At 42.4% G+C, this 60,948-nt stretch overlaps 3 protein-coding genes across 7 annotated transcripts in view; 2 read left to right on the top strand and 1 right to left on the bottom strand.

Moving 5' to 3' along the window:
* Positions 1-605: 605 nt before the first annotated feature.
* Positions 606-36,841, top strand: LOC106585278 (huntingtin-interacting protein 1-related protein). Of its 4 annotated transcripts, none has more exons than XM_014171332.3 (32): positions 606-724; positions 15,256-15,319; positions 16,471-16,613; positions 16,981-17,037; positions 17,764-17,844; positions 18,049-18,125; positions 18,425-18,486; positions 19,210-19,350; positions 22,098-22,155; positions 22,834-22,909; positions 23,032-23,199; positions 23,337-23,380; positions 25,371-25,443; positions 27,509-27,692; positions 27,797-27,885; positions 28,027-28,143; positions 28,255-28,356; positions 28,652-28,846; positions 29,135-29,282; positions 29,488-29,574; positions 29,727-29,834; positions 29,982-30,118; positions 30,203-30,313; positions 30,455-30,513; positions 30,594-30,624; positions 32,319-32,381; positions 32,495-32,595; positions 32,724-32,829; positions 34,742-34,865; positions 34,976-35,037; positions 35,117-35,332; positions 35,488-36,841. In XM_014171332.3, exons 1-32 carry the CDS (start codon positions 686-688, stop codon positions 35,494-35,496), a joined length of 3,132 nt encoding a protein of 1,043 aa, XP_014026807.2. In that variant the 5' UTR covers positions 606-685; the 3' UTR covers positions 35,497-36,841. The 4 variants fall into 4 exon arrangements, with proteins under 4 accessions (XP_014026807.2, XP_014026806.2, XP_014026804.2 ...); XM_014171331.3 differs by lacking the exon at positions 606-724 and adding an exon at positions 2,861-3,232 and having other exon boundaries at positions 23,340-23,380; XM_014171329.3 differs by lacking the exon at positions 606-724 and adding an exon at positions 2,861-3,232.
* A 14,313-nt stretch (positions 36,842-51,154) lies between these two features.
* Positions 51,155-56,580, top strand: LOC106585274 (RILP-like protein 2). Its single transcript, XM_014171326.3, has 4 exons — positions 51,155-51,469; positions 51,692-51,843; positions 55,181-55,309; positions 55,772-56,580. Exons 1-4 carry the CDS (start codon positions 51,170-51,172, stop codon positions 55,791-55,793), a joined length of 603 nt encoding a protein of 200 aa, XP_014026801.2. The 5' UTR covers positions 51,155-51,169; the 3' UTR covers positions 55,794-56,580.
* Positions 56,581-56,845: 265 nt separating this feature from the next.
* kmt5ab (lysine methyltransferase 5Ab) overlaps positions 56,846-60,948 on the bottom strand; it is a 7,115-nt gene continuing 3,012 nt past the window's right edge. For both annotated transcript variants that reach the window (XM_014171324.3, XM_045707198.2), the window contains exons 4-8: positions 59,646-59,844; positions 59,416-59,503; positions 58,477-58,536; positions 58,201-58,391; positions 56,846-57,750 (exon numbers count right to left, since the gene is read on the bottom strand). In XM_014171324.3, coding sequence (XP_014026799.3) covers positions 57,540-57,750; positions 58,201-58,391; positions 58,477-58,536; positions 59,416-59,503; positions 59,646-59,844 — 749 coding nt within the window. In that variant the 3' untranslated portion in view covers positions 56,846-57,539. The remainder of the gene's footprint in view (positions 57,751-58,200; positions 58,392-58,476; positions 58,537-59,415; positions 59,504-59,645; positions 59,845-60,948) is intronic.

Below are 60,948 nucleotides of genomic sequence, written 5' to 3'. Positions count from 1 at the left end.
GCCTTGGAATGAGTAGGTGTTTTAAAAACTTTTGACCGATAGTGTGTATATATATATATACATTATATACTGTATATTTTTGTATACGTTTTTTCAAGATGAGTGATGAGAAGAGAATCGTCCAGCCCATCTTGAAACAGACAGATAGATTAAAAGAAAATGTACATCATAATACTTCTGACAGCCAACTTTCTAGCTCAACCCCAAACTTCCGGACGTCATAGCATTCCCAGAAAGCATGGATCAGTGAGTCATTGTTAGTTTTACACTTAAGACATAACTCTGTCATTGTACTGTAGAATTTGTGAATTTTGACTCTTGTATAATACATTCTATACATTAGTCTATACTGGATTAAGCATACATGTTTGTTAACTGTAATTTCATTAGTTATGCTTCAACTTTCCTTCAATCTTGTGCCAACATCAGTTATTTTTAAGTATTAGTTCCAATAGTTTGATAAGCTCCCTGCAAGGTTTTCTATATCTTCCCTGTCAAATGAACATCATTTTCTGACTCAAATAAGATCTCTCTCTGGGAGGAGAGAGAGAAAGTGAGAGAGAGAGAGAGAGAGAGAGAGAGAGAGAGAGAGAGAGAGGGAGAGAGAAAGAAGGATGTCAACAGACCACCAACCTACTACCCTGAGACAAGGCTGAGTATAGCCCACGAAGATCTCCTCCACCGCATGAGCCCGAGAGGGCGCAAGACCGGACAGGAAGATCAGGTCAGTAACTCAACCCACTCAAGTCGAGCATTGCGAGAAAAAAAAAAGCCTTGCACCACGTGACGCACCCCTCCTAGGGACGGCATGAGAGAGCACTAGTGTGCAAGTGACTCAACCCCCATTATAGGGTCAGAGGCAGAGAATCCCAGTGGAGAGAAGGGAGCCGCCCAGGCAGAGACAGCAAGGGCGGTTCGTCACTCCAGTGCCTTGCCGCTCACGTTCGCACCCCTGGGCCAGACTACACTCAATCATAGAACCTACTGAAGAGATGAGTCTTCAGTAAAGAAATAAAGGTCAAGACCGAGTCTGCGGCTCTTGCATTGATAGGCAGACAATTCCATAAAAATTGGGCTCTAGGAGAAAGCCCTGCCTCTAGCTGTTTGCTTAGAAATTCTAAGGACCATAAGGAGGCCTACGTCTTGAGACCGTAGCATATGTGTAGGTATGTACGGCAGACCAAATTGGAGAGATAGGTAGGAGCAAGTCAATGTAATGCTTTGTAGGTTAGCAGTAAAACCTTGAAATCAGCCTTAGCCTTCATAGGAAGCCAGAGGATAGCACTGGAGTAATATGATAAAATGATATTACAAGCAGCTAAGTGAAGTTTATTTAGTGCTTAGCACAGGTAGCCGGAAAGTAGAGCATTGCAGTAGTCTAAGTGACAAAAGCATGGATTAGCTTTTCTGCATAATCTTTTGACAAAAAGTTTCTGATTTTTGCAATGTTACGAAGATGGAAAAAAGATGTCCTTAAAATATACTTGATATGTTCGTCAAAAGAGAGATCAGGGTCCAGAGTAACGCCGAGGTCCTTCACAGTTTTATTTGAGACGACTGTACAACCATCAAAATTAATTGTCACATCAAACAGCAGATCTCTTTGTTTCTTTGGACCTAGAACTAGCATCTCTGTTTTGTCCGAGTTTAAAAGTAAAACATTTGCCGTCATCCACTTCCTTATGTCTGAAACACAAGCTTCGATGGTAGGCAATTTTGGGGCATCACCATGTTTCATCTAAATGTACAGCTGTGTGTCGTCCACATAGCAGTGAAAGTTGACATTGTGTTTCCGAATGACATCACCAAGAGGTAGAATATATAGTGAAATCAATAGTGGTCCTAAAACGGAACCTTGAGGAACACTGAAACTTACCATTGATTTGTCAGAGGACAAACCATCCACGGAGACAAACTGATATCTTTCTGACTGATAAGATCTTTGAATAGTCCTGCAGGAAGAGCCTTTTAAAGAGGCAATCTGGGATTCAAACAATAACAAAGCGCCTTCGCAGCCAGTTTATTTTGTTAAACAGCTGAGGAACGGGGCAGGAGAAATGTAACCACTCTCAAATATATAGATGCAAGGACTCTCACGTATGGATGCAATTACTGACCACCCAGATCAAAATTATAGTTTTAAACATGTTTTGAAACTATACAGTGTTTGTTTACAATGAGATTGTTTACAAATAACGGAGTAAAACAAGCTTATATTTTGAGTTCTGATGGGGTAAGACCATTGCTCATGAGGCATTTATTCAAGAATCAATAGCTATATATTAATAATAAGTCCAAAAATGGATGTACAAATCCCAGATTTTCCCGTTAATGGAATGAATTGAATTAATGAATTTATTAAATCTGATGTCATCCAACAGGCACCAACACACATCAACAAAACTCTCCAATCCATTAATACATACATGCACACACACGTGTGATTGACGATAATATATACATAAGGTTATCCTTGACAGTTGGAGGGCCTGATGCAAAGTACACATTGGATTCATGTGATACAGATCGTCTAAACGTATCTCATAATAATGACTTACTATCTCATAATAATGACCTACGATCTCATAATAATTACTTACTATCTCATAATAATAACTTACTATCTCATAACGCGTAGTCAGATTTTTTTGGGGGGGGGGGGAGGCGGGGAAGGGCTTCCATGGGGCTGCTGATAAAACGCCAGCTATATCATCACAACAGCTCTGTATTCTTATAATAACATTTCAGGTGCGAGGTGAAGAAAAATAAACCCGTGCCATTTTAATAGCCTACTTCATGAGTGACGTAAACCGCCTCCCTGAAGCATGGGCTCCCCCCGTGATTCTATGTGCGAACTACTGTGGTATCCTCCGTAGACGACGAACCCGCGTAAAAAGAAACGTTACATTCATTTCGCTTTTTCCTCATCTGATTGAGTTCGCTGCCTCCTCCAAATGCCACTCGCGGACGTCTAACGACTGGAACCGGTTGTTTGCGGATTGCTTCTACCAAAAACTTGAAGGAGATAAATACTTTAACAGGTTTTATAACCGAACATTTTCCTCGAGTGGGAATTTGTTACAAACACTCCATAAGTCGAATATCCTTTAAGAGTTTAACCGGCTTCCAAGACTTGAGGATGAATTCCATACGACGGGTGCCTTCAAGGGTGAAAACCAAAATGACTGAAACCAGTTTAGGTGCGGAGAGGGAACATTTTGACAAGCAGCAGGTAAATATGAATAACCTTGTGATGGTGGATGCATTTGCCCTGCTCAGCTGTTTGTTTCGCGGCTTTTCGACAAACCAGTGTTTGAAATAGCATGTGAGATCTTTCATTTCCCCAAATGTTAATTTTAGTTGCGCACAGGCAGGGTAGCGTGTTTCGCAAAACAGCGCTTGTGAACTGTATAAACTGTAATATGATGCTCGAGAACGTTTTGATGCAAAATCTGCATCTGGTCCATCACATGAGTTGCTATTTTGGTAGGCATGTGGCACCCCGCGTGGCGAATCATTATTCCCAGCATAATTGAACGTTCTGTATGCCATTCAAGCAGCTGTTAGTGGTTGCTTGTGATAAATAATTGAGGTTGAGATGTAGGCCAAATTCCTTTAGATTGATCAGCCATGTCGCTATCGCAAAAATATATACGTCTCACTGTCCAGACATTTTAACTGTATCATCATTACCATCATCCAAAATGAATAGCCTAATCATCTATTTCCAAAGAATGTATTAGGAAATTACACTCTAGGTCGTGTTAATGACATCATCAGTAGTAGACCTTTTTTTGTTGAAGTATTTTAGAATTTTTATTTGCTTTTTGCTTTAATTTTCGCCATCAGTGTCATTTACTTACAATCAGGGATCTGATTGGCAATACAGTGTCTGCCTCTCAGGCCTTGTATTGAGATCCAGGACTTCCCTATCATGTTCAGCTAATGATTCTTGTTTGGCTACCTTGTCCTGACTTTCCCCTTGCTCTTTTTCCTAAACCTGTTAATTGAGACTGTGGCAGCATACCCAGAGCTATCCTTTATAGAGTGTATTGAAATAGTAGTACAAAGTAACTTTAGAAACAACTTCCTGTGGATGGTTTGCCGCATGGCAAATGCATCACTGAAGTTGAAATAATGTTGTAACCTGCTGGACTGCTCCATCTAGAATGACTGGACGTCCAGCAAATGCAAAACCGCAACAGTCTGTGTGACCCTGGCATGAGGCAAGATGAACTCTGCCATCTCCTTGTACCTTTGTTACATTACCTCATTTGAATTTATTGGATTGATTTTCTGCAAAAATACAGAACCTATTAGTGTTGTCACACTACCAGTATCAGAATACTAGGAAGTAAGGAAACAACATGAAGCGGACAAAATTTGAGGAAAACCGTTCTAATGTTGGAAAAAACAGACTTATGTTGTGACCCAGAGTCACATTTGTTTATTTTGCAAGCTAATGTACAATAATTTACAAAAGTAGGTTTTAAAGGACCATAGAGTTCAGTCTTTGTTTTCTTTTTTGCCAAGGAAAATCTGGTATCATATTATCGCGATACTGGGTCCATGACAACACTAGAACCCATAGTCACACAAGGTCAGCCAGACAAAGTTAGGCAGTGATGATACTAAACTGAATCAATGGGGAAGAGAGAATACATTCCTTTGGCCTGCTAGATGGAAGGAGAGGGAGATTGTGTGGTCCCTTTGACAGCATTGTTGACTGGATGTTTAAATTTGTCAAAGATTAGCACATCAGATCATAGAAGAGGCGCAGTCACATGCCCTTGGCACGTCTCTGTTCAGCGCTGCCATAGACATGCGATCCTGACATGTTACACCCAAACAGTGACTGGCTTTAGGTCTAGCCATTAGTCAGTAGGGCCCTATTAAATCCGTTAGATTTCTTTTCCAAATTCTGTTTTTTCCGTTTATATTTTTTGTGTTTTACGATTTACGCTAATTTTATCATCAGAAAGCGTGTCCAATAATGTGAATGAATAAAACGTTAACAATTTAATAAGATATAACCGTACAATTGTAATGATGCAACACAACATTGCACTATTGTTTTTTTTATCATCATCAAAGCAAGTGCTTCAATACAGAGTTCTACTAAGTGTTTCATTATAAATGAAAAAAAGTAATGCAAGAATCTAGGCAACAATGCAGCAAGCAATAGGCAAAACCTAGAGTTATACTTATGTAAAAAAACGAAACTTTGCATATTGTTTTTTGTCAAATAAAGTGCTTCACATAAGTGTTTAATTATAAATACATTTAAAAAAAGATTCATGCAAGAATCTAGGCAATAATGCAACAATAGGCAAAACCTATGGAACTACCTTATGAGCTCCTATGTCTGTCCATTGTAAGTTTTCCATCTATCACAGACATCTCCATTGAAGTACATGATTGTCAGCCACTTTGTGTTGAGCTCGGTGAGTGCCTCTCGCTTGTCTGTGAGTCGAGTCTTGTATTTGCTGAAACTCTTCTCACAGTTGACAGAGCTGACTGGGAAGTAGATGTAGGGCACTGCCACTTCTGCAACTCTTGGGAATCTCGCACTCAGGCCCCTCTAGTAATCAGCAAGCTCCAAAGCAGGTGAGGGCTCCCTTGACACACAGTGCTGATAGGCAATCCATTCTTCACTGAGCTCTGTTGATAGGCTTGCCATGGGTTTCACTTGTGTGCAGGCTTCAACAGAGTTGTCATCAGTTTGGAGGAGCCCTCCGAGATGGTTAGCTTAACAGTGAGGGACTGCACCATCTCCTCTGTTTCCAGCTGGCTGAGGATGTTTGTGACTGCCTGGGATGATTACTTTTCTGCCAACAAACTCTCTGTACAGATGAACATGCTCTGCATGGTACTTCACTGCCTCTAACCAGCTATTCCATCTGGAGCTCACTGCTTCAGGAGGAGCCTTGTCCTGCACAAACTCCTTCATAATGAGGACGCTCACCCGTCTTCTCTTTCTGTCAGGCTTCTTGAAGAAGACAGATCTCATCCATGTCACAAGTGATGCGACTTCAGAAAAGTATTTGTAGTGCTGCCAGGTCTCAGAAACCAGATTGATGACATGGCAGAGACAGGTTACATGGACACTGTTGGGCATCACGCCTTTCAGAACCTCCTCGTATGCCTTCAGGCAGTAGGAGGCATTATCTGTGACCACTGCCCAGGCATCATTCAGATGGTTGCTGTGGAGGGAGGCTAGTACAGCTTGGGAAAACGTTGAGTAGTTACATCTGTCCATGAAAATGACATCCACCAGAAAGTACTGGTTTTCAACACCTGCAATGAAAGACAAGGAAAAACTTTAATTATGTTTCAACCAAAATAAGTGTTCTTTAAATTTCAAGTCTAAACGCAATATAGATCCAGTCATAGTTAGCTAGATGGAGAGGCAGACAGCTTCTGACATTATGCATCGCTATATTTCACCACAATAGCTCGTCGTTTGGAATATCACAATTTGCATGCGGACAATTCACATTGGCGTTCCAAATTGGTAACGAAATTACAAAAAAACATTGCATCCTTGTTGCCAGTGTACAATTCCCTGGGTTGTCCATGGAGACCAAGCATCTACAGGAAAATGAAGAAGCCAGGGGAGCTATGGTGGAGGTGGTTTGGTAAGGGTTATTATTATTATTATTATTTACAGCTGACATCATCCAGTTTGGGTGGCACAGCATAGAGTTAGACATTTAGGGGAGTGAAAGCACAAACATCCAGTAGCATCGTCATGGTGCTGACACAGGGCTAATGTGAACATTTTTGAGAGGTGGAGGAGGAGACTGGAATGACTGTAGTACCATTTTAAGATGGCCTCCCTTGAGTGGGTGGGGGCAAGACAGGTCGCTTGGGATGTTTGGGTTCTATCAGAATCTCACAGGCTTGTTGTCCAGAAGAGGAAGTGTGTCTCTCCAGCACAGAACACTCCCCTTTATATCCAACCATTGTAGGATGGTTTGAAGCAATGGCAAGTCCTTGTTGCGTCACCTACAGTGCATTCGGAAAGTATTCAGACCCTTTGACTTTTTCCACATTTGTTACGTTACAGCCTTATTCTAAAATGTATTTTTTCCCCTCATCAATTTTCACATAATACCCCATAATGACAAAGCGAAAAACAGGTTTAGAAATTTTGGCAAATGTATTAAAAATAAACATACCATATTTACATACAGTACCAGTCAAAAGTTTGGACACCTACTCATTCCAGGGTTTTCCTTTATTTTTACTATTTTCTACATTGTAGAATAATAGTGAAGACATCAAAACTATGAAATAACACATATGGAATCATGTGTTAAACAAATCTATATTTATTTGAGATTCTTCAAAGTTGCCACCCTTTGCCTTCATGACAGCTTTGCACACTCTTGGCATTCTCTCAACTAGCTTCATGAGGTAGTCACCTGCTTCAAGTGCAGTCGCAAAAACCATCAAGCGTTGTGATGAAACTGGCTCACATGAGGACCGCCACAGGAAAGGAAGACCCAGAGTTACCTCTGCTGCAGAGGATAAGTTCATTAGAGTTAACAGCACCTCAGATTGCAGCCCAAATAAATGCTTCAGAGTTAAATAACCTCTCTGGGATCGTTCGGGATGCTAGCGTCCCACCTCGCCAACAGCCAGTGAAATTGCAGGGCGCCAAATTCAAACAACAGAAATCTCATAATTAAAATTCCTCAAACATACAAGTATTTCACACCATTTTAAAGATAAACTTCTTCTTAATCCAGCCACAGTGTCTGATTTCAAAAAGGCTTTACGGCGAAAGCACACCATGCGATTATGTTAGGTCAGCGCCTAGCCACAGAAAACCATACAGCCATTTTCCAACCAAGGAGAGGGGTCACAAGTCAGAAATAGCATTAAAATTAATCACTTACCTTTGATCTTCATCTGATGGTACTCCCAGGTCACAATGTTGGACAATAAATGTTCGTTTTGTTCGATAAAGTTAATCTTTATGTCCAAATACCTCCTTTTTGTTTGCGCGTTTAGTCCAGTAATCCAAATGCACAAAGCGCGGGCACAAGTTAGTAGAAACATGTCAAACAATGTATATAATCAAGCTTTAGGATGTTATCATAAATCTTCATTAGAAAGGAAAGAGAACGAGCGTCGCGCTCATGCGCAAGACTAAACTAATGTCTTTCAGCTTGACCACTTGTTGAAACAGCTCTTATTCGATCCCCTTTCACAATACAAGCCTGAAACAACTTCTAAAGACTGTTGACATCTACTGGAAGCCTTAGGAAGTGCAATCTGACCCCACAGACACAGGATATTGGATAAGCAATCACTTAAAAAAACTACAAACCTCAGATTTCCCACTTCCTGGTTGGATTTCTCTCAGGTTTTTCCTGCCATATGAGTTCTGTTATACTCAGACATTATTTTAACGGTTTTGGAAACTTTAGAGTGTTCTATCCAAATCTACCAATTATATGCATATCCTAGCTTCTGGGCCTGATTAACAGGCAATTTACTCTCGGCACGCTTTTCATCCAAACTTCCCAATGCTGCCCCCTATCCCAATGAAAATAACAAACACATCTCAACATCAACTGTTGAGGATACTGTGTGAATCAGGCCTTCGTGGTCAAATTGCTGCAAAGAAACCACTACAAAAGGACACCAATAAGAAGAGACTTGGTTGGGCCAACACAATCAATGGACATTAGACCGGTGGAAACCTGTCCTTTTGGTCTGCTGAGTCCAAATTTGAGATTTTTGGTTGCAACTGCCGTGTCTTTGTGAGACGCAGAGTAGGTGAAAGTATGATCGCCACGTGTGTGGTTCCCACCGTGAAGCATGGAGGTGTGGGGGTGCTTTGCTGGTGACACTGTCGGGATTTATTTAGAATTCAAGGCACACTTAACCAGCATGGCTACCACAGCATTCTGCAGCGATACGCCATCCCATCTGGTTTGTGCTTAGTGGGACTATCATTTGTTTTTCACCAGGACAATGACCCAACACTGTGTAAGGGCTATTTGACCAAGAAGGAGAGTGATGGAGTGCTGCATCAGATGACCTGGTCTCCACAATCACCCAACCTCAACCCAATTGAGATGATTTGGAATGAGTTGGACCAAAGAGTGAAGGAAAAGCAGCCAACAAGTGCTCAGCATATGTAGGAACTCCTTGAAGACTGTTGGAAAAGCATTCCAGGTGAAGCTGGTTGAGAGAATGCCAAGAGTGTGCAAAGCTGTCATCAAGGCAAAGGGTGGCTGCTTTGAAAAATATAAAATATATTTGTTTAACACTTTTAGTTACTACATGATTCCATATGGGTTTTGATGTCTTCACTATTATATTGTTCTACAATGTAGAAAATAGTAAAAATAAAGAACCTTGAATGAGTAGGTGTCAACTTTTGACTGGTACTTTAAGTATTCAGACCCTTTGCAATGAGACTCAATTGAGCTCCGGTGCATCCTGTTTCCATTGATTGTCCTTGATGTTTCTACAACTTGATTGGAATCCACATGTGGTACATTCAAATGATTGGACATGATTTTGAAAGGCACACCTGTCTATATAACATCCCCTAATTTACAGTGCATGTCAGAGCTCTGAGACAGGATTGTGTCGAGGCACAGATCTGGGGAAGGTTACCAAAAAATGTCTGCAGCTTTGAAGGTCCCCAAGAACACAGTGGCCTCCATTCTTAAATGGAGAAGTTTGGAACCACCATGAGTCTTCTTAGAGCTGGCCGCCCCACCAAACTAAGCAATCGGGGGAGAAGGGCCTTGGTCAGAGATGTGACAGAGCTCCAGAGTTCCTCTGTGGAGATGGTTGTCCTTCTGGACGGTTCTCCCATCTCTGCAGCTCTCCACCAATCAGGCCTTTATGGTAGAGTGGCCAGACGGAAGCCACTCAGTAAAAGACACATGATCGCTCGCTTGGAGTTTGCCAAAAGGCACCTAAAGGACTCGGACCATGAGAAGCAAGATTCTCCGGTCTAATGAAACCAAGATTGAACTCTGGCCTGAATGCCAAGCGTCACGTCTGGAGGAATGTCACCATCCCTACGGTAAAGCATAGTGGTAGCAACATGCTGTGGGGATGTTTTTCAGCAGCAAGGACTGGGAGACTAGTCAGGATCAAGGGAAAGATGAATGGAGAAAGTACAGTGATCCTTGTTGAAAACCTGCTCAGGACCTCACTGGGGAGAAAGTACACCTTCCAACAACACTAAGCACACAGCCAAGACAACGCAGGAGTGGCTTTGGGACAAGTATCTGAATGTCCTTGTGGCCCAGATCGAACATCTCTGGCAAGACCTGAAAATAGTTGTGCGGCAACACTCCCCATCCAACCTGACGAGCTTGAGAGGATCTGCAGAGATGAATGGGAGAAACTCCCCAAATACAGATGTGCCAAGCTTGTAGTGTCATACCCAAGAAGTCTTGAGGCTGTAAACGCTGCCAAAGGTGCTTCAACAAAGTACTGAGTAAAGGGTTTGAATACTTATGTAAATGTAATATTTCCGATTTTATTTTTAATACATTTGCAGACATTTCTAAAAACCTGTTTTTTGCTTTGTCATTATGGGGTATTGTGTGTAGATAAGGGGGGGGGGGGGGCGCAATTTAATATATTTAAAAATAAGGTTGTAACATAATAAGATGTGGAAAAAGTCAAGGGGTCTGAATACTTTCTGAATGCACTGTATATATGTGTAGGATGTCGTGCTTAGGAGAAGCAGCAGGGGTGAGGACAGAATTGTTTCATCAAAGGCTAGTCTAGTTGGGGCTCAGGTTTCTGTCTGTATCATTGCTGTAAGAGACTGAGCCAGCAATTGTTGTGCTGTCTGGGAGACAAAATACAAGAAGGCAGGAGTGAAGGAGAAATGTAACACAACAGGGAAATTTACATAATGGCCATGAAAGGCTGTTCTATGAAAACAGCTTGTATTTCATGTTGGGATAATGATAATTGAAACTATGTTGAAATTAAAATATATTTTTTATTTAGCCTTTTGTTTAACTAGGAAAGTCAGTTAAGAACAAATTCTTATTTACAATGACGCTGGGCCAATTGTGCACCGCCCTATGGGATTCCAAATCACGGCCGGTTGTAATACAGCCTGGATTCGAACCAGGGTGTCTGTAGTGACGCCTCTAGCACTGAGATGCAGTGCATTAGACCGCTGCTCCACTCTTCTCAACACTCCCAGTGAATTAGTGCTAGACTAGTTAATGCTCACATAACCAGACAGTCTGTTTGGCCTCATTAGCAGTGTGTTTACACTAGTTTATTAACAGCATTAATAGTGGCAGCCGTGCAGTGCTTGGGTCTGTGTCTGACCTTGACAGCCAGAGCCGCAGCAGCAGTCTGTTGAATTAAGCTGATAAGAAATGCAATACCTAGAGTCAATGCAGGGCACCTGACTGCCCAGTGTGGAGTAGACTAGAGGTGTTGCTGCTGTCTCCACTAGCTATAGTCCTCCTGGCAGGGATGTCTAAGCACATAGACACACTGCTGCTTAAAGGCAAGAAGGGAGAAGATGAAAAGGTAAGAAGGGAGTGATCGGGGATGGGAGGGATGAAGCGGAGTGTGTGTGTGGCGAGTTTATCTGGTAGTGAATCTTCCGACTGGCCTCAGGGATTAGGCTGGGGTCATCCCTCCCTCATTCCCTCTCACTACTTCTCCCTCTATTGTGGTATTTAGACATGTTTGGGACCAGGTTCAATGTTATGGTGTCAGACTGTCTCTGGTCTACTTAGATCACAGTTGACCAGCTTCTCCTGTTCCCAGCCAGATTAATGTAAACTTTTCTGACCTTATGGCATTGCTGTTGAATGTTTTAATGATGTTTGTTTCGTTGTATGAATGAGTGAGGGAGTGTGCCAGTGGGGAATGGGGTAGGTCTTTTGTTGGTTTGTGACATTGCCAACCCCCAATTCTAGATTTCAAGGAGTTCTGTATATTGCATTGCTCATTATGCACTGTATGCAGTTTCTGATAAGGTTAGTGTAACAAGGATCTCCCTTCCTCCCCCTTCCCTCTCGTGTCCTTTCTCCCTCACACTCCCTATCTTTTTCACTCTCTCTCCCTCCCCCTCTACTTCCCTCCCTCCCCCTCTACTTCTCCCTCTCCTCTCTGAGTGACAGTCAGTCTGAATGTATTAGGGAGCCTCCCTGCTGCCGTGCTGCTCCATGGCCATCTGTCAAGGCCTCTGTGCCAGGCACTGTGCCAGAGCGTGGCCCCCATCAACCCAATCTTCTACCCCAGCTGACGGGCCTTCCTCCTCCCACAAACCCCTCATTGTCATGCACCCCTCCAGACCACCACTTTCTCTGGACCCCTATAAGCCAGGGGGCTAGCTAGCACTAGCAGTAGCCTCACAAGCAGGGGTACACATTAACCAAGACCCCTCTCTCTCTCCTTCCAACTCTCCCCTCACTCGTGAGCAGTTGCCTTAGGCGCACAGTAGCCCCTCTGTGCTTTGTTTAGTGACTGTATGTTTTGGAGGTTGGTGGGTTGTGGGCTGTGGCCTTTCACTAATTAAATTAGATCTTTATGCATTTCTGGGATTGCTGGCAAATTTCGCCAGGCCTGCCTTGAATTTCGGGTGCGGAGATTGTGTTCCTCCCCTATGTGTATGATAAGATGTGTGCATTCTAGAGTGAGGGAATGAACTGTGTATACAGAAAGTGGGTAAAGGAAAAATGTGTCAGTCTGTGAGCCTGTTTGTGGGATTCTTTTGCGATTTGAGTGACTCAGTGGGGCTGAGTGTGTGTGTGTGTGTGTGTGTGTGTGTGTGTGTGAGTAGACTTACATTTTCCGCTGCTCGGTGTAACTGACCATTGTCTCTTTTCTGTGGTGGTTTTGGACTGGTGGGTTGTTGAGGGCCATGACACCACCAGAGAATCCGCATAAATGAACCATAACAGCTCATGCATGTCACTCCAAGCTGGATTAGTCAGTTGGTTATGTAATGAATTGAAATGAAATAGAACAGCAGGCTGTGAGTGAACAGGGGATCCAGAGCTCTGAACGTCTTCTCCTTTTCACCTGATGTGTATTCATTCAGGGCCACAGGGAGAGTCGCTGGTGACCTCAGAATGAGTTTCTATTGGCCAATGCGTCTGTGTTCTTGTGTGAGGAATGCTTTGTTAGTCCATTGTTTGGTGCTGTTGCTCCTCCCTTCACTCAAGTCTGGAGTCAGAATTTGGACATGTGCTACAGAATGTTTTACCCATATTTCCCTCATGTATTAATTGAAATCGGTAGAGCTTGTCTTCAGTGGGTCCATATGGGTCAGTCAGAAAATAGCTTGTTCTCTGCATGTTCATAACTGTTGAAAATGCATTACAGATCTTATGTTGAGACAAGCTAGACTAAGGGAGACTGGCTGAAAAGACACTGGTATTTGTATCAGAGGTCACAATATGCTTGTCATGTTTGGGATTCAGAGTATTCCCCTTATCTTCTGGTGTTACTAACTAAGCCTTTATCAATGACTGGGCAACCCCATGTACTGTACAAACACGCCAGTGGAGGCTCCTCAGAGGAGGAAGGGGAGGACTTCTTAAAAATTAAGTTGTCCTTTCTAGATAACTATACAAAATATATTTGTCACCAAATAATTGATTTAAAACAGTTTTGCAATGAAGGTCTACAGTAGCCTCAACAGCACTCTGTAGGGTAGCACCATGGTGTAGCCGGAGGACCGCTAGCTTGACTTCAATACAAAACCTAGGAGGCTCATGGTTTTCACCCCCTTCCATAGACTTACACAGTAATTATGACAACTTCTGGAGGACATCCTCCAACCTATCAGAGCTCATGCAGCCTGAACTGACATGTTGTCCACCCAATCAAAGGATCAGAGAATGAATCTAGTACTGAAAGCATGAGCCACAGCTAACTAGCATTGTGGTGCATAAAATGTACTGAGTAGTTGAAAACAGTAGTTGACAACAAAAGACAACAGTTTGAGAGGGGGAGAGGGATTTTTCTTAATTTTTGGTTCACTTACTTAGCTAGCTCCTTTTGCCTACTCGAACAGAGGATGCTATGTTAGCTAGCTGGCTATGACTATCCAACACTGGAACTCTTCCAAGTCAAGGTAAGCTTTTGGTTTTACTAATTTATTGTCACTGGGCCTGCTCGTGAAAAGGGAGATGGGAGGAGAGCACGTAGATGCGAGAAGGAATACAACAAGGTGTTTTGTATGTGGCTATGAAAGTGAACTGTTTGCGTGTGATCAGGGGTGTATTCATTCTGCCAATTCTGTTGAAAAACATTTCTTAAACAGAAGGAAACTGGGATAAACATACCTAAATTTGTCCAATAAAAACTGTTTGCAACTGTTGGACTAATGATTACACCCTAGGTCAGCTAGATACAGGCAAGAGTGTGCAAGGTTTTATTGAATGTGTCACTGTCTCTCACCTCATCTTTCTCTCAACCTGTGTGCGCCTATGTTGAATTCATAGGCTAGGTTGTAGCAACTTCATGATGGGTATATGAAAAATGTTAGTATCATGTAGTAGCCTAAACCTATTGATATTAAACTGGGTGACTGGAATTTGAATGACAGTCATCCAATGTGCTGTAATAGAAATAAGGCCATGCTCATTAAAAACAAACTCCTCCCTCAGCTTAAACGGCACCGACCGCTTTAAGGAAAGTGTTGAGACCTAGCCCTGACTATCTGCTTCTCTCACTTCCTCTCTCCATTCACTCAGACTAGTTCTACCTGTTGGCCAAGATGCCTGAGGGGCCAGGATGGAAAATAAAATTACAAAACAAAATAAAAAGTTGGTCACATTTTTTGGGTGGACACACCCAAGTATATAGAACAGATATACTAGTGGCTTTTTCAGTCCCCATTACTTACGGTAGCCTAAAAGAACCAGATGATTGAGAGGTTATTAACTTTTATTACAAAATCCTCTGTAATAAGCGTTACCCATGGACTTCCAGTCATTGCACTATCTACTAGCATGCTAGCAGATAGCTATAAACTTCCAGTCATTGCGCTAAAGCTAGTTAGCAGTGGACTTGCGAAACTACCTCTAACTTCCTTCCTTCATACTGGACACAGAAGCATATAAATGGTATCCACGAGTTCACCTGACTCTGGGGAAGTACATAAATGGCCTCATTGCCAAAATCTTGAAGTATCCCTTTTTAAAATATGCTTTGTCACTGAGTGGTAGTTCAGTAGCCATAGTAACTGATGGCCTCAACCGGTCCTTTCTCTCCTCTCTCTTCCAGCTCCACAGCATCAGCAAAGCCATCAGCTCCAACGAGGCGCCTGTGAAAGAGAAACATGCACGCCGTATCCTTCAATATAACCCCAAACTGGGAACAGTAAACCTTTTTTGCTATTATGTGCTCCAAACTTTGTATGCCTGATAACCCACTGTGTCGAATAACTGGGCTGTTTTTAACCACTGGGGAGTTACCCTGTTTGATATACTGTACAATGTAATCATGTGTTCTGTAAAGGTAACTGGTTTTTAGAGCTGACATTTGCCATCATGTAGGCTATATATTAATCCAAGGATAAAAATAATGAAGGTTAAGACCAAAATAATTCCATGTGGCTCATTTGAAAATAAACGCATTCATTGGACCAGCGCTGTTGCTGATTCTGCATGATTAGCATTGAAAATGTAACCAGCAGCCGGAAAATAAAGTAGCTGTAGATAATTTGAAAAAAGTTAAAATGAATAGAATGACAGTTATCTGAAATTCACTACAATTGCAAACTTTCTGTACTGCTACCATTCACTCTGTCATTTTCGCTCTGGCGCTGGTTCAGTGAATTTGTTTATTGTCTAACGCTTCTGCATGGAATTACTACGTAAGGAATAATTGAGGGGCTATGCGTTCTATGGAAAAGAATAAACAATGTTGAAGGTGTGTTCCACGGCGCGCTAGCGGAGTGGAACTAACCTCCTAAGGAGTTGAATTGTTTTCCAGAGAACGCATAGAGTCCCGAGTATATATCCATTGAATTCTACCGTGCTGATATACCATGCGTTATAGGGAAGTAATGCACGCTCTAGAATGCCCTTCAAGCCAATCCAAAATGAGTATTCATCAATGCTATGGTATAAGTTATCTTCACCCTAGCATTCACCCAGGATATTTTACTGCTTAATGTATTCTATGGCAACAATGCTTATTATCAAATTGAATCAGTTTATTGGTCATGTGCACACGGTACAGTGGAATAATTACTTGCTAACTCAACTTACAATGTATTTTATGCTCCTGGGATGATTTAGTGTTCAGTATACATTCATCTCTTAAACTGTGTTATGTTATAGGTAATGTAGTTAGAGGGGCTGAAATTGTGTGATTTTATTACTGTCTCCATCGCACATGAGGGAGAGAAAGTAAAAGAATATGTGAGGGACCAAGTGAAGGTATTATTTTGGCTTTGTATTTTGCTGGTTGGCTCTTCCTTGATGGGCCCTACAGGGATAATTCTGGGGACCTACAGGGAGAAGGGGGCCTTTACCTTCTGGTCGTACGCCTTGGGCATCCCCTTGTCCAGCAACTCCATCCTCAGCTGGAAGTTCTGCCACGTGCTTCACAAAGTGCTGCGGGATGGCCACCATAATGTAAAAACCTGCTCTCCGCTCTATACACTCTGTATTTGGGTTTTTATTTCCACATAATCAAATGCATATGAAAACATGTAGAGAGAAAAGGAACCTACATGTGCCGGTGTAAAAATTCCTGCCTAAAAGTCCTGCCTAATTGGTAGCCTACATTATAAAACAATGCCGTATTGCTTTGAGCAGAGCACTCAAACTCATACAGACGGTGTATTAATTAAGTATTCTGTTTTTTTTTATGCTGACCTCCATGGCCTTAATTAGTCCAGTAATATTGGCTTAATGCTGAAATTGTATAATTGCTCAATTGAAAATTAAGTTACAGTACTATTATTGAATTGACATCATCACTCCCCCTTTTGCCCTCCAGAGCCTTCAGGACTGCATGAGACATCACGGTAACATAGTTGAGATGGGGCAACTATGGGTGAGTGGGGATTGTGCTGTGTTTTTGTCAAGGGGTGCTTGAATAGTTGATGACATTTTGGGCGAAGAAATTGTATGTCAAATTACTTAAAATGGGGAAACATCCCTTGCTTTAATTTTTTAATTTAGGTAAAAATGCAGACGTTTTGAAAACCTCTTTTCAATCATCTTCTTTTTCCCCTCATACAGTAATTGTGCTTCTTGTGCAGCCAGAGTTGATCTCTGTTTGCTGCAGTTAGAGATCATCTGGTACTTTTGTATACTTTTTAGCCAGTAGTTCTGAAAGTAGCGCTCACGAGCCAAAAGTGGTCCCCGAAAATGGCGTACTATGTCATCGCTCTCTCTTGCTCGGCTGTGTGTGATTCTTGCTAGCTGTCACTCAAATGGTGAGGTGCTGGCCCATGTGGGGGGAAATGTAGGGAAAATGGCGTAGCACAGCTTCAAGAAAACAGTTGCTTTCAAACTAGGGATTTCATGGCTATTTGAGGCAGTAATTAAGACAGTAATTCTGTTCATAGATTATGCATGTATGAGCTACACATTGACACATCCAGCCCAAAGTGGGAGGTTTAATAAATACTTACTAGTCGCCAAAGTACCGGAGCATGTCTTGAAGAGAGGAGTGTGCCGAGAGGAAAGGCTTCTTCCTGCCATCTTCAAATAAAGCAAAGCTAAATATTTGTTGCAGCAAAGCTTAATGCTTGTTGCTTGCTCCTATTGTTTCCAGGGCAACCTTCATGACAGATATGGACAGCTGGTGGCTCTGTACTCTAAGCTCCTTTGCACAAAGATGGAGTTTCACATGAAGGTAAGAGCACCCTCTACAGTTTTGGGAGACGGCATGTTTTACCATGGGACATTGGCTAATCTTACCATTGTATGCATTGCATTGCCACAAGTGCTTTCACAAAATGCCACCTAGTTGAACAAACAATGTATGTAATTTGAATGAATGTGATTTAGATAGTTCTAATGTTGGATCACTTTTGCCATCCTTTTGTCTTCCATGCAGCATTCTGAAATCCGACCCAACCTAGAGGTGACAGATGAGGTTCTAGAGCGTGTTGCAGGAACAGACGTCAATAATGTGTGAGTGTGTTCTCTACTCCTCCCTCTCCACACATCCCTGGCACTCTTGACTGTGCACTCCCTTTCCTGTTATTGAGTTATCCGAATATCATACAAATGCGTATACATTTGATTGGAATAACTCAAGGGAAGTCAATTATTGATATAAGATACGAATGTCATGCTCTCTGATTCAAAGGAAACTTATCATACCATTTAGTTGGAGTACTGTGGGGACTGGGGAGCGAGCCTGCTGCCCTTTCCTTAAGGAAGCCATTAGCCTTGTGTTACTAAGGGCGGTATTGACTTCCCTCCTGTAGGTTCCAGCTCACTGTGAAAGTGTTTGATTACCTGGATGCAGAGTTGAGGCTAGCCGAGACAGGTGAGAATCCCCCGCTTCTCCCCTACTTACCTACCTCCACCTCTCAAATGATGGGTAACCAGAGCTACAGGGCAGTGGCCTGTTTCCATCAACTGTGTTTCGGAAATGGAATAGGGACAGGATAGCAGCCAGCTAAATAAAAACTTGTGAGCACACTTGTGCTGCTGTTGAGGGAGTGACTTAATCGCCCAAAATGACTATACTTTATCAAGGGAGGTTTACCTTGTGTAAATTAAACACATTTCTAAACCACTTGTTTAATATGATTAGGGCCCTCAGATGTAATTTCACCAAAACCATATTAATAAGTTATAAATGTTTGCAATTAGAGGACATGAATTATGTTTCTTCTGATTGGCTGTAATGGTATCATGCCCTGCAGGATGTTGTCAGTCTGTCATCCTGAACAACCATAAACAAACTCTGCAATTGTAAACAACCCTGCCTGACTTACTAACTTGGACATATTTTACTCAGGAAACATGGGAGCTCCTAACTGCCTTCCTTCTACCCACCCTAGATCTGCTGAGAACTATTTTCCACCCACTCAGTGGGTGATTCATGAATATGTGAGCTATTGTCTCAGTGTTGTATTTCTGAACCAGTGACAGAGAAAGGTGTTTCACCCAGGCAAGCCATCGATTCCAAATCCTCCCAATTGAGGCCATGTGTTTGTGTGGATGTGTTATGTTTTTCCTACAATGGTGTGTTTGTGATCTGCAGTGATCCGGCAGCTCAACACGTCCATTGCTATCTCTACGACGACGTCAGGCCAGTGTCGCCTGTCCCCCCTCATCCAGGTCATCCAGGACTGCAGTCACCTCTACCACTTCACCGTCAAGCTGCTTTTCAAACTGCATGCCTGTACGTGTGACCTCTTATGTATCTTTTAAAGTGGAACTGACAGCATTTTAGCAACATGAAATCTTATTCAAATCTATTCATATACACCCCCAGGAAGAATACACATTTTTTATAATTGTTTTACATATGTTTATTTTCACGCTTTCGTAAATGTGTACAATGTTTGGGAATGTGCTATAGTAAGGCATTTTTAAAATTTCTATAGCAATATAGAGTGGGAAAGTGGCTGTGCATTTGGACAATAAATAGACACTGCAGTAAATAAAACCAAATAAAAACATCTGTCTTGTCCAGAGACCTGATGGCCAAAGCAAATCGGAGCAACAGTAGACCTATATGCAAATAAGCCATTTGCCACACAAGCCTGCCATCATTCACTTTGCAGTGGACTGTGTGTTTACAGGCTATAGCAACAGTGCGACTTTAGATCATTAGAAAGAATTTGCCAATTTCTGCAAATGGGAGTCCTCTTACATTTGGGAACGCAATCCTATCGATGAAACAACCATATAGATATAAACTCAACATTTCAGTTATTTGGCTGTCAAAATTGCACTGATAAACTATGGGAATAGTAGCCTGCTCCTCCTTCTGCAGCTTGCCTGCCGTTGCATGCTGTCCCAACCAGGGGTGAAAGTACATTTTAATTGCTTACTGGTATGGGACACCCAAGTTTTAGTATTTTTTTTATTTTTTTATACTACAAAAATTACAGGGTAGCCTACTCTGCTGACCCTGACAAACAGAATAAAAACGATGTCTGATCCATATACTTGGCCCTTGAAAAAGGGAGACACAAATACAATATGACGTCCATATAACCTGGAGGAGGAAATTATTGTCCAAAAACAAACAAAAGTGGCTATGATCAAATGATAAAGACAGTGAATATGTACACTCACCGGGGAGATAGATGGCGGATGTTCTCAGCTGGTGCCAATAAGAAAGGCTACTGTTCGCTCAATTAAGTTAAGAATGTTGATAACTGAAAGACATACTTGAATCATATCTTTACATTAACAGCCATTTGTTTTCCAAACAGTTTGTCCGCGATTTGTATTTTTTAAATATTGCGATATGCCTGGCTGGGTCTCTGCTTTACACTGTCGCAACTCAACAATAATCAGTTTGGTAATTGCAGCGCGTGGTGCCAAATTGCGGACCCTTCCGACTGTAGCTATCCGCAGTCTTTAATGATCCTCTGGCCTTATCATGCTTTCTGTTGTAGTAGCCCATTTTGAATGATTTTATTTATGTATAGACAGGAGTAAGCTAATTAAGCTATATAATTTTGGCAATTAAATGTACTTTAGGGAAAGCTTCGATTCCCCTAGCCTTATGGACATGCCGTTTATACCTTTTTTGTTGTTGTTGATGTGGCATAAACACAACCAGTCATTATGTTTTCATCTGATTTGTCAATCACTTAACAAAAGCGCTCCTGTAGGCTACCTTCGTACATTCGCCCACTCACAAAATTATTTCAGCATACAGACCACGACAGTGCCATGTGCACCGGCAATTTGGTGAATGGAAAGAGATGTCTGTTACAAAACACCAACATGTATTGTAATATTAGGCCTACACTTGTAGCCTGAATTGGTGTATCCACAGTTGTCCAAGCGCGCATCTGTCTCCGCCACTCATCTCCGCCTTATCCGCGAGCATCTCTGACACTTATCTCCGCCTTGACAAAATGTAAGTGTAATGCTCAAACCACAACGCAATTTGGAGCGTATACTACCTGGTTTAAAGTCCATTCCCTATTTTTATTTTATACGGCTGACATGGAGTAATGTTTAATAACCTATAGTTTTTGTGCCATGTTGTATAGCCTATTGATTGTGATTAGGCTCACGTTTTACCGGTACGGCGTACCACCACTTTATTTTGCTGGCACGCCATACCGGACCGTACTGCCTATTTCACCCCTGGTGCCAACCCACGTTTTGACAACTGAATTGGAATTTGCCTGCCCGCCAATTTGATCGATGCAAAATACATTTGCTTGACAACTAAGCGATATGCTAACTGTGGATTACAGTCGTTCAAGTTCAACATAGCTAGCAAAGCGATTCACATTTCTTTCTAACTAAATGACACCTGCAGCATCTATAGCTGTAGACAACGGGAGAACAAAAAGATATGAGGGGGAAAAGTTGGTCATTCACCAACTCCTCCAATGACATGAAATCCTCCCAGCAGCTAGCTAGCTAACGTTAGGCTCCATGTCTTTAGCTTGCTAAATAAGTAAACTGAAACGGTGCATCCCGACTGGGTGGCGGCAGCAAACAATGTTCCAGGCCAGTTTTGATTTTACAACTGATATAAATATTATCTGGTGGGACTACTAATACATGTATTGGTGAATTATATGAATCGTGCATTGAACTGCATCCACCTATTACGACAAATAGAACCTATTTTTTAAAATCTCTTTATAAAGTTGGTTTTGAACCATAAACTGGGAATTTGATATTTTTTACTGATATTATGATTGACTGTCTGTTTCATATCGGCAAAGTAGTTCAAACGCTGTCGGTTCCACTAACTTAACTGCTTGATTCTATTTTTCAACATGTACAGTAACATCAATGAGAGTAACATAACTGGAGATCAGAAATCAGTATGTTTAGATTTTTTTAATAGTAGTTTATTTCTACTTGCTGAAAACTATGCTGTGGTGACTTGATAACAAAACTTGTTTCAAAGTCTTTTTAGTGACTCTTGCATGTCCTGGATTTCAGGTCTCCCAGCAGACACCTTACAGGGACACCGTGATCGTTTTCATGACCAGTTCCACAGGTAAGTCACCCAGGGCCTCAGGCTGTTATTAAATGAGGGCGTTAGGGAAGAGCGGGAGGGAGCCTCAGTACAATAGGGGAGGGGAGGAGATACCCTGAGCTGATGCAAATATACTCATCCCTACCACCCAGCTTCCACCCATTTCAATATGTCATCATGACATCACTATCCTAGAAAGTGAAAAGGGGTTGAATCTGAGCAGTGTACCAGGTAACATGTTAATGTTATCGACCTGCACAATGATCAGCCCAGAAAGATGGCAGAGAGGAAGCTTGATGTCTTAGTGCCTCTGGATAGTGGGTACCTTGTACCTAAGATAACCATCTAATTTCTCTTCAGATCAATTTATTTATTTTTATTTGACCTTTTATTTAACTAGTGAAGTCAGTTAAGAACAAATTCTTATTTTCACTGATGGCCTAGGAACACTGCCTTGTTCAGGGGCAGAAAGACAGATTTTTACCTTGTCAGCTCGGGGATTCGATCTTGCAACCTTTTGGTAACTAGTCCAACGCTCTAACCACTAGGCTACCTGCCGCTACCACCTGAAGTGTATTCTATTGCATTCTGTCCCATACACATACTGTATATGAAACAACACAGTTTAGAAAATGTTATATCCCTGTTTTGGAGGCATCATTCGGATCAGTGGTTGAAATATTTTGCCTTGCCTTACAGCCTCAAGACCTTCTTCAACAAAGCCAGAGACATGCTGTACTTCAAGAGACTCATCCAGATCCCCAAGCTGCCAGAAGTGAGAGCATAGACAGACATAGTAGGGGAAAGACACTGTATTGGGACTCAACCACACTTCCTAGATAATGTATCCATCTGTGTTTACAGTCCTCGGTCTTATTTATGTGTCTTCATCCTCAGTCCCCTCCTAACTTCCTGCACGCGGCCTCCCTAGCCAAGCATGCGAGGCCAGTGGTGGTCATCCCAAGTGAGGATGAGCCCGAGCAGCAGGAGGATGATGACGATGATGACCCTGAACCGCTTATCAATGTCAGCGCCGTCACCATGCCAAGCATGATGGTGCCACAGGTAAGACTCATAGGTCACGGTCATGATCTGAGGTTACAGCTATGGCCACTTGGATATGCATGTCTTATTAATAAAGGTATCACAAATTTTGGCTATAGATTGTGTAGACATTAATGCGTCATCTGACTTTCTTTTAGCAGTTCGACAGATTTGATCAGACTTCCGGAGCTGCCAATGACAGGTTAGTCGTCATCTTTTAGCATTGGTGTGCTTAAATAAAGGATATGTGAATTGGGGTGCGTTCAACAAGTGAAATAGTTAGCTAACATATTTAATTTGTTTTGTGTTAGACCGTTCGCTAACGTTAGCTGAAGTCTGAGAAGGTAGTGTGTGGCCAACGTAAGTGTCTGTTTTGGGTCTTAACTGCCACTACAAATAATAATGTGGACATGTAGAATTTCCATTACATGTAGTAGAAATAGCAAAGTAAATTGCAGTTTGATTATTGCTCTAAATATCTATGGTAGTCCTTACAAATAGTAGCTGTTTGATGTTTCACCGTAACATTTTGGAAAGTTCATTCAAATTGTATAACTGAAATTTACTAAGTGACATGTTTGCTGCAAACAGAACCCTTGTTGAACTCACCTGGTGATTATTTTTATTTATTTTTATTATTCTTTTATTTTTTAACTGACATACAGTACCAGGCAAAAGTTTGGACACATTGTAGAATAATAGTGAAGACATCAAAACTATTAAATAACATGTATGGAATCATGTAGTAACCAAAAAAGTGTTAAACAAATCAAAATATATTTGAGGTTCTTCAAAGTAGCCACCGTTTGCCTGGATGACAGCTTTGCACACTCTTGGCATTCTCTCAACTAGCTTCATGAGGTAGTCACCTGGAATGCATTTCAATGTAAATGAGCTTGTGTGCCTTGTTAAAAGTTAATGCGTTTGAGCCAATCCGTTGTGTTGTGACAAGGTAGTGGTGGTTACAGAAGATAGCCCTATTTGGTAAAAGACCAAGTCCATAAGGCAAGAACGGCTCAAATAAGTAAAGGGAAACAACAGTCCATCATTACTTTAAGACATGAAGGTCAGTCAATCCAGAAAATGTCAAGAAATTTTAAAGTTTGTTCAAGTGCAGTCGCAAAAACCATCAAGCACTCTGAGGACTCTGGCTCTCATGAGGACCACCACAGGAAAGGAAGACACATAGTTAACTCTGCTGCAGAGGATAAGTTCATTAGAGTTACCAGCCTCATAAATTGCAGACCAAATAAATGATTCAGAGTTCAATAACACACATCTCAACGTCACTGTTCAGAGGAGACTGCGTAAATCAGGCCTTCATGGTCGAATTGCTGCAAAGAAACCACTATTAAAGGACATCAATAAGAAGAAGAGACTTGCTTGGGCCAAAAAACACGAGCAATGGACATTAGGCCAGTGGAAATCTGTCCTTTGGTATGATGAGTCCAAATTTGAGATTTTTGGTTCCAACCGCAGTGTAGGTGAACGGATTATCTCCTCATGTGTGGTTCCACCGTGAAGCATGCAGGAGGTGTGATAGTGTTCTTTCAAACGGTCTATGATTTATTTAGAATTCAAGGTATACTTAACCAGCATGGCTACCACAGCATTCTGCGGCGATACGCCATCCCATCTGGTTTGGGCTTAGTGGGACTATCATTTGTGTTTCAAAAGGACCATGGCCCAACACACCTCCAGGCTGTGTATGGGCTATTTGACTAAGGAGGAGAGTGATGGAGTGGTGCATCAGATGACCTGGCTTCCACAATCACCCAAACCCAACTCAATTGAGATGGTTTGTGATGAATTGGACAACAGAGTGAAGGAAAAGCAGCCAACAAGTGCTCAGCATATGTGGGAACTCCTTCAAGACTGTTGGAAAAGCATTCCAGGTGAAGCTGGTTGAGAGAATTCCAGGAGTGTGCAATGCTGTCATCAAGGCAAAGTGTGGCTACTTTGAAGAATATAAAATATTTTGATTAACGCTTTTTTGGTTACTACATGAGTCCAAATGTATTATTTCATAGTTTTGATGTCTTCACTATTATTCTACAATGTAGAAAATAGTAAAAATAAAAACCCTTGAATGAGTAGGTGTCCACTTTTGACTGGTAGTGTATGTTTGGATATTTTCTTGTGTGCCAGTGCTTATGTATGCTAATGGTTAGTGAATGTCTTCTGGTCTACAGGGATATCCAGATTGAGAACCTCCAGCAGGACTTGGAGCTATTGAGGGCAGATCTGGAAAGGGTCAAAGGAGAGGTAAGTAGACATGTGTTTTAACTCCTTTAGACAGATTTTACAGTTGTACACATTTGTTGATTTAAATGCTTATCATAATTAGTTGCAATAATAAATGACTTGTTGCTCTTTATACCTGATGAAGTTCCATGTTTGATTGAAACATTGTCAATAAAGGTGGTAAATTGGGAGCATATTCAGTCTTTAGCTCAGCACCTATGCATTTTTAAGGATGTGCGTGTGACCACAAAGATATCTATTGTTCCTCTTTGTAATAATACTACACTGAACAAAAATATAAATGCAACATATAAAGTGTTGTTTCTTGAGCTGAAATAAAATATCCCAGAAATGTTCCATATGCACCAAAAGGTTAATACTATCAAATGTTGTGCACAAATTTGTTTACGTCCCTGTTAGTATTTCTCCTTTGCCAAGATAATCCATCTACCTGACAGGTGTAGGATATCAAGAAACCGATTAAACAGCATGATCATTACACAGGTGCACCTTGTGCTGGGGACAATAAAAGGCCACTCTAAAATGTGCAGTTTTGACACACAACACAATACCATAGATGTCTCAAGATTTGAGGTAGCGTGCAATTTGGTATGCTGACTGCAGGAATATCCACTAGGGCTGTTGCCAGAGAATTGAATGTTCATTTCGATACCATAGGCCGCGTCCAACGTTGTTTTAGAGAATTTGGCAGTACGTCCAACCGGGCCTCACAACCGCAGACCACGTGTAACCATGTCATCTCAGGTCCTCCACATCTGGCTTCTTTACCTGCGGGATCGTCTGAGACCAGCCACCCAGGCAGCTGGTAACACTGGGTTTGCACAACCGAAAATGTGCTCTTCGCGGATTAATCCAAATTTAAACTGTACTGGGCAGATGGCAGACAGCGCGTATGGGGTAGTGTGTGTGCCTGCGATTTACTGATGTCAAAGTTCTTAACAAAACCCCACCACCACGGTGCACTATGGTATGGGCAGGCATAAGTTACGGACAACAAACACAATTTGCATTTTTTAGATGGCAATTTGAATGCACAGAGCTACTGTGGTGAGATCTTGAGGCCTATTGTCATTCCATTCATCCGCCGCCATCACCTCATGTTTCAGCATGATAATGCACGGCCCCATGTCGCAAGGATCTGTACACAATTCCTGGAAGCTGAAAATGTCCCAGTTCTTCCATGGCCTGCATACTCACCAGACATGTCACCCATTGAGCATGTTTGGGATGCTCTGGATCATTGTGTACAACGGCGTGTTCCAGTTCTCGCCAATATCCAGAAAATGCGCACAGACATTTAAGAGGAGTGGGACAACATTCCATGGGCCACAATCGACAGCCTAGTCAACTCTATGCGAAGGAGATGTGTCGCGCTGCTTGAGGCAGATGGTGGTCACACCGGATACTGACTGGTTTTCTGATTCATGCCCCTACTTTAAAAAAATAATATTTTTAACGTATCTGTGACCAACGGATGCATATCTGTATTCCAAGTTATTTGAAATCCATAGATTAGGGCCTAATTTATTTAAATTGACTGAACTGTAAGTCAGTAAAATCTTAAATTGTTGCATTTTATATTTTTCTTCAGTATATTTAAATGTTAATTATGTATAACAAAGTTGTGACTGGTGGACATTTGTTTGTAAATGGGAAAGGAATTTAGGGAATGTGTTGGGTGGATGCAAAGACTGATCTTGACATGTGGAATGTGGCAACTAGTCTCAGAATGGGAAACGGCGTCTGTCTGTGTTCAGAGAAGACCAGTACCTTGGGGGGAGAGATGTACTGTTTACCCTGGTTTCTGCAAATGGCTGGCTCCTTATGTGGCCTGTTAAACTACTCAGCATTTGTATATTTTTAGCTATGATGCTATCACTATTGAATCAATCCATCCTAACCCAACATTGATACATTTCAGTTTTTTTTTGTTCCACTCAACACTCATGTTTCTCCTGTCTGAGGCTCTCATCCACTAGTGCCGTGCCATGGTGGTACTTGATAATCTATCCAAAGGAGGTTTACTATGGTGACTGACTGCCTGCCTGCCTCCTCCCACCGGCAGGCCCAGCGCTACATCACACAGCTCAAGTCCCAGATTAACAGCCTTGAGGCAGACCTGGAAGAGCAGCGGGTGCATAAACAGCGCGCCCTGGTGGAGAATGAACAGCTACGCATGGAGCTAGAGGCCACGCGGCGCCGCAACGCTGAACACGAGATCGTGCAGGCCACCTTCGGAGAGGCGGAGAGTAAGAGGCCACTCACTAAGTCTGGCATACATGTTCAGTCACACTTTATTTAAAACGCATTCTGACATCTCTCTCTCGTCTCTGACCCCTTCTGTACTGTCCAGCGAGAGCCCAGGCCACAGAGCAACGCTACACCAAGCTAAAGGAGAAGCACACTGAGCTGGTGTCCAGCCATGCTGAACTGCTCAGGAAGGTACAGAACCTCATTTACTTCTGTGGTTTTCTGTTTGGTTCATTGGGTGCAAAAGTGACTACTTGTAGACTCACCTGAGCATTTTCTCTTTAATGTTAATAGAATGTTTAACAAAGTGTGCATGTGACATTGTGCTGGCAGAGTGCAGACACAGTGAGGATTCTGTCGGCAACACAGCAGACCCAGGAGGAGGTGGAGAGGACCAAGCAGCAGCTGGCTTTCGAGGTGGATCGCATCAAACTGGACGCTGACATGAAGGTTACTTTATTCTGAGTATTGACAATGGTGATCTAGTAGCGTTAATGTTATATTTCTGTACTGTATTAGCCATTTATTAAAATGACTGAATATTCTTTCTTCTTGTTGCAGCTTGAGGAGCAGAAGTTTGAGATGAAGAAGCTTAAAAGGGATTTTGAGGAAAAGCGGGCAGAGGTGGAACATGTCAAAGGCACTCTGCAGCGCACTGAGAAGGTATGTATGCTGATGCAGTAAATATTGAATAAAGAAAGTGGATTCCCTCGCTTATGTAATGGCACATGTGACTCATCTGATTCACCCTCATGCAAAATAATTGCTGCACTTTCCTGTATGAAAATCATAATTGGCTGAAAAGCCCATAGGAAGCTGCACTCTGTGACAACATGAGTCTCACAAACATCAGAAAGGCTTGTCCTCACAACAGTTAATGCACCTATTGTTATGCAATCTCCCTCTTTCTCTCTTCTCTCCCCACTCCCTCTCTCTCTCCTCCTTCCATCACTCCCAGGTGGGGGAACAGCTGACCAGCTCTATGTTGGCGCTGCAGGCGGAGAAAGAGCGCCTGATGCGCTCTGCGAGTGAGAAGGAGGCCGAGCTGTCGTCCCTGAGCCAGGCCGCACAGCTGCAGCAGTCTTCTCTGCAGCAGGAGAGAGAGCGGAGCACCAGGGAGCTGGGAGAGCTGCAGGACAAGCTGCAGGAGAAGGTGAGTCAGGACAACACAGCACGGAGCAGTGACTAGTTCAGTCCGCTGCTTTGTCTTGTCTATATAATTTGCTGATAGCAGAAGAGAGAATTTTTACATGTCTGTAAAAGCTACACCGCTGGTCAAGTCCCACATTACTCACTGTGCAGTGCAAAGTGAAAGATTTTCTTGAATCAATGAACTATTTGGCTGTCTGTGCACAATATAAGATAAACCATTAGTATGCATGTGCCATCTATTTTTTCCCTGTGCCTGTGGGTCTGACTGTGTCTTGTTTTATCTTTGCAGTCAAGACGTGAGGTGCAGTTGCAGCAGAAGCTGCTGGAGGAGCAGTTCTCCCTGCTGCAGGGAACGGTCTCTGAGGCTGAGTGCATCATTCAGGACGCTGTGGCCATGCTGGACGACCCCCTGCATATCCGCTGCACCAGCTCCCCAGGTTAAAATAAGTGAACATGCTCACAGAGAGGGTGCTTAGGGATCCTTAGCTAGTAGTGGTGTTCATGTCACTTAGAATAGAAAGTGAGAGATCCATTAGGTTATGTCTATTCATTTGGTATATCTACTCATCATTCCATTCATTATTTTTGGATCTAGAACAATATTGCATTTCATACGCTTCCTTTGTCTCTCCACCACCACAGATTACCTGGTCAGTCGGGCAGAGGCCACTTTGGGCTCCATTGACAAAGTGAAAAAGGGTCACTCCGTCTACCTGACGAACATGGGAGGTGAGTTGCTCATTACTTGGTACTTCGTGTTTTTGATATACTGTAATTAGTAGTATTTGAGCAACCACAGTGATAGTCATAAGTGACAGAGCTGGGCTGTGTTGGAATTGGCAGTGATACCTTCTCTCTCTGGTCGTGTTTCTGTTCTCTAGATGCTGGTGGGCTACCGAGGGCCCTGACCAACTTCTCCCACCTGGCTGCTGACACCATCATCAACGGCAGTGCCACAGCACACTTGGCTCCCACTGACCACTCTGACCGTAAGAACATTCTTCTCTTCAAATATAATAAATTATTGTTTGAAACAGGCATCTTGTTGTATTTTACTGGGATTTTACTGGATGAGATAATCCATTTGGTATGTGATTAGTGTCACAGAGTGTATCTTGCACTTTTGCACTCTGCAGGTCTGACAGAGAATTGCAGGGGCTGTGCCACTCAGAGTCTGCAGTTCCTGAAGGATCTCAAGTCCAAGGCCTCCCTTCAGAGGGCAGACCCGGCCTCCATTCGCATAGTGGTTGAAAAGATCCTGAGGCTGGGGGAGGTGAGGGGCTACTGGGCATTCTTCTCTATTTCTCCCGCTCTTCTTTTCCTACTTCTTAATCTCATCTCCTCTTCCAATGTTTAGGAGCTGCGACCTAAAGGCATGGATGTGCGACAGGATGAGCTGGGAGATCTGGTGGACAAGGAGATGGCAGCCACATCAGCAGCCATTGAGAAGGCAGTGCGCAGAATCGATGTGAGGATCACAACCATATAGACTCTAGAGCACCGTACTGTAGCGAGGAATGCCACATAAAGCTCAACCCTATGTTTTACAACGGGGGTAAGTCATTCTGTATCTAGACATCTCTCATTTGCAGTCTTTCTGTGTCTAAAGGAAATGATGAACCAGGCCCGAATGGACACCTCAGGGGTCAAACTCGAGGTCAATGAGAGGTCAGTACTCTTTGTGTTACTTGCACTGTTTATGCATTCATCCCCTTTCACTCACCATGATATTACTCCTTGTTTTATAGAATCCTCTACAGCTGCACAGACCTGATGAAGGTAAGATGACTTTGTAAGTCAATCGAAACAAAGGTCTGATCGGCATCCTAATAATGCTGCATTTAAAAAAAAAATATATATATGCACACACACACACCGAGAGAGAGCTCTGGGGAAAATTAAGAGACCACTGCAAAATGATGTTTCTCTAGTTTTACTATTTATAGGTATGTGTTTGGGTAAAATTAAATGTTTTGTTTTATTCTATAAACTACTGACAGCATTTCTCCTAAATTCCGAATAAAAATATTGTCATTTAGAGCATTTATTTGCAGAAAATGACAACTGGACAAATAACATATGCAGTGTTGTCAGACCTCTAATAATGCAAAGAAAATATGTTCATATAAAATTTTAAAACACAATACTGTTTTAACTTACGAAGAGTTCAGACATCAATATTTGGTGGAATAACCCTGATTTTCAATCACAGCTTTCATGCGTCTTGGCATGCTCTCCACCAGTCTTTCACATTGATGTGGGGTGACTTTATGCCACTCCTGCCTGGCGTAAAAATTCAAGCAGCTTGGCTTTGTTTGATGGCTTGTGACCATCCATCTTCTTCTTGATCACATTAGAGGTTTTCAATGGGGTTCAGGTCTGGAGATTGGGCTGGCCATGACAGGGTCTTGATCTGGTGGTCTTCCATCCACACCTTCATTGACCTGGCTGTGTGGCATGGAGCATTGTCCTGATGGAAAAAACAATCCTCAGAGTTGGGGAACATTGTCAGAGCAGAAGGAAGCAAATTTTCTTCCAGGACAACCTTGTTCGTGGCTTGATTCATGCGTCCTTCACAAAGATAAATCTGCTCGATTCCAGCCTTGCTGAAGCACCAACAGAACATCACCGATCCTCCACCACATTTCACAGTGGGTGCGAGACCTTGCGAGGCCTACAAGCCACAGTGTTATATACCGTAAATTCCGGACTATAAGCCGCAACTTTTTTCCCAGGCTTTGAACCTCGCGGCTTAAATAATGACGCGGCTAATATATGGATTTTTCCCGCTTTAATATTTTTTTCTCCAAAAAACACATTCTGTGACGTGCTCAGTTTTTTGGCGGCATGAAGCTTTCATTAGACCAATGAAATTGCCGAACGGGTTACAGTCAAACAACTTTTTGGTTTACTGTTTAGATTAAATCAAGCGCTCTCAAACTTCCCATCATTCTGATTACGGTAGTCATTTTGTCACCCTCATCATGGCAAAGACATGGAGAAATGCATATGATGCAGCTTTCAAGTTGAAGGCGATTGATCTGGCTGTTGGAAAAGGAAATAGAGCTGCTGCACGGGAGCTTGGTCTTAATGAGTCGTGATAAGATGTTGGAAACAGCAGCGTGAGGAATTGACTCAGTGCAAAAAGACAACTAAAGCTTACTGCTAATGTTTAAATTTTTTGTTACAAGCCGTGTTTCGTTAAAGCCTATTTATTTTTGTTACAAGCCGTGTTTCGTTAAAGCCTATTTATTTTTGTTACAAGCAGTGTTTCGTTAAAGCCTGTGTAAAGTTCATTTGTTTCAATGTACCGGTAGGCACCTGCGGCTTATAGACATGTGTGGCTTATTTATGTTCAAAAAAAAAAAAAAATTTAAATTCAGTGGGTGCGGCTTATATTCAGGTGCGCTTAATAGTCCGGAAATTACGGTATTAAAAACAAAAAAAAATTGCATTCCCTCCTTTCCTCTCAGGCCATCCACCTGTTGGTCCTGACATCCACTGACCTACAGAAGGAGATTGTTGAGGGCGGAAGGGTGAGTCTTGACATATAGCATTAAATGTTGAAAATGTAATGTAAATCCATCCTATCATTAGCTAAAAGATGAACGTCCTGACCACTGCTGGACTTGATGTTCTCTTTCTCTAGGGTGCAGCCACTATTAAGGAATTCTACGCCAGGAACTCCCGTTGGACTGAGGGACTCATCTCTGCCTCCAAAGCTGTGGGATGGGGAGCCACACAGATGGTGTAAGTGCATTATCATGAGGGTCGTCTCAGCTTGTTATCCTAGTGTGGTTATTGTGTGAGTGATACAGAAATGTCCCATGTTAGAGGATTGGTATTTACATGTGTTGTTTGCTTGGTTTCTCCCACAGTGAGTCTGCTGATAAGGTGGTGCTGCACACTGGCAAATATGAGGAGCTCATTGTCTGCTCCCACGAGATCGCTGCCAGCACCGCACAGCTGGTCGCATCCTCCAAGGTGAGAAACAAACTCACACAAACGTTTGAACTCAGTGCTCCCCTTCCCCTTAACAATCTGTGTTTATTTTCCTCTATCCCTCATATATTCCCTCAGGGTTCCATTTTAGCTTCTGTGTTAATTTGTTTTAATGACTTGGGAAATGGGCTGCAACCAGACAAGTTGCATCCGTATGCAGATGACACGGTCATCTATTCAAAAGATCCTTCTCTGGTTCAGGAGGTTGAAGAGTTCGACTGCCTTTCAGTCACTGCAGATCCCTATATGGTCTTGAATGCACAAAACATTTTATTATGACTTTTACCAGATCTCGCTCTCAGCTAGAAAAGGGTTAGCATTTTCACATCTGGAGGCACATCCATTGAAGAAGTGTCATCCTACAAATACCTAGGTATATGGTTGGATGACAAACTGTCCTTCAGATTTCATATGCATTGCCTTGTGAGGAAGCTGAAACTGAAATTGGGTTTTTAATTTTGTTTAAGGCTTGCTTCCTGTTTTGAAATATCACATGGAATAATGTAGTAACGAAATAAGTGTTAATGTAGTAATCTTCAGTAGCCACCCTTTGCTTTGCACACTCTTGGCATTCTCTCAACCAGCTTAATGAGGTAGTCACCTGGAATGCATTTCAATTAACAGGTGTGCCTTGTTAAAAGTGAATTTGTGAAATGTCTTTCCTTTCTAATGTGTTTGAGCCAATCAGCTGTGTTGTGGCAAGGTGGGGGTGGTATACAGAAGATAGCCCTGTTTGGTAAAAGACCAAGTCCATATTATGGCAAGAACAGCTCAAATAAGCAAAGAGAAATGACAGTCCATCATTACTTTATGACATGAAGGTCAGTCAATCCGGACAATTTCAAGAACTTTGAAAGTTTCTTCAAGTGCAGTCGCAAAAACCATCAAGCGCTATGATGAAACTGGCTCTCATGAGGACCGCCACAGGAAAGGAAAACTCATAATTACCTCTGATGCAGACTTATCCTCTGCAGCAGAGTTAACTGCACCTCATATTGCAGCCCAAATAAAGGCTTCAGAGTTCAATAACATACACATCTCAACATCAACTGTTCAGAGGAGAACGTGTGAATCAGGACTTCATGGTCGAATTGCTGCTATGAAACCACTACTAAAGGACACTAATAATAAGAGACTTGGTTGGGCCAAGAAACATGAGCAATGGACATTAGACGGGTGGAAATTTGTCCTTTGGTGTGAGTCCAAATTAGATATTTTTGGTTCCAACCAACGTGTCTTTGTGAGACGCAGAGTATGTGTGGTTCCCACCATGAAGCATGGAGGAGGTGGTGTGGGGTGCTTTGCTGGTGAACTCAGTGGTTTATTTAGAATTCAAGGCACACTTAACCAGCATGGCTACCACAGCATTCTGCAGTGATATGCCAGCCCATCTGGTTTGTGCTTAGTGGGACTATCATTTGTTTTTCAACAGGACAATGACCCAAAACACACCTCCAGGCTGTGTAAGGGCTATTTGACCTGGCCTCCACAATCACCTGACCTCAACCCAATTGAGATGGTTTGGGATGATTTGGACTGCAGAGTGAAGGAAAAGCAGCCAACAAGTGCTTAACATATGTGGGAACTCCTTCAAGACTGTTGGAAAAGCATTACATGCGAAGCTGGTTGAGAGAATGCCAGGCACATGTGCAAAGCTATCAAGGCAAAGGGTGGCTACTTTAAAGAATCTAAATAATAAAATATATATTGTTTTGTTTAACACCTTTTTGGTTACAACATGATTCCATATGTATTCATAGTTTTGACGTGTTCACTATTATTCTACAATGTAGAAAATAGTAAAAATAAAAACCCTTGAATGAGTTTTGACTGATGCTGTATATATTGAAATTCTGCCCCTATCACTATTTCTCCCCCTCTCCTCTGTGTTTAGGTAAAAGCAGACCGCAACAGTACGAAACTGACAGCTCTCCAGCAGGCTTCTCGCCATGTGAACGAGATGGCAGCCAACGTGGTGGCCTCCACAAAGACAGGGCAGGAGCACCTGGAGGACAAGGGTTAGTGTGTGTGTGTGTGTGTGTGTCTGACCAAACAGAAGATGTGAATTCCCTCAGGCCCTTATAAGTCATATGGCTGTGTTTGGTTTGCCTTTCTTTTTCTTCTGCAGATACTATGGACTTCTCTGGAATGTCTCTCATCAAGCTAAAAATGGAGGAAATGGAGTCACAGGTGAGTCCCTGTGTGTGTGTCTGAGCCTGTCTGCATGCATGTGTTTCTGTTTGATTGTAACCCTCTACTGTATGAGTAGGTGAAGGTGTTGGAGCTGGAGAATCAGCTGGGTAATGAGCGTCTGCGCCTGGGAGAGCTCAGGAAGAAGCACTATGATATTGCAGGTGTTCCAACAGCAGACCTCTCAGAGGGCAACGGCCTGGACCCCTCGCCTGCCCCTGTTGCACCCTCCAAGCCTAGTGTCATGAGGAAACCTGACTTGGCTCAGAAACCCAACTTACCGCCTAAAAATATGGTAAGAGAACACAATTGCTGGGTTTGTGTTCATGTTTAGGGTAGTACTTAATGAATAAACTTCCACATAATGCCACATTTGAAAAATGCACTTATGCTGCACCATTAATGGTAAATTATTGTTTCAAATTTGTGTGTTTTCTCTCGTCATTGCAGTTCATGTAGACAGCTAGAGGAGGACATCTTCATAGTGGATGGTTGGGTTGATCTGAGACACAGCCATCTTATGACGTGAACACAGGGTCCTTTTGAGCTGCCTCCAATCGGACAGTCCTCTGTCCCAAACCCAAACTCTCTGCCTACTTCTTTTGCCAAACTGGAACTTATGCTCCTTCTTCAGCTTGGTTTTATCTCTCGGTGCTTTCTGCCTGTGAAAGAGACGCTCTATCCTTCTTTTATAGATAAACCACAATGTGCCACCATGCGGTATTCTTTCTTTGTTTTTGTGGACAATAATGGTATCAAGAACTGAAAGGGAAAATGTTTTATGAAATTATGCAAATCGTTTGTAATGGAACAATGTAATTTTGTGTCTGAGCTTTTTACTTATAGCTACTTTTAAGACTGTTGTGCATATAATTGTATTAGTATGGACAGGATCACTTTAACATCATAAAATTACAGTATTGAATTAGGCCATATCTGGGACAGCCTCTTGGTGCACATTGTTTGGGAGCCTTTTTCTGGAGTGCGTCACAATTTTTTTGGTTATTTTTCTATGTTGGTTGCTGTGTGGGGGAAGGAGGGAGACATTGGCACACAGATCATGCGGAAAAGCACATTTTTACACAGTCCCTATTCGATGCCTCTGCATAAGTTCCAGGGTGTCATTCCCGCTACTTCCCTAGCTTGACCCTATATGTATTTGGGACTGTAGTCTCGTCCTCACCCCTTTCCATATCACTACATGCATGATCATCAGTAAGACCAGGGTGTGAGGATGTTTAGAGAAAGATCTCCCAACGCTGTTTAGGTTACTGCATTTGATTCTAGATTTGACCAAGAACCGCTCGATCAGGAACTATGGACATAAGTACAATTATGTCTTTTTATATACAATAGGAAATCCACTCAATAGGGGCTTAATCTGCACATCACAAATTATTCTTTGCATCTCTTATGTGCCCCCTAGACACTGAATGTCTCTCACACTGGGTATGTAATACTGGCTATGTAGTTACAGGACATTGGTTAAAAATGTTGGCACAAAGGGAATCTCTGTACTTGACAATGAACAAGTCTCACCTTTTTAAAGGGACTTTTTTGCTACTTTCCCAGGCTGAAAAGGGATGGAACATAATGTGAGAGGGTGACGGCACAAGGGGTCTGTACAGGATATATACAGTATGTTGAACCCTTTTGCTTCTGGGAGCTTAAAATGCTTGCTTTTCTGTTCTTTCCTCTGTATTAAACATGCATTTTATATATTAAAATCTAATATATTTTAGTAAAGATTGCTGTTACTGTGGAAACTCTTTATACATGTCAAATAAACAAATGTTAGTGTGTATGTTTGCCTCTATATTTTGGACACAATAGTTTTTTTTAATTTATCCTTTACACTTGTGGGAATTGACCTGTGGATCGGGATACATTTGAAATGTTTCTTACAGGCGAAATATTAAAAGTTTGTCACTTTACCCCTAGCTACATGTACATATTACCTCCACTAACCTGTCTCTTGCACATTGACTCGGTACTGGTACCCCCTGTACATAGCCTTGTTACTGTTACTTAAAAAAAAAAAAACATTTTAGTTTATTTAGTTAATATTTTCTTGACTGCATTGTTGGTTAAGGGCTTGTAAGGTCTACACCTTTTGTATTTGGCTAATGTGACAAATAACATTTTTTATTTGGTAGCAATTGAAAGGCAACAATTTGGAGAATATAGGAACATTAATTAGACCAAAGGTGAGGCCACAACAGTTCACCTGACACAAGACTGAATCCAAACATTACACTGTTGATTTTGTGCATTTTACATGTACTGTACTCTTTGCCGCATTTGTTGATAACAAAATTGGAAAATACTCTGGATACATTCAGTAACATGATACTATCTTAATGTGGGGTAGTGCAACATGAGACACAAAATTACAAGGGTTTGAGTGAGTGGACTAACTGGTGTTTCCAAGTGGCTATTCACCTCTCCGAAGTGCACAGTTCCTAAGTAATCTCAATGCAGTTTCATGATTTATAGAGTCTTCAATATTAGCTAGATTTCCATCCAATTTGTGACAGATTTTCATGCAAATATTCTAAAACCTGCATAAAATAATATGCGCATTTTCCCACCAGAGATGTTTCAACCATACGGGCCTTTTGTGGATATGCATTGCATGTTTATCAGCCCAGTCGTGACTTTTTTTCATGCCTCAGGTAATTCATCCTCATGAAATGGTTGGAAACCTGGTATATAAGGTGCTTTTGGAGCTCTCCTAGATGTGCCTTTGTGGAACTGGAGCAAGCACACTTGTTTGGTACACAACCCTGCATCCCCGCCATCGCACAATTACTGATGTAATTCATTTGTAAGCCAGTTGCCAACATGATTAGCTAAATTATAAAATACGATATTAAGGTGTAAGGCTTTCACAATGCAATTCAGGGAAAGGAGTCATGAGTGCATTCAGGTGCGTGTGCCGTGGCAAGTTTTTTCACAATAGACAAGCATAGGCTCATTCTGTTCAGAACAACCCACTGTACGCTACATCAAACATAGTTAACAATATATATTAGTTTTATATGGAAATGTGAAACATTTGGACTCACAGGTGTTTGGCTTGCTTGTATGACATCAAAGCGGTATTTATAATCAGGTTCAGAACCGTAGGATAAATAAAGGGGGCACAAAGCAGGCAATGAATGATTATACACTGCTCAAAAAAATAAAGGGAACACTTAAACAACACAATGTAACCCCAAGTCAATCACACTTCTGTGAAATCAAACTGTCCACTTAGGAAGCAACACTGATTGACAATAAATTTCACATGCTGTTGTGCAAATGGAATAGACAACAGGTGGAAATTATAGGCAATTAGCAAGACACCCCCAATAAAGGAGTGGTTCTGCAGGTGGGGACGACAGACCACTTCTCAGTTCCTATGCTTCCTGGCTGATGTTTTGGTCACTTTTGAATGCTGGCGGTGCTTTCACTCTAGTGGTAGCATGAGACGGAGTCTACAACCCACACAAGTGGCTCAGGTAGTGCAGCTCATCCAGGATGGCACATCAATGCGAGCTGTGGCAAGAAGGTTTGCTGTGTCTGTCAGCGTAGTGTCCAGAGCATGGAGGCGCTACCAGGAGACAGGCCAGTACATCAGGAGACGTGGAGGAGGCCGTAGGAGGGCAACAACCCAGCAGCAGGACCGCTACCTCCGCCTTTGTGCAAGGAGGAGCAGGAGAAGCACTGCCAGAGCCCTGCAAAATGACCTCCAGCAGGCCACAAATGTGCATGTGTCTGCTCAAACGGTCAGAAACAGACTCCATGAGGGTGGTATAAGGGCCCGACGTCCACAGGTGGGGGTTGTGCTTACACCCCAACACCGTGCATTTGCCAGAGAACACCAAGATCGGCAAATTCGCCACTGGTGCCCTGTGCTCTTCACAGATGAAAGCAGGTTCACACTGAGCACGTGACAGACGTGACAGAGTCTGGAGATGCCGTGGAGAACGTTCTGCTGCCTGCAACATCCTCCAGCATGACCGGTTTGGCGGTGGGTCAGTCATGGTGTGGGGTGGCATTTCTTTGGGGGGCCGCACAGCCCTCCATGTGCTCGCCAGAGGTAGCCTGACTGCCATTAGGTACCGAGATGAGATCCTCAGACCCCTTGTGAGACCATATGCTGGTGCGGTTGGCCCTGGGTTCCTCCTAATGCAAGACAATGCTAGACCTCATGTGGCTGGAGTGTGTCAGCAGTTCCTGCAAGAGGAAGGTATTGATGCTATGGACTGGCCCGCCCGTTCCCCAGACCTGAATCCAATTGAGCACATCTGGGACATCATGTCTCGCTCCATCCACCAACGCCACGTTGCACCACAGACTGTCCAGGAGTTGGCGGATGCTTTAGTCCAGGTCTGGGAAGAGATCCCTCAGGAGACCATCCGCCACCTCATCAGGAGCATGCCCAGGCGTTGTAGGGAGGTCATACAGGCTCGTGGAGGCCACACACACTACTGAGCCTCATTTTGACTTGTTTTAAGGACATTACATAAAAGTTGGATCAGCCTGTAGTGTGGTTTTCCACTTTAATTTTGAGTGTGACTCCAAATCCAGACCTCCATGGGTTGATAAATTGGATTTCCATTGATTATTTTTGTGTGATTTTGTTGTCAGCACATTCAACTATGTAAAGAAAAAAGTATTTAATAAGATTATTTCTTTCATTCAGATCTAGGATGTGTTGTTTAAGTGTTCCCTTTATTTTTTTGAGCAGTATATTTCTCTAAAACAGGCTTTAGCCTACATGTGCTTCACCAAGTCAGAACAGTAGGCTAAATAATGAGGGGAAAAAGGGACCAAATTATTAGGCACATGGGCTACTAACAGCTTACTACACAACATACACTTAGTATTACTTTCTTAGCTGCCGTATACATATCTCCGTGGCATATTACATAATTTATGCAGCAGCATACAATACATTTTTGGACTCACCTTGTGCTGTGATCATTTGAACAGGAAGGTGGCGTGGAGGTCCTTCATGGGCAAATGTTGTCATCAAAGCCTGGCTTTCTCTGGATTTATGGTGCTTTCAAGACAACTGGGAACTCAAGGTCAAATCATGACGACGTCAGTGATCTTCAGGTCGGCGCTCTAGAAAGAGGCCCGAGTTCCCGACTTGCAATTCCAAGTTGGAGGACCATTCAAAACGCATTTTCCCAGTCGGAATTTGTTTTTTTCCATGTTCCCAGTTGTCTTCAACTCACTGAAGTCGGAGATTTCCCAGTTCTGAGTTTCCAGTTGTTTTGAGCACGGCAGAAGTCATGCTGGATTGACAGCATGGCCAATGTTGAATGTTTATCCTTTTAAGCTTGGAAAAGAGACCCTTAAACCCAGGCTTGGACCACACACCCACTCCACTGAATAGCAGGCTAGCGATTTCTATGCAATGCGTGCAGTTAGCCAGTGATTCCTTCCAAACCACTCATTGTTGAATTTGTGATTTCCAACTTGTGTAATGTTTATGTTCAATGGCTGATGAGCACTGATATGTTTTATCTATAATTTATCTTCATTATTTCTCTTCATATGACATGGATTGAAAAGGATTTGCCAGTACATTGTTGACTTGATTCATGATGATGACTGCTAGCTTGCTAGCTAAGATTTTGAAAGTATGATGTTGACATGATCAGTCCAATCAAAGCTACTGTAGATTTAACATGATTAGATGTCATTTTATCTGTGGCCAATGACCTTGAGCCTTCTTGGATGGGCACTTCTAATGTAACTCTATGGCAGCACCCAAGGGGCTGGAATTGTTTTGCTCTCCCCATGAGTGACAGAACACTGAGCCAATCACAGCGCAACTAGAGAACATTATCAACCCCAACGCTCCGTATTTGCCGCTGGCTGCCCCACCACCACAGAAAGCACTGAGCTAGGCTGAAACACCTGCATTTTGGAGCTGCCTTACTCAAGAAAGCAAAAAAGACACCATGTTTGTATGCAGCTTTATTAACTAAATTATTGTTATATTTTTTACATTGTTTGCAAACTGATATATGACATGTATTAATACCAAAATAACATGGAAAACAGGCCAAAATTATAACTGCATCGATGATGTCATCCCCACAGTGACTGTACGTACATATCCCAACCAGAAGCCATGGATTACAGGCAACATCAGCATTGAGCTAAAGGCTAGAGCTGCCGCTTTCAAGGAGAGGGAGACTAATCTAGACACTTATAAGAAATCCCGCTATGCTCTCAGACGAACCATCAAACAAGCAAAGCGTCAATACAGGATTAACATTGAATCCTACTACACCGGCTCTGACGCTCGTCAGATGTGGCAGGGCTTGAAAACTATTACGGACTACAAAGGGAAACCCAGATGCGAGCTGCCCAGTGACGCAAGCCTACCAGATGAGCTAAAAGCCTTTTATGCTCGCTTCGAGGCAAGCAACACTGAAGCATGCACGAGAGCACCAGCTGTTCTGGATGTCTGTGTGATAACGCTCTCGGTAGCCGATGCGAACAAAACCTTTAAACAGGTCAACATTCACAAAGCCGCTGGGCCAGACGGATTAACTAGACGTGTACTCAAAGCATGCGCGGACCAACTGTCAAGTGTCTTCACTGACATTTTCAACCTCTCCCTTACCGCATCTGTAATACAAACATGTTTCAAGCAGACCACTATAGTCCCTGTGCCCAAGGAAGCGAAGGTAACCTGCCGAAATGTTTACCACCCCGTTGCACTCACGTCAGTAGCCATGAAGTGCTTTGAAAGGCTGGTCATGGCTCACATAAACAGCATCCACCTGGACACCCTAGACCCATTCAGATACACAGATGACGCAATCTCAATCGCACTCCACACCGCACCTTCTCACCTGGACAAAAGGAACACCTATGTGAGAATGCTGTTCATCGACTACAGCGCAACATTCAACACCATAGTGCCCTCAAATCTCATCACTAAGTTAAGGACTCTGGGACTAAACACCTCCCTCTGCAACTGGATACTGAACTTCCTGACGGGCCGCCCCCAGGTGGTAAGAGTAGGCAAAAACACGTCTGCCACGCTTATCCTTAACACTGGGGCCCCTCAGGGGTGTGTACTTAGTCCCCTCTGTATTCCCTGTTCACCCATGACTGCATGGCCAAACACAACTCCAACACCATCATTAAGTTTGCTGACGACACAGCAGTGGTAGGCCTGATCACCGACAACGATGAGACGGCCTATAGGGAGGTGGTCAGAGAACTGTCAGTGTGGTGCCAGGACAACAACCTCTCCCTCAATGTGACAAGACAAAGGAGCTGATCGTGGACTACAGGAAAAGGTGGGCCGAACAGGCCCCCATTAACATCAACGGGGCTGTAGTGGAGCGGGTCGAGAGTTTCAAGTTCCTTGGTGTTGGTGATGTGGCACTAACGAACTATCATGGTCCAAACATACCAAGACAGTTGTGAAGAGGGCAGGACAAAACCTTTTGAGACTGAAAAGATTTGGCATGGGCCCCCAGATCCTCAAAAGGTTCTACATCTGCACCATCGAGAGCATCCTGACCGGTTGCATCACTGTCTGGTATGGGAACTGCTCGACATCTGACCATAAGGACGCTACAGAGGGTAGTGTGAACGGCCCAGTACATCACTGGGGCCAAGCTTCCTGCCATCCAGGACCTATATAATAGGCGGTGTCAGAGGAAAGCCCATAAAATTGTCAGAGACTCCAGTCACCCAAGTTATTGACTGTTTTCTCTGCTACCGCACAGCAAGCGTTATCGGAGCGCCAAGTCTAGGACCAAAAGGCTCCTCAACAGCTTCTACCTCCAAGCCATTAGACTGCTGAACAATTCATGAAAATTGCCACCGGACAATTTACATTGACACTTGTTGTATTCGGCGCATGTGGCAAATAAAGTTTGATTTGATTTGAACTCCTTGCCGCGCTAGGTGCTCATGTTCAGAACGGCTGTCAGTTAAAACCATACAATGCTGCAAAGCGCAGAGCCCTAACGTTATGTATAGAATATTATACAAGGGGTGGGTCTAATCCTGAATGCTGGTTAAAAGCGCATTCCAGCCGGTGTCTATTCCACAAGTTACCACCGGCTAAATCTATGACGTTAAAATGTCTATTTTCTCTGTTCCATCTGATTGTGCAATCCACTGTCTCATTGGCCCAGCCAGGCAAGTTATAAACTTGATCTCCACTATAAAAAGTATCAAGACATTATCTCACATTTATTTTAGACTGTCTCTCCGACGTTTGCCCATAGTATTGAATATGTCGGTCTGGACAAGACAGACAGGCAGCTTTTCTCAGCCAGTCGAAATCATGAATCAACCGCCATTATTTTGATGGATATATGCAAAGAAATGTAAACTGAAAAAAGGTCAAATTAAACGAAGTGCAGCTAGTTTGCAGTCTTTCCAGCTTCAGTTTTTGACATCATCCTGTTAGTAGAGGATGCCTGGTTGTTCTTTAAAAGTAATTTCCTCACCATCTTAAATAAGCATGCCCCTTTCAAAAAATGTAGAACTAAGAACAGATATAGCCCTTGGTTCACTCCAGACCTGACTGCCCTCGACCAGCACAAAAACATCCTGTGGCGTACTGCACTAGCATCGAATAGTCCCCGCGATATGCAACTTTTCAGGGAAGTCAGGAACCAATACACACAGTCAGTTAGGAAAGCAAAGTCTAGCTTTTCAAACAGAAATTTGCAACATGTAGCTCTAACTCCAAAAAGTTTTGGGACACTGGAAAGTCCATGGAGAATAAGAGCACCTCCTCCCAGCTGCCCACTGCACTGAGACTAGGAAATACTGTCACCACCGATAAATCCACGATAATCGAGAATTACAATAAGCATTTCTCTATGGCTGGCCATGCTTTCCTCCTGGCTACCCCAACCCCGGCCAACAGCTCCGCACCCCCCGCAGCTACTTGCCCAAGCCTCCCCAGCTTCTCCTTCACCCAAATCTAGATATCAGATGTTCAGAAAGAGCTGCAAAACCTGGAACCGTACAAATCAGCTGGGCTAGACAATCTGGAAACTCTCTTTCTAAAATGATCTGCCGCCATTGTTGCAACACATATTACTAGTCTGTTCAACCTCTCTTTCGTATCGTCCGAGATTCCGAAAGATTGGAAAGCTGGCGCGGTCATCCCCTTTGACACTCTAGACCCAAACTGTTACAGACCTATACCCATCCTGCCCTGCCTTTCTAAAGTCTTCGAAAGCCAAGTTAACAAACAGATCACTGACCATTTCCAATCCCACCGTTCCCCACTCCGCTGTGCAATCCGGTTTCGGAGCTGGTCACGGGTGCACCTCAGCCACACTCAAGGTCCTAAACGATATCATAACCGCCAACGATAAAAGACAGTACTGTGCAGCCGTCTTCATTGACCTGGCTAAGCTTTCGACTCTGTCAATCACCGTATTCTTATCGGCAGACTCAACAGCCTTGGTTTCTCAAATGACTGCCTCGCCTGGTTCACCAACTACTTTTCAGATAGAGTTCAGTGTGTCAAATCGGAGGGCCTGTTGTCCGAACCTATGGGGGTACCATAGGGTTCAAGCCTCGGGCCGACTCTTTTCTCTGTATATATCAATGATGTTGCTCTTGCTGAGGGTGATTCCTTGATCCACCTGTACGCAGATGACACCATTCTGTATACATCTGGCCCTTCTTTGAACACTATGTTAACAAACCTCCAAACGAGCTTAAATGCCATACAACACTCCTTCCGTGGCCTCCAACTGCTCTTAAACGCTAGTAAAACTAAATGAATGCTCTTCAACCGATCGCTGCCCGCACCCGCCCGCCCGACTAGCATCACTACTCTGGACGGTTCTGACTTAGAATATGTGAACAACTACAAATACCTAGTTGTCTGGCTAGACTGTAAACTCTCCTTCCAGACTCATATTAAGCATCTCCAATCCAAAATTAAATCTAGAATCGGCTTCCTATTTTGCAGCAAAGCCTCCTTCACTCACGCTGCCAAACATACCCTCGTAAAACTGACTATCCTACCGATCCTCGACTTGGGCGATGTCGTTTACAAAATAGCCTGCAACACTCTACTCAGCAAACTGAATGCAGTCTATCACAATGCCATCCGTTTTGTCACCAAAGCCCCATATACCACCTACCACTGCGACCTGTATGCTCTCGTCGGCTGGCCTCTCGCTACATATTTGTCACCAGACCCACTGGCTCCAGGTCATCTATAAGTCTTTGCTAGGTAAAGCTCTGCCTTATCTCAGCTCACTGGTCACCATAACAACACCCACCCGTAGCACGCATTCCAGCAGGTATATCTCACTGGTCATCCACCTTTCCTTCCAGTTCTCTGCTGCCAATGACTGGAACGAATTGCAAAAATCGCTGAAGTTGGAGACTTATATCTCCCTCACTAACTTTAAGCATCAGCTATCTGAGCAGCTTAGCGATCGCTGCAGTTGTACACAGCCCATCTGTAAATAGCCCAGCCAACTACCTACCTCATCCCCATATTGTTTTTATTTACTTTTTTTCTCTTTTGCACACCAGTATTTCTACTTGCACATCATCATCTGCACATCTATCACTCCAGTGTTAATTTTCTAAATTGTAATTACTTCGCTACTACGGCTTATTTATTGCCTTACCTCCTTACTCCATTTGTACACATTGTATATAGATTTTTCTATTGTGTTATTGACTGTACTTTTGTTTATCCCACGTGTAACTCTGTGTTGTTGTTTATTGTCGCACTGCTTTGCTTTATCTTGGCCAGGTCGCAGTTGTAAATGAGAACTTGATCTCAACTGGCCTACCTGATTAAATAAAGGTGGAAAATAATAATAAGTTAAGTGATTGTGTTAGCTGTGTTGTTGTTGGCTAGCTCCTCTGAACGACAGTGCCCTGACGAGAGAGCACATTTTCGATGCCAGGCGAAATTGCACCTCATTAGCTCATTGTTAATGGATGCATCCAAATAAATGTCACTAGAAAACTGCTTAAACAAATGCAAATACAGCTGCTGTTTGACATGACTTTAAGTTAGCCATAGTTGGCTAGCTAGCAAGCAAGGGATAAAAACGTTACCAGCCAGTAAGACAATATTTAGAATGAACGACTGGGAAGCATCCATAGATACAGAATAAAAATCCTGAACGACTGGATCACGTTCGTAGATACAGAACAAAAAGACTGAGCGTCTGGGTCGTGTCTCTGGCAACCGAACCGATAGAACAAACCAGACGGCTTGGGTAGCAACCCTAGATTTGTGTCGGGACTATATCTTGTGGAAGGATGAAATAGTATGAATAAATTCATCATAATAACGTTTTAATTGAGAATATGTAAATCATTATTTGAATATGTTGGTAACCCATTGTATAAAAGTTACAATTCCCTTGAAGCCGGTGTAGGGAGGATATATTGGCACAGTTTGCTGGCCCGCCATAACACCCCTGCCAATATATCCTCCAAACACCGGCTTCCCGGGCATTAGGGTAATATGGGGCGAGACGCCCCCCCATTTTTCAACAGTTCCTCTGGCTGCTACTAGACTTGATCAACTACAAATTTGATCTGTTTCATCAATATTTTTTAAAACATTCCATCAAAACAATTTAGTGGTAAATTGATCACATTTTTTGTCATTTAGAAAAAGTTTTAGATATAATCAAATGAAGTTAGATCAATTGTTTTTATATATACATGTAGGGTTGCCTTAAGATAAATCATTCACTTGTTTAGAGAGAAAAATGTTGTTTTTGAGTAAAGTAGTAATATGTTATCTAGTATGTTGGGGGCAAGATGCCCCCCCTCCAATGGCATCTCGCCCCTTTATGGTTGATCATTTGTTTCTAGCTGTAATTTAGGCACTGGCTAGCCCAGTTAGCTAACTAGTAACCTCACTAGCAGAAAGTATGAAGTTAAATAAATGCTAGCCGGCTAGTTAGCATTAGCTAATGTCTGCTAGCATAGCTTACTAGCCCCCAGTTAGCAGGATTAGTATTAGGATTAGGGGTCAGAGTTAGAATGGGGGGCAGGTTTAGGATTAGAATACAGGTTAGGGTTAGAATAGGGGTTAGGATTAGAGTAGGGTTAGGTTAGGGTCAGAATATGTGTTAGGGTTAGATTAGGGGTCAATTATCCACCATTGGCCATCAGACTGTTAAACAGCCATCACTAACATTGACTGGCTGCTGCCAACATACTGACTCAAATCTCTAGCCACTTTAATAATTAAAAACTGGATATAATAAATGTATCACTAGTCACTTTAAACAATGTCACTTTATATAATGTTTACATACCCTACATTACTCATCTCATATGTATATACTGTACTCTATACCATCTACTGCATCTTGCCTATGCCGCACGGCCATCGCTCATTCATATATTTATATGTACATATACTTATTCATTCCTTACACTTTTGTGTATAAGGTAGTTGTTGTGAAATTGTTAGATTACTTGTTAGATATTACTGCATGGTCGGAACTAGAAGCACAAGCATTTCGCTACACTCACATTAATCTGCTAACCATGTGTATGTGACCAATAAAATGTGACTTGATTACTAAAATACATTTCATTTTTTATTTTCAGATGAGAGTTTACAAGAAATTATATGATTCTGGTGGCTATTTTTTTTAAATTTATTTAACCTTTATTTTATTTAACTAGGCAAGTCAGTTAAGAACAAATTCTTATTTACAATGAAGGCCTACCAAAAGGCAAAAGGCCTCCTGCGGGTACAGGGGCTGGGATTAATAATAAACAAATAAAAGATAAATATAGGACAAAACACACATCATGACAAGAGAGACAACACAACACTACATAAAGAGAGACCTAAAACAACATAGCAAGGCAGCATCACATGGCAACACAGCATAGTAGCAACACAACATGGTAGCAGCACAAAACATGGTACATGGCTATGGTGAAGATGCGCTTCGTTATACCCTGAATGCTATTGAAAATGGGCAAGGCCTTAGGGCAGCTGCCCGTGCTTTTAATGTGCCACCCAAAACCCTGAGGCGCCACCGGAACAAGCAGGCCAAAACCCCAGGTCACAGTCATTTGGGTGGGTTACCAGTCTTCACTGGCTCATTCGATTGTAACCTGGTGAGCCATATCCAAAAAATGGAAAGAGCCCTTTTCGGACTTACATCATGGGATGTCCACACCCAACAATGGTGTTTCCATCAAACTGATTTGTTGCCGATAAAAATCAGTGCGTGACGTAGTGCACACAACATGTATTTATTTTTGCTTACATTTTCATGTACCGAATACAAATCAAAAGTTCAATGTGTTTATATCGCATTTTCAACTCTACCAATAGTTTTGTCACAAAAACTGTTGTGTTAAATAGCACATGTCTACTCTGGTCTTGGCACATGAGCTCTAGCCAACAGTTTGCAGATACAGTGCGGGTAGGCTAGTCTACATGATGAGATTATTATGGATAATATTTGTATTTTCCAAACGGCGTCGTGCAACAATCATGTCACCAGAATAAGACCCGCGATATTTATTGGAAAAGTGCATCAAGCTCATCACCATGCACTTTCACCACCCTGTCAAATGAATCATAATCTATTTAATCTGTAGTTTAAGAGGAGGACCATACGCCATATCATCGCGTGACTCCAAATTGACTTCGATATGATGGTTATTATATCAATATTTGTGCATAAAAGGCGTTTCTACCACAATTTCTTGCAATCTTTAATTTTACCAACACAAAAAAATCCTACTATGTCAAACGAACACATTTTGTGTGTGCATTTATAAAATTGTACCGAAACATCCTGTTTCCATCACATCTGTCGTTGTATTTTATTGTTATACTGTATGACTACTCGCATGAAAACTGTGGATGGAAACGTGGTTACTGACCAGTAAAACAAACTTCGTTTCCACAATGCTTGTTTGGGGTGAACCTGTAACAGGACGAAGGGATGACGTTTCAGCACCCTTCTGTAACATGACATTTTTCAACTATCATAATCATTTCATGAAGGTAAATAAAAACGTATTGTAAAGTTCATGAAGGGGAGACAAATTACCTCACTCCACAAACAAATTGTTATGGATGATAATGATTATTTGAGTAGCTTACTTCGTCTTGGTCTGGCTCGCCTACCTCGCCAACCTGAGTGCTGTAAAGAAGTCACATTACACCACAACTCTCAATAGTAATTTCACTTATGTCTCCGTCTGTGCTTCTTTGGACAGGATATTCACTGCGGTAATGCCGATGGTAGCAGCAGGGTTGATTGCAGACGATCCAACGTTACTGCCAATCAGAATATTATGTCCTTTGTATGAACTTTAAATGTATTTTCTCTCATTTTTTGATGTCATTGTTCTTGAGCCAAGCACCTCCACTGTACCAAAGCACAGTACCTCATGTAATCTCAAATGCAATACTTCCTTGTGATCATGTTTGCATGATGTGTGGTGGGAGTATTCTTATTGGCTGATAATGTGTAGCTCTTAATTCAGATCTTTAATCAGCTCATCATAATAAATGCCATGATAATTAATACTTTCACCTCCTTTGCCAATATACTAATCAAGCAACTCACTATTACTACCTCCATCTTCCATTCATTTTAGAAGGCCACATGTGCCACAAGCCACAAATCCACATGCATGATGGCCTCCCTGGAGAACTCATTGTTCTCACTTCATAAACAATCTTAAGTGTAACCAAAGTATTGCTATTGATCTCAGTAGTAGTATTGGCATGGCTAGGACATTTATTGGCAGTGTGTAACCTGAGTTTTTAATTTCTCTCATTGCACCTCTCCAGGTTTAGCATCTTCTCCAGAGACATGAGGCGACCAGAGGTGCCAGATATGTGGACGAGAGGAGATTATTTGCACACGAAGCAGGCTCAGGAGGCACTGAAGCATCCATTAGCTGGGACCTATAATGTCCGTGCTGGTAGTCTCCAAGTACAAACAGTACAGCAATGGGCTTGTGGTCCGTGCACCAACAATTGTCATGGGAATGTCCAACAGCCAGTTACCACCAGAGGGTGTAGAGGAGTGCCAGAGGGTGAATTATTGGAGTACTGGTTGAATACAGTACCAAAAATATGTGCTCAGGCTGGGATAGTCAGATGACTCATATTCAGGGCGTAGTTTGACAGGAGATCTTGGTGTTTTGAGGCCTAAAGTGAGTAAGATGAACCTATGAAGAAAGTCATAAAGACCATTATGTCAAGTGGGATTGTCAGGACAAAGTTGTCCTGATGGGACAATGAGAGATTCATTCTGGAGAGAAGAATGTGCTATCTGAAAGATATCCTATGCCTTTTCAATAAATGTTTTGTTGTACAGATATGGTGCTTTATACTAGCAGTAAGTAGACTGTATTACAAGCTGGCATATTGTTGACTACCTGTGATGTGAATATGATCAGAAGCAATTTTTTCAATAGATATGGTTTTCAACCCAGTTTTCAATGTTTGCTCAATTTTCGACGCTCAAACATATAAAATTGTACAGTGTTTTTAATGTGATGTGACTATGATCACAGGCTATTATTTCCAATAGATATTGTTTTCAACCTGTTCTCAGTGTTTGCTCAATTGTTGGACACTCAAACATAAAATTGCACAATGTTTTAATGCCTGTCAGTTCTAGCATATTTGTTTGCTTTGTTAATTCTGATGGTTTTATAGATGCTTTTTCAGGGATCCCTGCAAGCTTTCTGATGCCCACAAGGCCCCATGGTTGACGGAATGTCAATCTAACTTCGTACAAAGTTGAAAATAACGGGGAAACATCACGTGCTATTTACCCGATTATGCGCATGGCTTCACGGTCGCCATGGAAACGTTGCTCTCTTGTTACAAGCAGCAGAACAGGCTATCGCTATTGGCTTATTTGTATGTCACTATACTCTGGTCAACCATTGAACATGTTCAAAGAGGATGGTCCATTCAGTTACTAACTTCAAGTGGCTACTGTAGCTCGCATGGAACTACATTTATTACAGTTCATACGTTTATTCTATGTTAAATGTCATAACTGTCGATTTGAGAAATCGGTCCCACCGGTTGAGAAAACAAACTCGTGTTTCTTTCAATTCAATTCGGTGCGTTTTTGGAACACGAGAAATGGAAGAGTTGAACGAGTCCACGTCCTCACCCGCTTCTGCGTTCGAGAAGGACGCATTTGAGCTGACAGTCGAAGATGTTTATGACATTTCATACGTTATTGGCAGAGATTTGTTGAAAATAATTAATACAGGTGAGGAAGTCTCAGATTTGCAATTCAAAATTGTGCGTGTTTTGGAGATGTTTGAAACGTTAGTGAATAAGCACAACCTATCGCTGGAGGAGTTGAAAATGGAACGAGACAACTTGAAAAGTGAACTGGATAGAATCGTGAGAGAAAGTTCTGTCGGTAAGGAAGAGGTGAGTTTGATGTTTTCAGACCAGGAATCTTTAACAGTTGTGGACAGAATCGATACATTTAATTTCCCATAACGTGGTCAAGTCTAACTGGACTAGGTTCTGTCAGGGTATGTAACGGTTGTTTTACTTTTCAATGGGTTTCTATACACTCTACTTTGCAACACAGTTGTGTGGACTCCTTTTTGTTATGAGTTTATCCCTTTAATCAATATCTTCCCTCAGCAAACACTAGGACCAAACAAACTGGTGGTAGACATGAAAGATCCCAACAGACCACGCTTCACAATGCAGGAGCTGAAGGAGGTGCTTCAGGAGAGGAACCAGCTCAAGGCACAGTTACTGGTGGCCCAAGAAGAGTTGCAGCTCTACAAGAGGTAAAATACAGAGCCAGTCCTGACCAGTCCCCCCAACTAATATTTACACATATTTAAAGGGGAACTGTGTCTAAGAAGTGCCTAAACCTCTGACTTAAGTGTTGGACTGTCTGTCAAAGTGCGTAGTAGAGCTACATCAAAGTTGGATATAACTTTGTGGAATACAGCAAATCTATAGGGAAAAAATAAACGTTCTGTTACAGCGAACATACCAAAGCCCAATCAATTGTGAGATACGACATATACATTTTGTGGGATAGATTTTTTCAAAATACATCACGCAACAAAACAAGCCTTTTACTATAGGCATAATTGTCAGAAGCCATTTCTTCCTTTCAAGGCCTTTCTCTGTAGCCTAAACCAAGCAGAAAACGCCGGAGTCCCGTGCGTGACAACACACAACTTTAGTGCTCGGGAAATGTATACTGAAGCAAACATTTCACCCACCTTTTTATATAAGAATGTCTAATAATTCCACAGCTTTTGTCTTCATAAACTTTCACTCACATAGCCTACTATGGGATAATCTGGCCCAGCTTCTAGACAGAGATACAGTTTCCAAAATAAAGGAAACACTTGAGTAAATGAGGGATACAAAGTATATAGATTTGGTGACTGAGACGGCCATGGCATATGGTTTACATAATTAGAACTTAAATAAAACCATTCAGTGACAACTTTGCCCTGTGGATGGGGTCATTGTTCTCTTCCAAGATGACACTCACATCAGGGTAGAAATATTTCACCATAGGTTGGTGATCACTCAGAATGGCTGTGTATTTATTGGCTTTTACCTTGCTCTCTAAGGGGTTTATTGGACCTAAGCCATTTCAGGGAAATGCACCACACAGCCATAACAGAACCGCCAGAACCCCCTCAACTGCTTTCAATTTACTTTGTATGTCCGTCTAGAACAGGGATGGGCAACTGGCAGCTTTTGTAGGCCCGCGGATCAATTTAACAAGACAAACAAATTTACTCAGTCAGGGTCTCAATTTACTGTTGAGAGTTAGAATAGTAGAATACGGTGCAATTTAGAAATTTGGTTGTGCATCAGCAGTTTTCCTGCTGACTCTCACTCAATTAGCCCATGTCAGCTAACATTTTTTAGATTGACAAGTTAGTCTAGCAGCCAGCTATCTAAACTTGTAGTAATCATGGTCAAATTACTGACTGGGGGGCCCCCATTGACTTTGTTAGTCACTCACTCAGATATCATATTAAAAACTGCAAACATTTCTCTCCACCCTATGGCAAAATTAACAAGCTCTCACAGTCTCACTGTAGAAATAGATGTTTATCCACGTTTCTCCAAATGTCAGATTTTAGTGTTTTTGACACCCTGGGTTGCTCCTGCTGCTCTGCGTCGTTCCATTTCTCCAAACATCAGATTTCGAAGCTGCTGCTCTGTATCGTTCCATTTCTCCAAAGGTCAACTTTTGAAGTTAAGTTTATGCACTCATTCCCAAATGGTTAAGGTAAGGGTTGGGATAGGGCTAAAAAAAATAAGTGTCCATAACTGGGATCTAACACACAACCTTCTGATCCAGAGTCATGGGATTACACCCATCTGCCATCCCCGTAACAAAACCTAAGCATACTTGATGGTAATAGCACACAGTTGCCCCCAGTGGCCGGTTTTGATGGAATTTCCCGACATCCTCAGGACATGGAAAGACATCCAATTTCGAAGTCAATCTTGAATGATCTCCCTGAGCAAAATGTATAGAATTGCATGGAATAAGTTATAAAACTGCTAAATAGATTTGCAGGAAATTAACTCTAAAACACTGTAGAGAGGGGAGCCGCTAAACTGTTTTGCTCCCAAGGTGGAAGGGAGACCCCAAAACTAAATTTCACTTAAGTCCCCCAAAAGGCTAGGGTCGGTTCTGACCGCACGTGTGGATGTGGGTACTCAGACCTATGAACCACTGCGGCCCACTATGATACATTCAGATGTTTTGAGGCCCCCACCACCATCAGTCGCTCATCCCTGGTCTAGAAACTGGACTAGATTTGCTACCCCATAATAGGCTACCTGAGTGAACGTTTATGAAGACAAGCAGATGGTTGACATGACAGAAAGGTATGCAGATATATTCTTATCTAAAAAGGTGGGTGAAATGTTTGCTTCAGTATACATTTCTCAAGTGAAAGTTGTGTGTAGTTTCGCGCAGGACTTGCTCATTTTCTGCTTGGTTTAGGCTACAGCGAAAGGCATTGAAAGAAAGAAATGGCTTCTGACAATACGCCTATATTAAAAGGCTTGTTGGGTGATGTGGTAAAGTCTGATCTATTTTGAAAACTGCCGGTGACAGTGTTGTTTTAAGAGTTCCCTCATTCGTGTGTTGTTGTATGTGTAACCCCACTGCCACCATGGGGCAGTCTGTTCACAACGTAGACATCAGCAAACCACTCGCCCACATGACGCCATACATGCTGCCTGCCACCTGCCCGGTACAGTTGAAACCGGGATTCATCCGTAAAGAGTACACTTCTCCAGCATGCCAGTGGCCATCGAAGGTGAGCATTTGCCCACTGAAGTCGGTTACGACGGTGAACTGCAGTCAGGTCAAGACGCTGGTGAGGACGACGAGCACGCAGATGAGCATCCTTGAGACGATTTGACAGTTTATGCAAAAATTCTTCGGTTGTACAAACCCAGTTGTCAGCTGTCCGGGTGGCTGTTCTCAGACAATCCTGCAGGTGAAGAAGCCGGATGTGGAGGTCCTGGACTGGCGTGGTTACATTTGGGCTGCGGTTGTGAGGCCGGTTGGACGCACTGACAAATTCTCTAAAACAACATTGGAGGCGGCTTATGGTAGCGAAATGAACATTCAATCCTCTGGCAACAGCTCTGGTGGACATTCCTGCAATCAGCATGCCATTTGCATGCTCCCTCAACTTGAGAGACTTGTGGCACTGTGTTGTGCACATTTTAGAGTGGCCTTTTGTTCCCAGTACAAGGTTCACCTGTGTAATGATCATGCTGCCTAATCAGCTTCTTGATATGCCACACTTGGCAGGTGGATGGATTATCTTGGCCAAGGAGAAATGCTCACTAACAGGGATTTTAACAAATTGAGAGAAATAAGCTTTTAGTGCGTGCGGAACATTTCTGGGATCTTTTATTTCAGCACTTTACATGGTGCATTTATATTTTTGTTCAGTGTATGTTCGCTGACGGAATGTAATTACTGTCAGTAGATTTGCTGTATTCCTCAGGGGAGGGGCACTTTGAGATAGTCCAACACTAATTCAGAGAAGTTTAGGCAGTTAGACAAATTCCCTAAATTTGCTGCTGTTCCCCTTTTAATGAAGTGCTCTGTACTTGCAGTGGGGTGCACTCACAGGGCAAGCAAGCCATGGTAAAGGCTGACCTGGAATTTCCATCCCCTTCGGTTCCTGACACAACAGATGAGACTAAAGAAGAGGAACCAAAAGAGGAAAGTACCATCAGAAAGCTGTAAGCAATGAGCTTTTTTCCTAAATTAACTTTGCATAACTATTTAACATCCATAGTGAAGTGTGTGAAAAGCATGTAGTTTGAAGAGGTTGATTTACACTCTGAAAAAACATTAAGTATTTCAGAGACATTCATCATGGTATCACAGGGTGGACAACCAGGGGTAGTTTATTCTCACAGTCCGTCTCTGCCTTATAATGACCTGCTTGTGACCGGCTGGGTGTTTGTGCTGATGCTGTGTGATTGAAAGAATGTGAATGAGCTAGAGAAAGCAGATGTAACTGTTGCTGACCACTTCAAGGCCAGCTTGGCTGTTGTGGTCAGCATTGTTATGGTCTGAACTCCCCCTTCACCTGTTTTGGTAAAGACCATTAACTTCTAGTGACCTAAATTGTGTTGACAAAAACAAATTGCAGAGAAAGCTTTCTCAAATGCATTCTGAACTAATGTCTTTATTTGTAGGTTTTCATTCAGGCGGAAATGAGGACAACCGGTGTGAGGACCTAAAGCATTAATACTAATGATAAACCAAACATTTTTATGCACACTTTTTTTCCCCCTATGCTTTCTTTGTATTAGGATAATTGAAATTTTTTGAATGAATGGCATTTTAAAACTCTAGAATAATTAAGCCTTTTAAAAGTATCTCGGCGTTGTGTTTTTATAGATTATAGTCATGTCATTAATAGTTACGGGAAAATTCCTATTTCTGCACTTTTTAGGTAGAATAACATGGTAGATGCACACCAAACTCATGTTTCCTTGAACGTTGTACAAAACTGAGCATTCCTTTTTGGTTGAACATTCATCACTATTTGGCTCAAACTCTGGATGAACAGATGGAACCTTGCAAAGACCAACATTCAAGACGGGGGTTACAACAGTAGCCCCAGTAGAGACAGGACCTCCAAGACTACATGAGCACCCTACTGCCATTGGAATGTTTTAGCAAATATGTTTTTATTTTTATGTACACTGAGTATACAAAACATTAACACCTGCTCTTACCCTGTGACTGACTAGGTGAAAGCTATGATCCCTTACAGGTGTCACTTGTTAAATCCACTTAATCAGTGTAGATTAAGGGGAGGAGAGGTTAAAGGATTTTTAAGCCTTGAGACATGCATTGTGTACCATTCAGTGACTGGGCAAGACCAGTACCGTTGAACGGTGTATGATGCCAAGCTCACCGGTTTGTGTCAAAGAATTGCAACGCTAGGTTTTTTCCACACTCAGTTTCTCATGTATATAAAGCCAACTTGACAACTGTGGGAAGCATTGGAGTCAACATGTGGCAGCATCTCTGTGGAACGTTTATGACCTGACGAATTGAGGCTGTTCTGAGGGCAGGTGGGGTACTACACAGGTATTAGAGTCTATATAAAAACAATTGTTGACCCTGAAAACTTTTTAATGCAAGTTCTGGACATTTTCTTTGCTCTTTACTAAGTGACTGAACATAACTTTTATACTAGCGCAAAGGACTTTTGAACTCTCAAACAATAGAGCAGCTGTAAAGAAAGCCATTAAAAAATATTTCTGTTATAAAATCACGCCAAATATATTTAATCTGTTGCACATTGTGAAATACTCATACAAGAATGCTGGACTGTTGCATGTCTGAATATTAATGAGCTTCCACGCTAGCCAGATTTGTCTATGTACAGTTCATTTACTCTCAAAAAGAGATTTACATTGTATTCAAAATTCATTAGGATGTGTCACCCATTGCAACAAAAGCTACATTTTCAAATCTAGTATAAGCTGTTCTCCCCGAAGCCAAGAGCATTGACGCTCATATGTAAATTGTCACGTCAACTAGAACCATACCTAGCATGATAAACGAATCACTTATATAAAAGCAACCTAAAAACAATGGCTAGTATGTTAAAATATTTCACACATCATGGACACACTGGCCTAAATATGTATAAAACTTCATCCAAATCCAGCAATAAATTGATAGTTTTAAAAACAAATTTAACCCATGGCCATCTTAAAAAGTTGTCCTCCACCTTGTTCATACTGCCACCGTTTTGCCCAAAAGTAAAGCTTGAAAAAGCAGAAGACAGAAAAACAATCAGGCATACTTAATTTCTCACCGGAAAGCAGTTTGCACCTTTGGGCCAATGGAATGGATTTTTAAAAAACAAAAAAAAGAGAACAGGTTCTCTTTTTGAAGAAATTAATGCACCTAGTCATTCTCTTGAGATAATACTCTGGTGGCACATCAGTATTTGAGCCATGGGTGAGCACATATTGATTCCTTGCTACGGTCACCGTAGTCATAAACCAGCTCTTCCCCTGCCTTAATGTCCCTGGAAGCCACCAGTATGAGATGAGGTATTCCATCCATGTCATGGAGCTTGGTCTGGCAGTTGCCATTTTTACTGTGGTTTAGCAGCCTTCCCAGGCGAGTTGATTCTTTTGTAGCGTCAACACTGTATAGGAAATGAAAGATTTGAAAACATCCATGAGCTAGCTGACAACATTGTGGCAATACATACACGGAGTATACAAAAACATTAACACCTGCTCTTTCCATGACACCAGGTGAAAGCCACGATCCCTTATTGATGTCACTTGTTAAATCCACCTCAAAAATCATTATTTTGTAAAAAAATAAAATAACCCTCTGTGTAGACGGGGAGACCGGTTGAAGAAGGATTTTTAAGCCAAGAGACATAATTGTGTACGAGTGCCATTTGGAGGGTGAATGGGCAAGACAAGATTTAAGGGCCTTTGAATGGGGTAGGGTAATAGGTGCCAGGCACACCGTGTGTGTGGGAGTGCAACGCAATATTAGGAAGGTGTTTAATGTTTGGTATACTCCATGTATGTCAGGGTTACTTAATAATATAAACTGAAAATTAAGTTGTGTAGAACCTTACCAGTAGGTTTTGCTGAGATAGTGAAAATAGTACATGTAGCAGCCAGTCCCAGGGTCTTGGGCATACAGAGCCTCGCTCTTCTTCGCATCAGTCAGATCCAACAAGTCGCCATGATACTCAATTACAAACTGACCCTTCTTGAAACATCTGACAGCAAACACTCCTCTTCCCTTCCCCTCTATATTTTTTACCTATTGGGGTTTAAGTAGGTAAAAATCAAATTCCAGGTTCAGATTATCAGGGTCAGTAAAATATGACTTTCATTTCAAAACCAACCTGCAGTCCTTCTTCAACTCCATGTTTTATCAGGTCATCAAGCTGTCGGTGTTCTTCGTTCTGTTGGCAGAGCGGTTTTTAATGAGTAATTATAGTGACTAAATAAATATTAAGGTTGTCAAACAATACAGATAATTAAATTCATGATTCTGTAATTTCAATTGCTCAAATTAGACCCTAAAGAAAGACTTGTCCATTTAAAAAGCAGCGCATTGTGTTGCTCCCGAGTGGCGCAGCGGTTCAAGACACTATCTCAGTGCAAGGGGCGTCACTAGAGTCCCTGGTTCGAATCTAGGCTGTATCGCATCCGGCCGTGATTGGGAGTCCCATAGGGCAGCACACAATGGCCCAGCGTCGTCCAGGTTTAGCCAGTGATTGTAAATAAGAATTTGTTCATAACTGACTTGCCTAGTTAAATAAAGGTTACATTTACAGGCATACTATGCTTTGATTGTAAAGGAAGGATCAATGTTGCGTGAACACACAAGTACTCTAAGCTTCAGGCGTTCTAAACGACGCTCTCCCAATTTCGAGGGTTTACGATAAGAAAAACCAACATTTTAACCTGTCCAACAATTATGAATTCCTCAGAAGACAATCCCTGATCAGCCAGGTCTGAGTTTATGTATGTAATACAGCTATTAGATGTAGCCTAGGCTACTTATTCATGACCAGGTTCTTCAACATTAACTAGTTCAAGCTGCTACTACTAGAATTGAGAGCATTTGCTTAAATCTTGACCTGAGAATTACAACAAAATTACTAAAAACCACCACACTAGATGAATGCATGTCCTGTTCTGATCTGATTAAAATCATTGTAGGAAGTTCAGCGTTCAAGAGGCATCCATCCACTACACATTATTCAATTCTGAGCAATAATTGTTTTGGTAGTATGGTTGATCCTGAAGCACAACTCACGTCGGCATTATATACTGACCTTCAATTCAGCTTTGCTTTTTCTGGAACTCCGTCTAATAGGATAATAATCTGTGACCTTCCTGTTTTGGGCAGTGCTGCCTTGTGCTCTGGATGAAAAGAGAATACATTATTCCATTCTGAAACAAGCGTATGTGCCAATGGTCAGATGATCTGGTCATGAAGTGCTGGCCTGACCAACAAATGCTGTGCTCTATTTAAACATTTTATTGACGTGTCAGCATTACTTACTTTCTCACTTTTCGACTAGCCCCCCCATTAGATTTGGGCACGGGGACATGTGGCACAAGCCCTGCGTTGGGGTGCAATTTAGGATCCTCCTCGACCTTCAAGGTAGTTGTTTCTCTGGGTCGAGGAGCCAGGCAGGTCCTCACTTTATTCTCCTCTTGCCGAGACACGCCAGCTTGAGAGTTAACTTGATTCTCTCTCACTGAATAGAATAGTGGGGAATGAAGCACAATATACATCAGACCTGGTTGCATAAGCAAAACATACATGGACGCTACTATTCACACACAGGAAATTCTGAAGGTCACTTAACTCCAATCTCCTGCCTATCAAAGAATTTAGAGGTAAACAAAACATATGGAGCGCAAACATTGCATGGCTCGGGGCCCTGGGTATGAACTCTGCCCTGTGCAACTGGGTCCTGGACTTCCTGATGGGCTGCACCTCAGGTGGTGAAGGTAGGCAACAGCACCACTACGCTGATCCTCAACACAGGGACCCCACAAGGGTGCGTACTCCACCCCCTCCTGTACACCCATGACTGCGTGGCCACGCATGTCTCCAACTCAGTCATCAAGTTTGCAGACAACACAGTGGTAGGCCTTATTACCAACAACGACTGTGAAGGCCCTGGCAGAGTGGTGCCATGAAAATAACCTCTCCCTCAACAAAACACCGTCTGCAACCACAGGTTGCACGTCTGCAACCACAGGGTGGTGCGGTCTGCCCAACGCACCACCAGGGGCACACTGCCTGCCCTGCAGGACATCTACAGCACCCACTGTCACAGGAAGGCCAAGAAGATCAAGGACCTCAGCCATCCGAGCCACAGCCTGTTCACCCTGCTACAATCCAGAAGGCGAGAGCAGTATACATGCAGCAAAGCTGGAACCGAGACACTGAAAAACAGCTCTCTCTCTCTCTCAAGGCCATTAGACTGTTAAAGTCCCCACTAGTTGGCCCCTGCCCTGAACTTCTGTCACTAGACGGCTACCACCCGGTTACACTACCATGCACCGTAAAAGCTGCTGCCCTATGTACATAGTCATGGAACACTGGTCAAACTAAATAATGTTTACATACTGTTTTACCTACTTCATATGTATATATTGTATTCTAGTCAAGGCCTATTCTATAACTAATGCTGTACATATAGTACATATTCTAGCCCTATAGTCTATTCATTCCATCGCACGACCAAGTGTGTGGACACCTGCTTGAACATCTCATTCCAAAATCATGGGCATTCAAAAAAATATATATTTCACCTTTATTTAACCAGGTAGGCCAGTTGAGAACAAGTTCT

Source organism: Salmo salar, chromosome 24 (assembly GCF_965601325.2).
Source record: "Salmo salar chromosome 24, fSalSal1, whole genome shotgun sequence".
NCBI lineage: Eukaryota > Metazoa > Chordata > Actinopteri > Salmoniformes > Salmonidae > Salmo > Salmo salar.
The sequence above is the reverse complement of the archived record's forward strand: the minus strand, read 5'-3'. Positions and strand labels throughout refer to the sequence as shown.

Bases quoted from the DNA above. Each gene is read 5' to 3' on its own strand.
- LOC106585274 (XM_014171326.3), top strand. From the start codon at position 51,170: ATGGAAGAGTTGAACGAGTCCACGTCCTCACCCGCTTCTGCGTTCGAG. The intron at 51,844-55,180 runs GTAAAATACAGA...CTGTACTTGCAG, and splicing joins GAGTTGCAGCTCTACAAGAG to TGGGGTGCACTCACAGGGCA. The intron at 55,310-55,771 runs GTAAGCAATGAG...CTTTATTTGTAG, and splicing joins GAAAGTACCATCAGAAAGCT to GTTTTCATTCAGGCGGAAAT.
- LOC106585278 (XM_014171329.3), top strand. From the start codon at position 3,140: ATGAATTCCATACGACGGGTGCCTTCAAGGGTGAAAACCAAAATGACT. The intron at 15,320-16,470 runs GTATCCTTCAAT...TGGGCCCTACAG, and splicing joins GAAAGAGAAACATGCACGCC to GGATAATTCTGGGGACCTAC. The intron at 32,830-34,741 runs GTGAGAAACAAA...CTCTGTGTTTAG, and splicing joins AGCTGGTCGCATCCTCCAAG to GTAAAAGCAGACCGCAACAG.